The following is a 72,089-nucleotide window of genomic DNA, read 5'->3' on the forward strand; positions in this document are numbered from 1 at the left end:
GGGGGGGACCTGGCCTGGCAGATCGGGCTGGACTGTTCCCATTGGGCACAGGGTCAAGACTGATTTGCATATGGCTGGGTCCAAACTGGAATGGCATGGTGAGCAAAAAAACAATGGAATTAGGCCCAGATCTCTGTACTGGGGTGAATGTATGACATTGTTCTGCCTTCTGTCCATCAATAGTTCTTTTTGCATTTGTCACCCCGAGTGGGACGGGTATGCTCAGACGTGAGTCCCGTGCTCTCCATGCCACTGGAATCAAGCTACCCTGGCTGAAGAAGGGTGAAACCCCGAAACCGGTCCTAGGATGCTTGTTTCCAGTCCGGGGGGGACCTGGCCTGGCAGATCGGGCTGGACTGTTCCCATTGGACACCGGGTCGAGACTGATTTGCATATGGCTGGGTCCAAACTGGAATGGTATGGTGAGCAAAAAAACGATGGAATTAGGCCCAGATCTCTGTACTGGGGTGAATGTATGACATTGTTCTGCATTCTGTCCATCAATAGTTCTTTTTGCATTTGTCACCCCGAGTGGGACGGGTATGCTCAGACGTCAGTCCCATGCTCTCCATGCCACTGGAATCAAGCCACATTGGCCGAAGAGGGGTGAAACCCCGAAACCGGACCTAGGTTGCTTGTTTCCAGTCCAGGCAGGACCTTACCTGGCAGTTCAGGCTGGACTGTTCCCATTGGGCACAGGGTCAAGACTGATTTGCATATGGCTGGGTCCAAACTGGAATGGCATGGTGAGCAAAAATACGATGGAATTAGGCCCAGATCTCTGTACTGGGGTGAATGTATGACATTGTTCTGCATTCTGTCCATCAATAGTTCTTTTTGCATTTGTCACCCCGAGTGGGACGGGTATGCTCAGACGGGAGTCCCAAGCTCTGCATGCCACTGGAATCAAGCTACCCTGGCTGAAGAGGGGTGAAACCCCGAAACCGGTCCTAGGATGCTTGTTTCCAGTCCAGGGAGGACCTGGCCTGGCAGTTCGGGCTGGACTGTTCCCATTGGGCACAGGGTCAAGACTGATTTGCATATGGCTCTGTCCAAACTGGAATGGCATGGTGAGCAAAAAAACGATGGAATTAGGCCCAGATCTATGTACTGGGGTGAATGAATGACATTGTTCTGCATTCTGTCCATCAATAGTTCTTTTTGCGTTTGTCACCCTGAGTGGAACGGGTATGCTCAGGCGTGAGTCTCGTGCTCTCCATGCCACTGGAATCAAGCTACCCTGGCGGAAGAGGGGTGAAACCCCAAAACCGGTCCTAGGATGCGTGTTTCCAGTCCAGGGAGGACCTGGCCTGGCAGTTTGGGCTGGACTGTTCCCATTGGGCACAGGGTCAAGACTGATTTGCATATGGCTGGGTCCAAACTGGAATGGCATGGTGAGCAAAAATACGATGGAATTAGGCCCAGATCTCTGTACTGGGGTGAATGTATGACATTGTTCTGCATTCTGTCCATCAATAGTTCCTTTTGCATTTGTCACCCCGAGTGGGACGGGTATGCTCAGACGTGAGTCCCGTGCTCTCCATGCCACTGGAACCAAGCTACCCTGGCTGAAGAAGGGTGAAACCCCGAAACCGGTCCTAGGATGCTTGTTTCAAGTCCGGGGGGAACCTGGCCTGGCAGATCGGGCTAGACTGTTCCCATTGGGCACAGGGTCAAGACTGATTTGCATATGGCTGGGTCCAAACTGGAATGGCATAGTGAGCAAAAAAACGATGGAATTAGGCCCAGATCTCTGTACTGGGGTGAATGTATGACATTGTTCTGCATTCTGTCCATCAATAGTTCTTTTTGCATTTGTCACCCCGAGTGGGACGGGTATGCTCAGACGTGAGTCCCGTGCTCTCCATGCCACTGGAATCAAGCTACCCTGGCTGAAGAAGGGTGAAACCCCGAAACCGGTCCTAGGATGCTTGTTTCCAGTCCAGGGAGGACCTGGCCTGGCAGTTCGGGCTGGACTGTTCCCATTGGGCACAGGGTCAAGACTGATTTGCATATGGCTGGATCCAAACTGGAGTGGCATGGCGAGCAAAAATACGATGGAATTAGGCCCAGATCTCTGTACTGGGGTGAATGTATGACATTGTTCTGCATTCTGTCCATCAATAGTTCTTTTTGCATTTGTCACCCTGAGTGGGACGGGTATGCTGAGACGTGAGTCCCGTGCTCTCCATGCCACTGGAATCAAGCTACCCTGGCTGAAGAGGAGTGAAACCCCGAAACTGGTTCTAGGATGCTTTTTTCCAGTCCACGGAGGACCTGGCCTGGCAGTTCGGGCTGGACTGTTCCTATTGAGCACAGGGTCAAGACTGATTTTCATATGGCTGGGTCCAAACTGGACTGGCATGGTGAGCAAAAAAACGATGGATTTAGGCCCAGAGCTCTGTACTGTGGTGAATGTATGACATTGTTCTGCATTCTGTCCATCAATAGTTCTTTTTGCATTTGTCACCCCGAGTGGGTCGGGTATGCTCAGACGTGAGTCCCGTGCTCTCCATGCCACTGGAATCAAGCTACCCTGGCTGAAGAGGGGTGAAACCCCGAAACCGGTCCTAGGATGCTTATTTCCAGTCCAGGGAGGACCTGGCCTGGCAGTTCGGGCTGGACTGTTCCCATCGGGCACAGGGTCAAGACTGATTTGCATATGGCTGGGTCCAAACTGGAATGGCATGGTGAGCAAAAAAACGATGGTATTAGGCCCTGATCTCTGTACTGGGGTGAATGTATGACATTGTTCTGCATTCTGTCCATCAGTAGTTCTTTTTGCATTTGTCCCCCCGAGTGGGACGGGTATGCTCAGACGTGAGTCCCGTGCTCTCCATGCCACTAGAAATAAGCTACCCTGGCTGAAGAGGGGTGAAACCCCGAAACCGGTCCTAGGATGCTTGTTTCCAGTCCAGGGATGACCTGGCCTGGCAGTTCGGGCTGGACTGTTCCCATTGGGCACAGGGTCAAGACTGATTTGCATATGGCTGGGTCCAAACTGGAATGGCATGGTGAGCAAAAAAACGATGGAATTAGGCCCAGATCTCTGTACTGGGGTGAATGTATGACATTGTTCTGCATTCTGTGCATCAATAGTTCTTTTTGCATTTGTCACCCCGAGTGGGATGGGTATGCTCAGACGTGAGTCCCGTGCTCTCCATGCCACTGGAATCCAGCTACCCTGGCTGAAGAGGGGTGAAACCCCGAAACCGGTCCTAGGATGCTTGTTTCCAGTCCAGGGAGGACCTGGCCTGGCAGTTCGGGCTGGACTGTTCCCATTGGGCAAAGGGTCAAGACTGATTTGCATATAGCTGGGTCCATACTGGAATGGCATAGTTAGAAACAAAACAATGGAATTAGGCCCAGATCTCTGTACTGGGGTGAATGTATGACATTGTTCTGCATTCTGTCCAACAATAGTTCTTTTTGCATTTGTCACCCCGAGTGGAACGGGTATGCTCAGACGTGAGTCCCGTGCTCTCTATGCCACTGGAATCAAGCTACCCTGGCTGAAGAGGGGTGAAAACCCGAAACCGGTCCTAGGATGATTGTTTCCAGTCCAGGGAGGACCTGGCCTGGCAGTTTAAACTGGACTGTTCCCATTGGGCACAGGGTCAAGACTGATTTGCATTTGGCTGTGTACAAACTGGAATGGCATAGTGAGCAAAAAAACGGATGGAATTAGGCCCAGATCTCTGTACTGGGGTGAATGTACGACATTGTTCTGCATTATGACCATCAATAGTTCCTTTTGCATTCGTCACCCCGAGTGGGATGGGTATGCTCAGACGTGAGTCCCATGCTCTCCATGCCACTGGAATCAAGCTAACCAGGCTGAAGAGGGGTGAAACCCCGAAACTGGTCCTAGGATGCTTGTTTCCAGTCCAGGGAGGACCTGGCCTGGCAGTTTGGGCTGGACTGTTCCCATTGGGCACAGGGTCAAGACTGATTTGCATTTGGCTGTGTACAAACTGGAATGGCATAGTGAGCAAAAAAACAATGGAATTAGGCCCAGATCTCTGTACTGGGGTGAATCTATGAAATTGTTCTGCATTCTGTCCATCAATAGTTCTTTTTGCATTTGTCACCCCGAGTGGGACGGGTATGCTCAGACGGGAGTCCCATGCTCTCCATGCCACTGGAATCAAGCTACCCTGGCTGAAGAGGGGTGAAACCCCGAAACCCGTCCTAGGATGCTTGTTTCCAGTCCAGGGAGGACCTGGCCTGGCAATTCGGGCTGGACTGTTCCCATTGGGCACAGGGTCAAGATTGATTTGCATATGGCTGGGTCCAAACTGGAATGGCATGGTGAGCAAAAAAAAGATGGAATTAGGCCCAGAGCTCTGTACTGGGGTGAATGTATGACATTGTTCTGCATTCTGTCCATCAGTAGTTTTTTTTGCATTTGTCACCCCGAGTGGGACGGGTATGCTCAGACGTGAGTCCCGTGCTCTCCATGCCACTGGAATCAAGCTACCCTGGCTGAAGAGGGGTGAAACCCCGAAGCCGGTCCTAAGATGCTTGTTTCCAGTCCAGGGAGTACCTGGCCTGGCAGTTTGGGTTGGACTGTTCCCATCGGGCACAGGGTCAAGACTGATTTGCATATGGCTGGGCCCAAACTGGAATGGCATGGTGAGCAAAAAAACGATGGTATTAGGCCCTGATCTCTGTACTGGGGTGAATGTATGACATTGTTCTGCATTCTGTCCATCAATAGTTCTTTTTGCATTTGTCACCCCGAGTGGGACGGGTATGCTCAGACGTGAGTCCCGTGCTCTCCATGCCACTGGAATCAAGCTACCCTGGCTAAAGAGGGGTGAAACCCCGAAACCGGTCCTAGGATGCTTGTTTCCAGTCCAGGGATGACCTGGCCTGGCAGTTCGGGCAGGACTGTTCCCATTGGGCACAGGGTCAAGACTGATTTGCATATGGCTGGGTCCAAACTGGAATGGCATGGTGAGCAAAAAAACGATGGCATTAGGCCCAGATCTCTGTACTGGGGTGAATGTATGACATTGTTCTGCATTCTGTCCATCAATAGTTCTTTTTGCATTTGTCACCCAGAGTGGAAAGGGTATGCTCAGACGTGAGTCCCGTGCTCTCTATGCCACTGGAATCAAGCTACCCTGGCTGAAGAGGGGTGAAACCCCGAAACCGGTCCTAGGATGCTTGTTTCCAGTCCGGAGGGGACCTGGCCTGGCAGATCGGGCTGGACTGTTCCCATTGGGCACAGGGTCAAGACTGATTTGCATATGGCTGGGTCCAAACTGGAATGGCCTGGTGAGCAAAAAAACAATGGAATTAGGCCCAGATCTCTGTACTGGGGTGAATGTATGACATTGTTCTGCATTCTGTCCATCAATAGTTCTTTTTGCATTTGTCACCCCGAGTGGGACGGGTATGCTCAGACGTGAGTCCCGTGCTCTCCATGCCACTGGAATCAAGCTACCCTGGCTGAAGAGGGGTGAAACCCCGAAACTGGTTCTAGGATGCTTTTTTCCAGTCCACGGAGGACCTGGCCTGGCAGTTCGGGCTGGACTGTTCCCATTGGGCACAGGGTCAAGACTGATTTTCATATGGCTCTGTCCAAACTGGAATGGCATGGTGAGCAAAAAAACGATGGAATTAGGCTCAGATCTATGTACTGGGGTGAATAAATGACATTGTTCTGCATTCTGTCCATCAATAGTTCTTTTTGCATTTGTCACCCAGAGTGGAACGGGTATGCTCAGGCGTGAGTCTCGTGCTCCCCATGCCACTGGAATCAAGCTACCCTGGCGGAAGAGGGGTGAAACCCCAAAACTGGTCCTAGGATGCTTGTTTCCAGTCCAGGGAGGACCTGGCCTGGCAGTTTGGGCTGGACTGTTCCCATTGGGCACAGGGTCAAGAGTGATTTGCATATGGCTGGGTCCAAACTGGAATGGCATGGTGAGCAAAAATACGATGGAATTAGGCCCAGATCTCTGTACTGGGGTGAATGTATGACATTGTTCTGCATTCTGTCCATCAATAGTTCTTTTTGCATTTGTCATCCCGAGTGGGACGGGTATGCTCAGACGTGAGTCCCGTGCTCTCCATGCCACTGGAATCAAGCTACCCTCGCTGAAGAGGGGTGAAACCCCGAAACCGGTCCTAGGATGCTTGTTTCCAGTCCAGGGAGGACCTGGCCTGGCAGTTTGGGTTGGACTGTTCCCATTGGGCACAGGTTCAAGACTGATTTGCATATGGCTTGGTCCAAACTGGAATGGCATGGTGAGCAAAAAAACAATGGAATTAGGCCCAGATCTCTGTACTGGGGTGAATGTATGACATTGTTCTAAATTCTGTCCATCAATAGTTCCTTTTGCATTTGTCACCCCGAGTGGGACGGGTATGCTCAGACGTGAGTCCCGTGCTCTCCATGCCACTGGAACCAAGCTACCCTGGCTGAAGAAGGGTGAAGCCCCGAAACCGGTCCTAGGATGCTTGTTTCAAGTCCGGGGGGGACCTGGCCTGGCAGATCGGGCTGGACTGTTCCCATTGGGCACAGGGTCAAGACTGATTTGCATATGGCTGGGTCCAAACTGGAATGGCATGGTGAGCAAAAAAACGATGGAATTAGGCACAGATCTCTGTACTGGGGTGAATGTATGACATTGTTCTGCATTCTGTCCATCAATAGTTCTTTTTGCATTTGTCACCCCGAGTGGGACGGGTATGCTCAGACGTGAGTCCCGTGCTCTCCATGCCACTGGAATCAAGCTACCCTGGCTGAAGAGGGGTGAAACCCCGAAACTGGTCCTAGGATGCTTGTTTCCAGTCCAGGGAGGACCTGGCCTGGCAGTTCGGGCTGGACTGTTCCCATTGGGCACAGGGTCAAGACTGATTTGCATTTGGCTGTGTACAAACTGGAATGGCATAATGAGCAAAAAAAGGATGGAATTAGGCCCAGATCTGTGTACTGGGGTGAATGTATGACATTGTTCTGCATTATGTCCATCAATAGTTCTTTTTGCATTTGTCACCCCGAGTGGGACGGGTATGCTCAAACTTGAGTCCCGTGCTCTCCATGCCACTGCAATCAAGCTACCCTGGCTGAAGAGGGCTGAAACCCCGAAACCGGTCCTAGGATGCTTGTTTCCAGTCCAGGGAGGACCTGGCCTGGCAGTTCGGGCTGGACTGTTCCTATTGGGCACAGGGTCAAGACTGATTTGCATTTGGCTGTGTACAAACTGGAATGGCATAGTGAGCAAAAAAAGGATGGAATTAGGCCCATATCTCTGTACTGGGGTCAATGTATGACATTGTTCTGCATTCTGTCCATCAATAGTTCCTTTTGCATTTGTAACCCCGAGTGGGACGGGTATGCTCAGACGCGAGTCCCATGCTCTCCATGCCACTGGAATCAAGCTACCCTGGCTGAAGAGGGGTGAAACACCAAAACCGGTCCTAGGATGCTTGTTTCCAGTCCGGGGGGGACCTGGCCTGGCAGATCGGGCTGGACTGTTCCCATTGGGCACAGGGTCAAGACTGATTTGCATATGGCTGGGTCCAAACTGGAATGGCATGGTGAGCAAAAAAACAATGGAATTAGGCCCAGATCTCTGTACTGGGGTGAATGTATGACATTGTTCTGCATTCTGTCCATCAATAGTTCTTTTTGCATTTGTCACCCCGAGTGGGACGGGTATGCTCAGACGTGAGTCCCGTGCTCTCCATGCCACTGGAATCAAGCTACCCTGGCTGAAGAAGGGTGAAACCCCGAAACCGGTCCTAGGATGCTTGTTTCCAGTCCGGGGGGGACCTGGCCTGGCAGATCGGGCTGGACTGTTCCCATTGGACACCGGGTCAAGACTGATTTGCATATGGCTGGGTCCAAACTGGAATTGCATGGTGAGCAATAAAATGATGGAATTAGGCCCAGATCTCTGTACTGGGGTGAATGTATGACATTGTTCTGCATTCTGTCCCATCAATAGTTCTTTTTGCATTTGTCACCCAGAGTGGGACGGGTATGCTCAGACGGGAGTCCCATGCTCTGCATGCCACTGGAATCAAGCTACCCTGGCTGAAGAGGGGTGAAACCCCGAAACCGGTCCTAGGATGCTTGTTTCCAGTCCAGGGAGGACCTGGCCTGGCAGTTCGGGCTGGACTGTTACCATTGGGCACAGGGTCAAGACTGATTTGCATATGGCTCTGTACAAACTGGAATGGCATGGTGAGCAAAAAAAACGATGGAATTAGGCTCAGATCTATGTACTGGGTGAATAAATGACATTGTTCTGCATTCTCTCCATCAATAGTTCTTTTTGCATTTGTCACCCAGCGTGGAACGGGTATGCTCAGGCGTGAGTCTCGTGCTCCCCATGCCACTGGAATCAAGCTACCCTGGCGGAAGAGGGGTGAAACCCCAAAACCGGTCCTAGGATGCTTGTTTCCAGTCCAGGGAGGACCTGGCCTGGCAGTTTGGGCTGGACTGTTCCCATTGGGCACAGGGTCAAGACTGATTTGCATATGGCTGGGTCCAAACTGGAATGGCATGGTGAGCAAAAATACGATGGAATTAGGCCCAGATCTCTGTACTGGGGTGAATGTATGACATTGTTCTGCATTCTGTCCATCAATAGTTCTTTTTGCATTTGTCATCCCGAGTGGGACGGGTATGCTCAGACGTGAGTCCCGTGCTCTCCATACCACTGGAATCAAGCTACCCTGGCTGAAGAGGGGTGAAACTCCGAAACCGGTCCTAGGATGCTTGTTTCCAGTCCAGGGAGGACCTGGCCTGGCAGTTTGGGTTGGACTGTTCCCATTGGGCACAGGGTCAAGACTGATTTGCATATGGCTTGGTCCAAACTGGAATGGCATGGTGAGCAGAAAAACGATGGAATTAGGCCCAGATCTCTGTACTGGGGTGAATGTATGACATTGTTCTGCATTCTCAATCAATCAAATCAAATGATCTTTATTCGGATATGTTAGAAACATCCATAAAAGTACATAAAAGTTATTCCATATATTCTCATACAAAGTGCAAAGTCAAAGTATAGATGTGCAAGCGATACTTCTAAGACTAACAGGCCAGGTCCAGTTTGTTCACATCAGAAGCTCAATAAATGCATCTTTAAAATCCATAAAAAGATCATCCCAATGAATAATTTAAAAAGTTAAAATATATGTTCAACACGTGTTGTCGTACGCCTAAAGTGCAGAAATGCAACATACAATAATATACAAGCCGTTATACAGAAATCTAAAATAATAGACATAATTCGAATCGTGTTCATTGAGGCACGGGAGCGGACAGCAGTTCGAAGAAAATGACTGACTCTATAAATTACATCCTCATTGCTTAGTGTCCGCAAGGTTCTAAAGGCCTCTTTGAAATCTGTCAGGGCATTGGCTTTAAAATAAGGGATGAGAAAATATTTAGTATATTTTTTGTAAAAGCCACAAAACAGTGTAAAGTGCATCAAACTTTGCTTGCCACCTTGGTTACATGGACAGGGTAAGTCTTTTAAGTTATGGGAATAACCTAGGGGGAAACAAAGTAAATTTACCACACTCCCATCCCTAAATCTAAACAACAGACTCCTGTCCCATATGCCCAATACCTTACACAAATAACCTTGGGGTTTGATTGATGGCCTAATACAATGTTCTTGTATGTGTAGGTACCCAAGGATGGCTGGCTTTCTAAATTCAATATTTTCTCTATTTATTCGATATAGATCGAATAAGGCCCTTTTCACTATAAGCTTGTGTGATGAATTTATTGTATCAGGTGCTGAGAAAAGATGCCCCATTTCAACGCTTACTAGGCTCGCCTGTACCGCTTTAAGCCAAGGAATGCAATTTACCCGCTCACATTTTAAACAATCTGAAATTATATCGCGGGTCAATGAGGCAGCTTGGTTGCGCCAAATTTTTAACCAGAATAGAGCGGGTCTTGATTTTATAAAATCCTCTATATAGGGGAGGTTCAATTCTCTATGGCATACGTATGATGGAGCCGAGAAGACTCCCCCCAGTACCTTCCTACAGAACTTATTTTCTTCTACCTGAAGATTGGTGCAGCTCGAGTGACCCCACACCTCGGCGCCATACGTTCCTGTAGGGACGCACTGGGTTTTATAGATTTGTAGTAAAGATAAGGTGACCTCAGCGTGCCTTGGTTGGCGTAAAGTAATTAAGGAATTAATAGCTTTACCCAATTTGTTCCTCCCTCTGGCAACATGTGGTTGCCAGGATCCAAAGTCAGAAAACAACAGGCCCAAATAAGGGAAAGTACAAGTGCTGTCTAGAATATTATTCCCTGCCATTATATGTCGGATTTTATGTTTCTTTGGCCCGCAGGACATTATATAAGATTTTTTAAAATTTGTACATAAGTCCAGGTCGGCCATAAAAGAAACAAAGCCTGTAATTAAAGTGCGAAGTGCATTAGGTGTACGGCCTATGAGTACCGCATCGTCGGCATAAAGAAGTACGGGTAAAGGATTGCCATTGACGAGCGGAACATCAGTGGTTAGTTTATCTATTGATGAACTTAATTCATTTATATATAAAATAAAAAGTAGGGGAGCCAGGACGCAACCCTGTCTAACACCCCTACCAATTAAAATCTCGTCCGAAACCTCACCATCGTTATTGATGCGAACACGGGCCTTTAAGTCTCTGTGTAGATAAGCCAGAAATTGGACCAGAGATTCGTCTAAACCATAGCTCAGCAAGGCAGTCCATAGGCGAGATCGGTTGACAAAGTCGAAAGCAGAGCTTAAATCCATAAAACCTAGATAAAGTGGGGATTTTTTGGCTCTGATATGTTTATCTAAAACTAGGTTTAGGTTCAAGCACTGCTCAACCGTCCCTACGTTATTTCTAAAGCCTAGCTGGCAAGGGTGTAAAATTTTGTTTTCCTCGGCCCAGGTGCTGATCTTATTAAAAATGACCCTGCCCAAAATCTTCAATGTATTATCAATCAGTGATATTGGGCGATAACAGCCAGGGTCGAGTCTGTCGCCTTTTTTGAAAATAGGGACGATTGTGCTATTTGACCAGGTCTCAGGCAATGAGGTAATGGACAAGTTATTAAAAACATTGCACAGTAATGGGGACCATAGGTCGGGCTCTGATTTTATTAAATCGATGGATACTCCATCAGGCCCGGGCGCCTTATTTCCTGCGCTCTGAGAAATTGCGTCCTCCACTTCTGTTATTAAAATATGTGGAAGCTTAAAAGGTTGACGATTTTCGGTGGGAGGGGTCGATGACAGATAAATGTTAGTGAAGTGCTTCACCCATACGTCCCCTGTTATACTACAATTTGTGGGGGTAATATTGGAACCAAACGTTTTCAGGTTTTTAACCTCTTTCCAAAACCCAGCAGCATCCCTAGTTGCTGCAGTACGTACGAGTGATTCCCAATGAGTTTTTAGTAGCTCTTCAGATCGTCTTTTTAAAGTACGTTTATAACTGATCCTCAGGGACCTCACCAATATTTGGTTGGGTGGATCGACTTTTAGGGCAGCTCTCAAATCTCTGTTTGCTCCAGAACAGGAGTTATCGAACCATCTAGGGTTAGTATCAAAGTTGATTTTAACTGGCTTAGATATCTCCTTTTTTATGGTCCTACACAGCTCCGTGAATGCTTCAATGATCGCATGATCTGGGCCTTCAAAAGATAAACAAGTAAGAACTAATCTTGGTTCAGATTTGATAACTCGGGCTAACACCCCCTTATTGTCAATCCCCTTCCAGACCACCCTAAGTTTGTCTGTGGATGCAACTAGGTTTTTTGCCCCAATTTCTATCCGGTTCACCCTCTTAAGGGGAAGTTTCAGAATGGATAGAATCGGGTGATGGTCACTATGTACAGACCTAACTACTTTGGCCTCTAATAAAAGGTCCACAAGTGCGGAGGTCACAAATACATAATCGATTGTGGATGCACTCCCATGCCCGACATAAGTGACCGCGGGACATTTATTTTCCATAATGTTGGCTTTTTCCATAACATTAATTAAGTCCCTTGTGGCCAGATGGTTAGATAATTCTTTGCCTCTTTTACAAGGAGGGGTTTGTCGGTGAATGTGTGCATTAAAATCTCCTCCTACACATATCCCGTCAAGTTTCCCAAATTTTTGTCCCTCTAAAATATCGTCGATAAAATTAAACAACCTTATAAAATTCATATTGGGATGTGTTTTAAAATCATTGTTGTAAAAATTTATTAAACATATTCTAATGCTACTGATGTAGAGCAAAGCCTGGAAATTCCTGTCGTGTGTTGCCAATGGTTCAATTTTGATATCTGCGCCTAATTTAACCCATGTGGATAGTCCCCCACTTGGTCTGCCTAACGCAGGAATTAGTGCGGTTTGGTTAAAACAGCGGTATCCATCAAAAAACAAAGGAGTGGTACACCAGGTTTCCTGAAACATCAGGATATCAATTTTAGAGACCCAGTCCGCCCAATCCCCATTTGTTACTTTAGTATTTAAACCTGCTATATTCCAGCTCAGGATTGTCAAGTTATTGGTAGATATTACCGAGGGGGAGACGTGACACCTGTCCGTGGCCGCCTTAGGTGCATTAGCAGTCATTTTAGTTGGATCCAAGGACAGATCCCCTACTGGGTCAAGTATATTAGATTGATTTCTACCCAGTGGGTCAAAGGAAATAGTTGATGGTCAGTCCAGGGTACCCAAGTCAGACAAAGCACTATATCTATTGTGTAAGGGAAGAAGTAATGAAGAAGGGCTAAGTAATCTATGATGCGGTCTATAAAAATAGCCCAGTTGCAGAGAAGTTATGTCGCTCGGAAGGGGAAAGCGCATGTTAGTACTGCCAAGGATATATTTAACTATAGAAGGGTTTCTAAAGTTGATGACAATACAGTCCCCTTCAATATTCTTGGGTGATGGCCCGACCCAACTCACCCGTCTAGTGGTTATAATTTCTCTCATGATGTTGGGGCCTACTCCTTTGTGTTTACATAGCCAGTCTGTGCATTTGTTGTTTAATTGCATCCATGACTCGCTCTGCCCCTCTCTTAGCTGTGGTACGCCTGCCAAAATTATTACATAGGGGCAGGCGTCGGGGGGCAGATGAAGGACAGGCCCAGAATGCGTTGTTGGCCTAATGGTAGGTGTATGGCCCTTATCTAATCCGATGGGAGCAGAAGCCTTCCCCCCAGTGGATAACAGGGTTGGGGCATCGTTTGGCATATTACTAGCCTGACTAATGTGGCGTATTGGTTTTACCTTCCTCCCTGAAGATGACAAAGTGGAAGCATCATTTGTCATATTACTGACCTGACTAGTGTATGGTGTTGATTCTGTAGCTTTGTTAACACCTCTGGGTATGATGATGCTAGGGGTGGTCGTTTTATTGGGAGCATTTTGTTTTTCAATCAGAGTGCCCCTATTTGCAGCTTCTAGATCTTTAATGAAGCGCTCACCCCTTGTTAAGTCAAGGCTAATAGCCCCCTTCCTTTTTGCATCTTCGTTTTTGATCATAGTTTCAATACGATCTAGTCTTTTAAAAACATTATTAAACTGTTTGATCATTTGAGATTCTAGCTGTTTAAAAATGGTGTCCACAATGGTTTCCATAAAATTAGCATTTGGCTTATTGAGTGTGGAACTTTCACTCACTGGATCAGTCTGTGTGCAAATACAATTTATACCGTCTCTGGGGGGGGGTAGTATTCAACAATCCTTCGGCCAAGTGTGCGAGTTCAGTCCTGGCATTACTACCCTCTGTTGTTTTTTGTTTCCCTCTAGTCCACATGCTCTGTGGTGTGGGCTGATCCTTGTTGCTTGTGGTTGGTTTCCTTCTATTAGTTGACTGTTTAATAGGCCCTTTTTTCCTTGTCCCTCCAGTAGGTTTGGTTTTTGAAGGTACCTGGGAAATAGGGACATATTCAGTAACGTCAAGCTGAGAATCAAGGATGATAGTGTCGCCCTCCTCCTCGGGGGTAATAGTAGGTGGATGACACGTGTTGGGCTTGGTAACTAACACAGTTGGAGATAGGGGTAGGGTGTGTTCTGTACTTGAGTCCCCGGGCTCCGGGTGTGTACGTAAAAGGCCCAATGACATCCGTCTCTCAGTGCTAGCGATTTCATTGGCGACCATATTAAAGGCATTATCCAGCATGCTTTCTAACGATGAAGGAATGGTGGGATGTGCCATTATTGATTTGCTGGTTTGATTTACAGGGCACTTCCCACTGATAGGCATTTTTTCGTTTCTCTCACCTGATAATCCCTGTGTAGGCAGCTTAGATGTGTGGCCCGCCCGACCACTGTTGACCTCTGAGGGCCTCAGAGGGCCCGCCCTTTGCCCGGGCTTAGCCCGGCGCCGGCCCGCGCGCGATCCCGCGTCGCGGGGGCTCTCACTGGCTTTATGCGCCTTCAGCGCGCTCTGTTTGCGTGGGCGGGTTCCACCCGCAAAGGTTGCTGGGAGCGGTAGTCTCCCTGCACACAGCGGCCGTGTTGATGGAAGCTACGGCGGCGGCAGGGAGACGCTGTAGTATGCTGGTGTGGGCGACCTCACAGGGAGCAGGTAGGCAGCGTGGCGGGTAACAGCAGGCTAGAACAAAGACCCCCGCTCTGCCGGGGCTCTCACTGGCTTTATGCGCCTTCAGCGCGCTCTGTTTGCGTGGGCGGGTTCCACCCACAAAGGTTGCTGGGAGCGGTAGTCTCCCTGCACACAGCGGCCGTGTTGATGGAAGCTACGGCGGCGGCAGGGAGACGCTGTAGTATGCTGGTGTGGGCGACCTCACAGGGAGCAGGTAGGCAGCGTGGCGGGTAACTGCATTCTGTCCATCAATAGTTCCTTTTGAATTTGTCACCCCGAGTGGGACGGGTATGCTCAGACGTGAGTCCCGTGCTCTCCATGCCACTGGAACCAAGCTACCCTGGCTGAAGAAGGGTGAAACCCCGAAACCGGTCCTAGGATGCTTGTTTCAAGTCCGGGGGCGACCTGGCCTGGCAGATCGGGCTGGACTGTTCCCATTGGGCACAGGGTCAAGACTGATTTGCATATGGCTGGGTCCAAACTGGAATGGCATGGTGAGCAAAAAAACGATGGAATTAGGCCCAGATCTCTGTACTGGGGTGAATGTATGACATTGTTCTGCATTCTGTCCATCAATAGTTATTTTTGCATTTGTCACCCCGAGTGGGACGGATATGCTCAGACGTGAGTCCCGTGCTCTCCATGCCACTGGAATCAAGCTACCCTGGCTGAAGAAGGGTGAAACCCCGAAACCGGTCCTAGGATGCTTGTTTCCAGTCCAGGGAGGACCTGGCCTGGCAGTTCGGGCTGAACTGTTCCCATTGGGCACAGGGTCAAGACTGATTTGCATATGGCTGGATCCAAACTGGAGTGGCATGGCGAGCAAAAAAACAATGGAATTAGGCCCAGATCTCTGTACTGGGGTGAATGTATGACATTGTTCTGCATTCTGTCCATCAATAGTTCTTTTTGCATTTGTCACCCCGTGTGGGACGGGTATGCTCAGACGTCAGTCCCATGCTCTCCATGCCACTGGAATCAAGCCACACTGGCCGAAGAGGGGTGAAACCCCGAAACCGGACCTAGGTTGCTTGTTTCCAGTCCAGGGAGGACCTGACCTGGCAGTTCAGGCTGGACTGTTCCCATTGGGCACAGGGTCAAGACTGATTTGCATATGGCTGGGTCCAAACTGGAATGGCATGGTGAGCAAAAATACGATGGAATTAAGCCCAGATCTCTGTACTGGGGTGAATGTATGACATTGTTCTGCATTCTGTCTATCAATAGTTCTTTTTGCATTTGTCACCCCGAGTGGGACGGGTATGCTCAGACGTGACTCCCGTGCTCTCCATGCCGCTGGAATCAAGCTACCCTGGCTGAAGAGGGATGAAACCCCGAAACCGGTCCTAGGATGCTTGTTTCCAGTCCAGGGAGGACCTGGCCTGGCAGTTCGGGCTGGACTGTTCCCATTGGGCACAGGGTCAAGACTGATTTGCATTTGGCTGTGTACAAGCTGGAATGGCATAGTGAGCAAATAAAGGATGGAATTAGGCCCAGATCTGTGTACTGGGGTGAATGTATGACATTGTTCTGCATTATGTCCATCAATAGTTCTTTTTGCATTTGTCACCCCGAGTGGGACGGGTATGCTCAAAGGTGAGTCCCGTGCTCTCCATGCCATTGCAATCAAGCTACCCTGGCTGAAGAGGGCTGAAACCCCGAAACCGGTCCTAGGATGCTTGTTTCCAGTCCAGGGAGGACCTGGCCTGGCAGTTCGGGCTGGACTGTTCCCATTGGGCACAGGGTCAAGACTGATTTGCATTTGGCTGTGTACAAACTGAAATAGCATAGTGAGCAAAAAAAGGATGGAATTAGGCCCAGATCTCTGTACTGGGGTGAATGTATGACATTGTTCTGCATTCTGTCCATCAATAGTTCCTTTTGCATTTGTAACCCTGAGTGGGACGGGTATGCTCAGACGCGAGTCCCATGCTCTCCATGCCACTGGAATCAAGCTACCCTGGCTGAAGAGGGGTGAAACACCAAAACTGGTCCTAGGATGCTTGTTTCCAGTCCGGGGGGGACCTGGCCTGGCAGATCGGGCTGGACTGTTCCCATTGGGCACAGGGTCAAGACTGATTTGCATATGGCTGGGTCCAAACTGGAATGGCATGGTGAGCAAAAAAACAATGGAATTAGGCCCAGATCTCTGTACTGGGGTGAATGTATGACATTGTTCTGCCTTCTGTCCATCAATAGTTCTTTTTGCATTTGTCACCCCGAGTGGGACGGGTATGCTCAGACGTGAGTCCCGTGCTCTCCATGCCACTGGAATCAAGCTACCCTGGCTGAAGAAGGGTGAAACCCCGAAACCGGTCCTAGGATGCTTGTTTCCAGTCCGGGGGGGACCTGGCCTGGCAGATCGAGCTGGACTGTTCCCATTGGACACCGGGTCGAGACTGATTTGCATATGGCTGGGTCCAAACTGGAATGGCATGGTGAGCAAAAAAACGATGGAATTAGGCCCAGATCTCTGTACTGGGGTGAATGTATGACATTGTTCTGCATTCTGTCCATCAATAGTTCTTTTTGCATTTGTCACCCCGAGTGGGACGGGTATGCTCAGACGTCAGTCCCATGCTCTCCATGCCACTGGAATCAAGCCACATTGGCCGAAGAGGGGTGAAACCCCGAAACCGGACCTAGGTTGCTTGTTTCCAGTCCAGGCAGGACCTTACCTGGCAGTTCAGGCTGGACTGTTCCCATTGGGCACAGGGTCAAGACTGATTTGCATATGGCTGGGTCCAAACTGGAATGGCATGGTGAGCAAAAATACGATGGAATTAGGCCCAGATCTCTGTACTGGGGTGAATGTATGACATTGTTCTGCATTCTGTCCATCAATAGTTCTTTTTGCATTTGTCACCCCGAGTGGGACGGGTATGCTCAGACGGGAGTCCCAAGCTCTGCATGCCACTGGCATCAAGCTACGCTGGCTGAAGAGGGGTGAAACCCCGAAACCGGTCCTAGGATGCTTGTTTCCAGTCCAGGGAGGACCTGGCCTGGCAGTTCGGGCTGGACTGTTCCCATTGGGCACAGGGTCAAGACTGATTTGCATATGGCTCTGTCCAAACTGGAATGGCAAGGTGAGCAAAAAAACGATGGAATTAGGCCCAGATCTATGTACTGGGGTGAATGAATGACATTGTTCTGCATTCTGTCCATCAATAGTTCTTTTTGCGTTTGTCACCCTGAGTGGAACGGGTATGCTCAGGCGTGAGTCTCGTGCTCTCCATGCCACTGGAATAAAGCTGCCCTGGCGGAAGAGGGGTGAAACCCCAAAACCGGTCCTAGGATGCATGTTTCCAGTCCAGGGAGGACCTGGCCTGGCAGTTTGGGCTGGACTGTTCCCATTGGGCACAGGGTCAAGACTGATTTGCATATGGCTGGGTCCAAACTGGAATGGCATGGTGAGCAAAAATACGATGGAATTAGGCCCAGATCTCTGTACTGGGGTGAATGTATGACATTGTTCTGCATTCTGTCCATCAATAGTTCCTTTTGCATTTGTCACCCCGAGTGGGACGGGTATGCTCAGACGTGAGTCCCGTGCTCTCCATGCCACTGGAACCAAGCTACCCTGGCTGAAGAAGGGTGAAACCCCGAAACCGGTCCTAGGATGCTTGTTTCAAGTCCGGGGGGGACCTGGCCTGGCAGATCGGGCTGGACTGTTCCCATTGGGCACAGGGTCAAGACTGATTTGCATATGGCTGTGTACAAACTGGAATGGCATAGTGAGCAAAAAAACGGATGGAATTAGGCCCAGATCTCTGTACTGGGGTGAATGTACGACATTGTTCTGCATTATGACCATCAATAGTTCCTTTTGCATTCGTCACCCCGAGTGGGATGGGTATGCTCAGACGTGAGTCCCATGCTCTCCATGCCACTGGAATCAAGCTAACCAAGCTGAAGAGGGGTGAAACCCCGAAACTGGTCCTAGGATGCTTGTTTCCAGTCCAGGGAGGACCTGGCCTGGCAGTTTGGGCTGGACTGTTCCCATTGGGCACAGGGTGAAGACTGATTTGCATTTGGCTGTTTACAAACTGGAATGGCATAGTGAGCAAAAAAACAATGGAATTAGGCCCAGATCTCTGTACTGGGGTGAATCTATGAAATTGTTCTGCATTCTGTCCATCAATAGTTCTTTTTGCATTTGTCACCCCGAGTGGGACGGGTATGCTCAGACGGGAGTCCCATGCTCTCCATGCCACTGGAATCAAGCTACCCTGGCTGAAGAGGGGTGAAACCCCGAAACCCGTCCTAGGATGATTGTTTCTAGTCCAGGGAGGACCTGGCCTGGCAATTCGGGCTGGACTGTTCCCATTGGGCACAGGGTCAAGATTGATTTGCATATGGCTGGGTCCAAACTGGAATGGCATGGTGAGCAAAAAAAAGATGGAATTAGGCCCAGAGCTCTGTACTGGGGTGAATGTATGACATTGTTCTGCATTCTGTCCATCAGTAGTTTTTTTTGCATTTGTCACCCCGAGTGGGACGGGTATGCTCAGACGTGAGTCCCGTGCTCTCCATGCCACTGGAATCAAGCTACCCTGGCTGAAGAGGGGTGAAACCCCAAAGCCGGTCCTAAGATGCTTGTTTCCAGTCCAGGGAGTACCTGACCTGGCAGTTTGGGTTGGACTGTTCCCATCGGGCACAGGGTCAAGACTGATTTGCAGATGGCTGGGCCCAAACTGGAATGGCATGGTGAGCAAAAAAACGATGGTATTAGGCCCTGATCTCTGTACTGGGGTGAATGTATGACATTGTTCTGCATTCTGTCCATCAATAGTTCTTTTTGCATTTGTCACCCCGAGTGGGACGGGTATGCTCAGACGTGAATCCCGTGCTCTCCATGCCACTGGAATCAAGCTACCCTGGCTAAAGAGGGGTGAAACCCCGAAACCGGTCCTAGGATACTTGTTTCCAGTCCAGGGATGACCTGGCCTGGCAGTTCGGGCTGGACTGTTCCCATTGGGCACAGGGTCAAGACTGATTTGCATATGGCTGGGTCCAAACTGGAATGGCATGGTGAGCAAAAAAACGATGGAATTAGGCCCAGATCTCTGTACTGGGGTGAATGTATGACATTGTTCTGCATTCTGTCCATCAATAGTTCTTTTTGCATTTGTCACCCAGAGTGGAAAGGGTATGCTCAGACGTGAGTCCCGTGCTCTCTATGCCACTGGAATCAAGCTACCCTGGCTGAAGAGGGGTGAAACCCCGAAACCGGTCCTAGGATGCTTGTTTCCAGTCCGGAGGGGACCTGGCCTGGCAGATCGGGCTGGACTGTTCCCATTGGGCACAGGGTCAAGACTGATTTGCATATGGCTGGGTCCAAACTGGAATGGCATGGTGAGCAAAAAAACAATGGAATTAGGCACAGATCTCTGTACTGGGGTGAATGTATGACATTGTTCTGCATTCTGTCCATCAATAGTTCTTTTTGCATTTGTCACCCCGAGTGGGAAGGGTATGCTCAGACGTGAGTCCCGTGCTCTCCATGCCACTGGAATCAAGCTACCCTGGCTGAAGAGGGGTGAAACCCCGAAACTGGTTCTAGGATGCTTTTTTCCAGTCCACGGAGGACCTGGCCTGGCAGTTCGGGCTGGACTGTTCCCATTGGGCACAGGGTCAAGACTGATTTTCATATGGCTCTGTCCAAACTGGAATGGCATGGTGAGCAAAAAAACGATGGAATTAGGCTCAGATCTATGTACTGGGGTGAATAAATGACATTGTTCTGCATTCTGTCCATCAATAGTTCTTTTTGCATTTGTCACCCAGAGTGGAACGGGTATGCTTAGGCGTGAGTCTCGTGCTCCCCATGCCACTGGAATCAAGCTACCCTGGCGGAAGTGGGGTGAAACCCCAAAACTGGTCCTAGGATGCTTGTTTCCAGTCCAGGGAGGACCAGGCCTGGCAGTTTGGGCTGGACTGTTCCCATTGGGCACAGGGTCAAGACTGATTTGCATATGGCTGGGTCCAAACTGGAATGGCGAGCAAAAATACGATGGAATTAGGCCCAGATCTCTGTACTGGGGTGAATGTATGACATTGTTCTGCATTCTGTCCATCAATAGTTCTTTTTGCATTTGTCATCCCGAGTGGGACGGGTATGCTCAGACGTGAGTCCCGTGCTCTCCATGCCACTGGAATCAAGCCACATTGGCCGAAGAGGGCTGAAACCCTGAAACCGGACCTAGGTTGCTTGTTTCCAGTCCAGGGAGGACCTTACCTGGCAGTTCAGGCTGGACTGTTCCCATTGGGCACAGGGTCAAGACTGATTTGCATATGGCTGGGTCCAAACTGGAATGGCATGGTGAGCAAAAAAACGATGGAATTAGGCCCAGATCTCTACTGGGGTGAATGTATGACATTGTTCTGCATTCTGTCCATCAATAGTTCCTTTTGCATTTGTCACCCCGAGTGGGACGGGTATGCTCAGACGTGAGTCCCGTGCTCTCCATGCCACTGGAACCAAGCTACCCTGGCTGAAGAAGGGTGAAACAACGAAACCGGTCCTAGGATGCTTGTTTCAAGTCCGGGGGGGACCTGGCCTGGCAGATCGGGCTGGACTGTTCCCATTGGGCACAGGGTCAAGACTGATTTGCATATGGCTGGGTCCAAACTGGAATGGCATGGTGAGCAAAAAAACGATGGAATTAGGCCCAGATCTCTGTACTGGGGTGAATGTATGACATTGTTCTACATTCTGTCCATCAATAGTTCTTTTTGCATTTGTCACCCCGAGTGGGACGGGTATGCTCAGACGTGAGTCCCGTGCTCTCCATGCCACTGGAATCAAGCTACCCTGGCTGAAGAAGGGTGAAACCCCGAAACCAGTCCTAGGATGCTTGTTTCCAGTCCAGGGAGGACCTGGCCTAGCAGTTCGGGCTGGACTGTTCCCATTGGGCACAGGGTCAAGACTGATTTGCATATGGCTGGGTCCGAACTGGAGTGGCATGGCGAGCAAAAAAACGATGGAATTAGGCCCAGATCTCTGTACTGGGGTGAATGTATGACATTGTTCTGCATTCTGTCCATCAATAGTTCTTTTTGCATTTGTCACCCCGAGTGGGACGGGTATGCTCAGACGTCAGTCCCATGCTCTCCATGCCACTGGAATCAAGCCACATTGGCCGAAGAGGGCTGAAACCCCGAAACCGGACCTAGGTTGCTTGTTTCCAGTCCAGGGAGGACCTTACCTGGCAGTTCAGGCTGGACTGTTCCCATTGGGCACAGGGTCAAGACTGATTTGCATATGGCTGGGTCCAAACTGGAATGGAATGGTGAGCAAAAATACGATGGAATTAGGCCCAGATCTCTGTACTGGGGTGAATGTATGACATTGTTCTGCATTCTGTCCATCAATAGTTCTTTTTGCATTTGTCACCCCGAGTGGGACGGGTATGCTCAGACGTGAGTCCCATGCTCTGCATGCCACTGGAATCAAGCTACCCTGGCTGAAGAGGGGTGAAACCCCGAAACCGGTCCTGGGATGCTTGTTTCCAGTCCAGGGAGGACCTGGCCTGGCAGTTCGGGCTGGACTGTTCCCATTGGGCACAGGGTCAAGACTGATTTGCATATGGCTCTGTCCAAACTGGAATGGCATGGTGAGCAAAAAAACGATGGAATTAGGCCCAGATCTATGTACTGGGGTGAATGAATGACATTGTTCTGCATTCTGTCCATCAATAGTTCTTTTTGCATTTGTCACCCTGAGTGGAACGGGTATGCTCAGGCGTGAGTCTCGTGCTCTCCATGCCACTGGAATCAAGCTACCCTGGCGGAAGAGGGGTGAAACCCCAAAACCGGTCCTAGGATGCTTGTTTCCAGTCCAGGGAGGACCTGGCCTGGCAGTTTGGGCTGGACTGTTCCCATTGGGCACAGGGTCAAGACTGATTTGCATATGGCTGGGTCCAAACTGGAATGGCATGGTGAGCAAAAAAACGATGGAATTAGGCCCAGATCTCTGTACTGGGGTGAATGTATGACATTGTTCTGCATTCTGTCCATCAATAGTTCTTTTTGCATTTGTCACCCCGAGTGGGACGGGTATGCTCAGACGTGAGTCCCGTGCTCTCCATGCCACTGGAATCAAGCTACCCTGGCTGAAGAAGGGTGAAACCCCGAAACCGGTCCTAGGATGCTTGTTTCCAGTCCAGGGAGGACCTGGCCTAGCAGTTCGGGCTGGACTGTTCCCATTGGGCACAGGGTCAAGACTGATTTGCATATGGCTGGGTCCGAACTGGAGTGGCATGGCGAGCAAAAAAACGATGGAATTAGGCCCAGATCTCTGTACTGGGGTGAATGTATGACATTGTTCTGCATTCTGTCCATCAATAGTTCTTTTTGCATTTGTCACCCCGAGTGGGACGGGTATGCTCAGACGTCAGTCCCATGCTCTCCATGCCACTGGAATCAAGCTACCCTGGCTGAAGAAGGGTGAAACCCCAAAACCAGTCCTAGGATGCTTGTTTCCAGTCCAGGGAGGACCTGGCCTAGCAGTTCGGGCTGGACTGTTCCCATTGGGCACAGGGTCAAGACTGATTTGCATATGGCTGGGTCCGAACTGGAGTGGCATGGCGAGCAAAAAAATGATGGAATTAGGCCCAGATCTCTGTACTGGTGTGAATGTATGACATTGTTCTGCATTCTGTCCATCAATAGTTCTTTTTGCATTTGTCACCCCGAGTGGGACGGGTATGCTCAGACGTCAGTCCCATGCTCTCCATGCCACTGGAATCAAGCCACATTGGCCGAAGAGGGCTGAAACCCCGAAACCGGACCTAGGTTGCTTGTTTCCAGTCCAGGGAGGACCTGGCCTGGCAGTTCAGACTGGACTATTCCCATTGGGCACAGGGTCAAGACTGATTTGCATATGGCTTGGTCCAAACTGGAATGGCATGGTGAGCAAAAAAACGATGGAATTAGGCCCAGATCTCTGTACTGGGGTGAATGTATGACATTGTTCTGCATTCTGTCCCATCAATAGTTCTCTTTGCATTTGTCACCCCGAGTGGGACGGGTATGCTCAGACGGGAGTCCCATGCTCTGCATGCAACTGGAATCAAGCTACCCTGGCTGAAGAGGGGTGAAACCCCGAAACCGGTCCTGGGATGCTTGTTTCCAGTCCAGGGAGGACTGGCAGTTCGGGCTGGACTGTTCCCATTGGGCACAGGGTCAAGACTGATTTGCATATGGCTCTGTCCAAACTGGAATGGCATGGTGAGCAAAAAAACGATGGAATTAGGCCCAGATCTATGTACTGGGGTGAATGAATGACATTGTTCTGCATTCTGTCCATCAATAGTTCTTTTTGCATTTGTCACCCTGAGTGGAACGGGTATGCTCAGGCGTGAGTCTCGTGCTCTCCATGCCACTGGAATCAAGCTACCCTGGCTGAAGAAGGGTGAAACCCCGAAACCGGTCCTAGGATGCTTGTTTCCAGTCCAGGGAGGACCTGGCCTAGCAGTTCGGGCTGGACTGTTCCCATTGGGCACAGGGTCAAGACTGATTTGCATATGGCTGGGTCCGAACTGGAGTGGCATGGCGAGCAAAAAAACGATGGAATTAGGCCCAGATCTCTGTACTGGGGTGAATGTATGACATTGTTCTGCATTCTGTCCATCAATAGTTCTTTTTGCATTTGTCACCCCGAGTGGGACGGGTATGCTCAGACGTCAGTCCCATGCTCTCCATGCCACTGGAATCAAGCCACATTGGCCGAAGAGGGCTGAAACCCTGAAACCGGACCTAGGTTGCTTGTTTCCAGTCCAGGGAGGACCTTACCTGGCAGTTCAGGCTGGACTGTTCCCATTGGGCACAGGGTCAAGACTGATTTGCATATGGCTGGGTCCAAACTGGAATGGCATGGTGAGCAAAAATACAATGGAATTAGGCCCAGATCTCTGTACTGGGGTGAATGTATGACATTGTTCTGCATTCTGTCCATCAATAGTTCTTTTTGCATTTGTCACCCCGAGTGGGACGGGTATGCTCAGACGTGAGTCCCGTGCTCTCCATCCCACTGGAATTAAGCTACCCTGGCTGAAGAGGGGTGAAACCCCAAAACCGGTCCTAGGATGCTTGTTTCCAGTCCAGGGAGGACCTGGCCTGGCAGTTCGGGCTGGACTGTTCCCATTGGGCACAGGGTCAAGACTGATTTGCATTTGGCTGTGTACAAACTGGAATGGCATGGTGAGCAAAAAAAGGATGGAATTAGGCCCAGATCTCTGTACTGGGGTGAATGTATGACATTGTTCTGCATTCTGTCCATCAATAGTTCTTTTTGCATTTGTCACCCCGAGTGGGACGGGTATGCTCAGACGTGAGTCCCGTGCTCTCCATGCCACTGGAATCAAGCTACCCTGGCTGAAGAAGGGTGAAACCCCGAAACCGGTCCTAGGATGCTTGTTTCCAGTCCAGGGAGGACCTGGCCTAGCAGTTCGGGCTGGACTGTTCCCATTGGGCACAGGGTCAAGACTGATTTGCATATGGCTGGGTCCGAACTGGAGTGGCATGGCGAGCAAAAAAACGATGGAATTAGGCCCAGATCTCTGTACTGGGGTGAATGTATGACATTGTTCTGCATTCTGTCCATCAATAGTTCTTTTTGCATTTGTCACCCCGAGTGGGACGGGTATGCTCAGACGTCAGTCCCATGCTCTCCATGCCACTGGAATCAAGCTACCCTGGCTGAAGAAGGGTGAAACCCCAAAACCAGTCCTAGGATGCTTGTTTCCAGTCCAGGGAGGACCTGGCCTAGCAGTTCGGGCTGGACTGTTCCCATTGGGCACAGGGTCAAGACTGATTTGCATATGGCTGGGTCCGAACTGGAGTGGCATGGCGAGCAAAAAAATGATGGAATTAGGCCCAGATCTCTGTACTGGTGTGAATGTATGACATTGTTCTGCATTCTGTCCATCAATAGTTCTTTTTGCATTTGTCACCCCGAGTGGGACGGGTATGCTCAGACGTCAGTCCCATGCTCTCCATGCCACTGGAATCAAGCCACATTGGCCGAAGAGGGCTGAAACCCCGAAACCGGACCTAGGTTGCTTGTTTCCAGTCCAGGGAGGACCTGGCCTGGCAGTTCAGACTGGACTATTCCCATTGGGCACAGGGTCAAGACTGATTTGCATATGGCTTGGTCCAAACTGGAATGGCATGGTGAGCAAAAAAACGATGGAATTAGGCCCAGATCTCTGTACTGGGGTGAATGTATGACATTGTTCTGCATTCTGTCCCATCAATAGTTCTCTTTGCATTTGTCACCCCGAGTGGGACGGGTATGCTCAGACGGGAGTCCCATGCTCTGCATGCAACTGGAATCAAGCTACCCTGGCTGAAGAGGGGTGAAACCCCGAAACCGGTCCTGGGATGCTTGTTTCCAGTCCAGGGAGGACTGGCAGTTCGGGCTGGACTGTTCCCATTGGGCACAGGGTCAAGACTGATTTGCATATGGCTCTGTCCAAACTGGAATGGCATGGTGAGCAAAAAAACGATGGAATTAGGCCCAGATCTATGTACTGGGGTGAATGAATGACATTGTTCTGCATTCTGTCCATCAATAGTTCTTTTTGCATTTGTCACCCTGAGTGGAACGGGTATGCTCAGGCGTGAGTCTCGTGCTCTCCATGCCACTGGAATCAAGCTACCCTGGCTGAAGAAGGGTGAAACCCCGAAACCGGTCCTAGGATGCTTGTTTCCAGTCCAGGGAGGACCTGGCCTAGCAGTTCGGGCTGGACTGTTCCCATTGGGCACAGGGTCAAGACTGATTTGCATATGGCTGGGTCCGAACTGGAGTGGCATGGCGAGCAAAAAAACGATGGAATTAGGCCCAGATCTCTGTACTGGGGTGAATGTATGACATTGTTCTGCATTCTGTCCATCAATAGTTCTTTTTGCATTTGTCACCCCGAGTGGGACGGGTATGCTCAGACGTCAGTCCCATGCTCTCCATGCCACTGGAATCAAGCCACATTGGCCGAAGAGGGCTGAAACCCTGAAACCGGACCTAGGTTGCTTGTTTCCAGTCCAGGGAGGACCTTACCTGGCAGTTCAGGCTGGACTGTTCCCATTGGGCACAGGGTCAAGACTGATTTGCATATGGCTGGGTCCAAACTGGAATGGCATGGTGAGCAAAAATACAATGGAATTAGGCCCAGATCTCTGTACTGGGGTGAATGTATGACATTGTTCTGCATTCTGTCCATCAATAGTTCTTTTTGCATTTGTCACCCCGAGTGGGACGGGTATGCTCAGACGTGAGTCCCGTGCTCTCCATCCCACTGGAATTAAGCTACCCTGGCTGAAGAGGGGTGAAACCCCAAAACCGGTCCTAGGATGCTTGTTTCCAGTCCAGGGAGGACCTGGCCTGGCAGTTCGGGCTGGACTGTTCCCATTGGGCACAGGGTCAAGACTGATTTGCATTTGGCTGTGTACAAACTGGAATGGCATGGTGAGCAAAAAAAGGATGGAATTAGGCCCAGATCTCTGTACTGGGGTGAATGTATGACATTGTTCTGCATTCTGTCCATCAATAGTTCTTTTTGCATTTGTCACCCCGAGTGGGACGGGTATGCTCAGACGTGAGTCCCGTGCTCTCCATGCCACTGGAATCAAGCTACCCTGGCTGAAGAAGGGTGAAACCCCGAAACCGGTCCTAGGATGCTTGTTTCCAGTCCGGGGGGGACCTGGCCTGGCAGATCGGGCTGGACTGTTCCCATTGGACACCGGGTCAAGACTGATTTGCATATGGCTGGGTCCAAACTGGAATGGCATGGTGAGCAAAAAAACGATGGAATTAGGCCCAGATCTCTGTACTGGGGTGAATGTATGACATTGTTCTGCATTCTGTCCCATCAATAGTTCTTTTTGCATTTGTCACCCAGAGTGGGACGGGTATGCTCAGACCGGAGTCCCATGCTCTGCATGGCACTGGAATCAAGCTACCCTGGCTGAAGAGGGGTGAAACCCCGAAACCGGTCCTAGGATGCTTGTTTCCAGTCCAGGGAGGACCTGGCCTGGCAGTTCGGGCTGGACTGTTACCATTGGGCACAGGGTCAAGACTGATTTGCATATGGCTCTGTCCAAACTGGAATGGCATGGTGAGCAAAAAAACGATGGAATTAGGCTCAGATCTATGTACTGGGGTGAATAAATGACATTGTTCTGCATTCTCTCCATCAATAGTTCTTTTTGCATTTGTCACCCAGAGTGGAACGGGTATGCTCAGGCGTGAGTCTCGTGCTCCCCATGCCACTGGAATCAAGCTACCCTGGCGGAAGAGGGGTGAAACCCCAAAACCGGTCCTAGGATGCTTGTTTCCAGTCCAGGGAGGACCTGGCCTGGCAGTTTGGGCTGGACTGTTCCCATTGGGCACAGGGTCAAGACTGATTTGCATATGGCTGGGTCCAAACTGGAATGGCATCGTGAGCAAAAATACGATGGAATTAGGCCCAGATCTCTGTACTGGGGTGAATGTATGACATTGTTCTGCATTCTGTCCCATCAATAGTTCTTTTTGCATTTGTCACCCCGAGTGGGACGGGTATGCTCAGACGGGAGTCCCATGCTCTGCATGCCACTGGAATCAAGCTACCCTGGCTGAAGAGGGGTGAAACCCCGAAACCGGTTCTAGGATGCTTGTTTCCAGTCCAGGGAGGACCTGGCCTGGCAGTTCGGGCTGGACTGTTCCCATTGGGCACAGGGTCAAGACTGATTTGCATTTGGCTGTGTACAAACTGGAATGGCATGGTGAGCAAAAAAAGGATGGAATTAGGCCCAGATCTCTGTACTGGGGTCAATGTATGACATTGTTCTGCATTCTGTCCATCAATAGTTCCTTTTGCATTTGTAACCCCGAGTGGGACGGGTATGCTCAGACGCGAGTCCCATGCTCTCCATGCCACTGGAATCAAGCTACCCTGGCTGAAGAGGGGTGAAACACCAAAATCGGTCCTAGGATGCTTTATTCCAGTCCGGGGGGGACCTGGCCTGGCAGATCGGGCTGGACTGTTCCCATTGGACACCGGGTCAAGACTGATTTGCATATGGCTGGGTCCAAACTGGAATGGCATGGTGAGCAAAAAAACGATGGAATTAGGCCCAGATCTCTGTACTGGGGTGAATGTATGACATTGTTCTGCATTCTGTCCCATCAATAGTTCTTTTTGCATTTGTCACCCAGAGTAGGACGGGTATGCTCAGACGGGAGTCCCATGCTCTGCATGCCACTGGAATCAAGCTACCCTGGCTGAAGAGGGGTGAAACCCCGAAACCAGTCCTAGGATGCTTGTTTCCAGTCCAGGGAGGACCTGGCCTGGCAGTTCGGGCTGGACTGTTACCATTGGGCACAGGGTCAAGACTGATTTGCATATGGCTCTGTCCAAACTGGAATGGCATGGTGAGCAGAAAAATGATGGAATTAGGCTCAGATCTATGTACTGGGGTGAATAAATGACATTGTTCTGCATTCTCTCCATCAATAGTTCTTTTTGCATTTGTCACCCAGAGTGGAACGGGTATGCTCAGGTGTGAGTCTCGTGCTCCCCATGCCACTGGAATCAAGCTACCCTGGCGGAAGAGGGGTGAAACCCCAAAACCGGTCCTAGGATGCTTGTTTCCAGTCCAGGGAGGACCTGGCCTGGCAGTTTGGGCTGGACTGTTCCCATTGGGCACAGGGTCAAGACTGATTTGCATATGGCTGGGTCCAAACTGGAATGGCATGGTGAGCAAAAATACGATGGAATTAGGCCCAGATCTCTGTACTGGGGTGAATGTATGACATTGTTCTGCATTCTGTCCATCAATAGTTCTTTTTGCATTTGTCATCCCGAGTGGGACGGGTATGCTCAGACGTGAGTCCCGTGCTCTCCATACCACTGGAATCAAGCTACCCTGGCTGAAGAGGGGTGAAACTCCGAAACCGGTCCTAGGATGCTTGTTTCCAGTCCAGGGAGGACCTGGCCTGGCAGTTTGGGTTGGACTGTTCCCATTGGGCACAGGGTCAAGACTGATTTGCATATGGCTTGGTCCAAACTGGAATGGCATGGTGAGCAAAAAAACGATGGAATTAGGCCCAGAACTCTGTACTGGGGTGAATGTATGACATTGTTCTGCATTCTGTCCATCAATAGTTCCTTTTGCATTTGTCACCCCGAGTGGTACGGGTATGCTCAGACGTGAGTCCTGTGCTCTCCATGCCACTGGAACCAAGCTACCCTGGCTGAAGAAGGGTGAAACCCCGAAACCGGTCCTAGGATGCTTGTTTCAAGTCCGGGGGCGACCTGGCCTGGCAGATCGGGCTGGACTGTTCCCATTGGGCACAGGGTCAAGACTGATTTTCATATGGCTGGGTCCAAACTGGAATGGCATGGTGAGCAAAAAAACGATGGAATTAGGCCCAGATCTCTGTACTGGGGTGAATGTATGACATTGTTCTGCATTCTGTCCATCAATAGTTCTTTTTGCATTTGTCACCCCGAGTGGGACGGGTATGCTCAGACGTGAGTCCCGTGCTCTCCATGCCACTGGAATCAAGCTACCCTGGCTGAAGAAGGGTGAAAGCCCGAAACCGGTCCTAGGATGCTTGTTTCCAGTCCAGGGAGGACCTGGCCTGGCAGTTCGGGCTGAACTGTTCCCATTGGGCACAGGGTCAAGACTGATTTGCATATGGCTGGATCCAAACTGGAGTGGCATGGCGAGCAAAAAAACGATGGAATTAGGCCCAGATCTCTGTACTGGGGTGAATGTATGACATTGTTCTGCATTCTGTCCATCAATAGTTCTTTTTGCATTTGTCACCCCGAGTGGGACGGGTATGCTCAGACGTCAGTCCCATGCTCTCCATGCCACTGGAATCAAGCCACACTGGCCGAAGAGGGGTGAAACCCCGAAACCGGACCTAGGTTGCTTGTTTCCAGTCCAGGGAGGACCTGACCTGGCAGTTCAGGCTGGACTGTTCCCATTGGGCACAGGGTCAAGACTGATTTGCATATGGCTGGGTCCAAACTGGAATGGCATGGTGAGCACAAATACGATGGAATTAAGCCCAGATCTCTGTACTGGGGTGAATGTATGACATTGTTCTGCATTCTGTCTATCAATAGTTCTTTTTGCATTTGTCACCCTGAGTGGGACGGGTATGCTCAGACGTGACTCCCGTGCTCTCCATGCCGCTGGAATCAAGCTACCCTGGCTGAAGAGGGGTGAAACCCCGAAACCGGTCCTAGGATGCTTGTTTCCAGTCCAGGGAGGACCTGGCCTGGCAGTTCGGGCTGGACTGTTCCCATTGGGCACAGGGTCAAGACTGATTTGCATTTGGCTGTGTACAAACTGGAATGGCATAGTGAGCAAATAAAGGATGGAATTAGGCCCAGATCTGTGTACTGGGGTGAATGTATGACATTGTTCTGCATTATGTCCATCAATAGTTCTTTTTGCATTTGTCACCCTGAGTGGGACGGGTATGCTCAAACGTGAGTCCCGTGCTCTCCATGCCATTGCAATCAAGCTACCCTGGCTGAAGAGGGCTGAAACCCCGAAACCGGTCCTAGGATGCTTGTTTCCAGTCCAGGGAGGACCTGGCCTGGCAGTTCGGGCTGGACTGTTCCCATTGGGCACAGGGTCAAGACTGATTTGCATTTGGCTGTGTACAAACTGGAATAGCATAGTGAGCAAAAAAAGGATGGAATTAGGCCCAGATCTCTGTACTGGGGTGAATGTATGACATTGTTCTGCATTCTGTCCATCAATAGTTTCTTTTGCATTTGTAACCCCGAGTGGGACGGGTATGCTCAGACGAGAGTCCCATGCTCTCCATGCCACTGGAATCAAGCTACCCTGGCTGAAGAGGGGTGAAACAGCAAAACCGGTCCTAGGATGCTTGTTTCCAGTCCGGGGGGGACCTGGCCTGGCAGATCAGGCTGGACTGTTCCCATTGGGCACAGGGTCAAGACTGATTTGCATATGGCTGGGTCCAAACTGGAATGGCATGGTGAGCAAAAAAACAATGGAATTAGGCCCAGATCTCTGTACTGGGGTGAATGTATGACATTGTTCTGCCTTCTGTCCATCAATAGTTCTTTTTGCATTTGTCACCCCGAGTGGGACGGGTATTCTCAGACGTGAGTCCCGTGCTCTCCATGCCACTGGAATCAAGCTACCCTGGCTGAAGAAGGGTGAAACCCCGAAACCGGTCCTAGGATGCTTGTTTCCAGTACGGGGGGGACCTGGAATGGCAGATCGGGCTGGACTGTTCCCATTGGACACCGGGTCGAGACTGATTTGCATATGGCTGGGTCCAAACTGGAATGGCATGGTGAGCAAAAAAACGATGGAATTAGGCCCAGATCTCTGTACTGGGGCGAATGTATGACATTGTTCTGCATTCTGTCCATCAATAGTTCTTTTTGCATTTGTCACCCCGAGTGGGACGGGTATGCTCAGACATCAGTCCCATGCTCTCCATGCCACTGGAATCAAGCCACATTGGCCGAAGAGGGGTGAAACCCCGAAACCGGACCTAGGTTGCTTGTTTCCAGTCCAGGCAGGACCTTACCTGGCAGTTCAGGCTGGACTGTTCCCATTGGGCACAGGGTCAAGACTGATTTGCATATGGCTGGGTCCAAACTGGAATGGCATGGTGAGCAAAAATACGATGGAATTAGGCCCAGATCTCTGTACTGGGGTGAATGTATGACATTGTTCTGCATTCTGTCCATCAATAGTTCTTTTTGCATTTGTCACCCCGAGTGGGACGGGTATGCTCAGACGGGAGTCCCAAGCTCTGCATGCCACTGGAATCAAGCTACCCTGGCTGAAGAGGGGTGAAACCCCGAAACCGGTCCTAGGATGCTTGTTTCCAGTCCAGGGAGGACCTGGCCTGGCAGTTCGGGCTGGACTGTTCCCATTGGGCACAGGGTCAAGACTGATTTGCATATGGCTCTGTCCAAACTGGAATGGCATGGTGAGCAAAAAAACAATGGAATTAGGCCCAGATCTATGTACTGGGGTGAATGAATGACATTGTTCTGCATTCTGTCCATCAATAGTTCTTTTTGCGTTTGTCACCCTGAGTGGAACGGGTATGCTCAGGCGTGAGTCTCGTGCTCTCCATGCCACTGGAATCAAGCTACCCTGGCTGAAGAGGGGTGAAACCCCGAAACCCGTCCTAGGATGCTTGTTTCCAGTACGGGGGGGACCTGGCCTGGCAGATCGGGCTGGACTGTTCCCATTGGACACCGGGTCGAGACTGATTTGCATATGGCTGGGTCCAAACTGGAATGGCATGGTGAGCAAAAAAACGATGGAATTAGGCCCAGATCTCTGTACTGGGGTGAATGTATGACATTGTTCTGCATTCTGTCCATCAATAGTTCTTTTTGCATTTGTCACCCCGAGTGGGACGGGTATGCTCAGACGTCAGTCCCATGCTCTCCATGCCACTGGAATCAAGCCACATTGGCCGAAGAGGGGTGAAACCCCGAAACCGGACCTAGGTTGCTTGTTTCCAGTCCAGGCAGGACCTTACCTGGCAGTTCAGGCTGGACTGTTCCCATTGGGCACAGGGTCAAGACTGATTTGCATATGGCTGGGTCCAAACTGGAATGGCATGGTGAGCAAAAATACGATGGAATTAGGCCCAGATCTCTGTACTGGGGTGAATGTATGACATTGTTCTGCATTCTGTCCATCAATAGTTCTTTTTGCATTTGTCACCCCGAGTGGGACGGGTATGCTCAGACGGGAGTCCCAAGCTCTGCATGCCACTGGAATCAAGCTACCCTGGCTGAAGAGGGGTGAAACCCTGAAACCGGTCCTAGGATGCTTGTTTCCAGTCCAGGGAGGACCTGGCCTGGCAGTTCGTGCTGGACTGTTCCCATTGGGCACAGGGTCAAGACTGATTTGCATATGGCTCTGTCCAAACTGGAATGGCATGGTGAGCAAAAAAACAATGGAATTAGGCCCAGATCTATGTACTGGGGTGAATGAATGACATTGTTCTGCATTCTGTCCATCAATAGTTCTTTTTGCGTTTGTCACCCTGAGTGGAACGGGTATGCTCAGGCGTGAGTCTCGTGCTCTCCATGCCACTGGAATCAAGCTACCCTGGCTGAAGAGGGGTGAAACCCCGAAACCCGTCCTAGGATGCTTGTTTCCAGTCCAGGGAGTACCTGGCCTGGCAGTTTGGGTTGGACTGTTCCCATCGGGCACAGCGTCAAGACTGATTTGCATATGGCTGGGCCCAAACTGGAATGGCATGGTGAGCAAAAAAACGATGGTATTAGGCCCTGATCTCTGTACTGGGGTGAATGTATGACATTGTTCTGCATTCTGTCCATCAATAGTTCTTTTTGCATTTGTCACCCCGAGTGGGACGGGTATGCTCAGACGTGAGTCCCGTGCTCTCCATGCCACTGGAATCAAGCTACCCTGGCTAAAGAGGGGTGAAACTCCGAAACCGGTCCTAGGATGCTTGTTTCCAGTCCAGGGATGACCTGGCCTGGCAGTTCGGGCTGGACTGTTCCCATTGGGCACAGGGTCAAGACTGATTTGTATATGGCTGGGTCCAAACTGGAATGGCATGGTGAGCAAAAAAACGATGGAATTAGGCCCAGATCTCTGTACTGGGGTGAATGTATGACATTGTTCTGCATTCTGTCCATCAATAGTTCCTTTTGCATTTGTAACCCCGAGTGGGACGGGTATGCTCAGACGAGAGTCCCATGCTCTCCATGCTACTGGAATCAAGCTACCCTGGCTGAAGAGGGGTGAAACAGCAAAACCGGTCCTTTGATGCTTGTTTCCAGTCCGGGGGGGACCTGGCCTGGCAGATCGGGCTGGACTGTTCCCATTGGACACCGGGTCAAGACTGATTTGCATATGGCTGGGTCCAAACTGGAATGGCATGGTGAGCAAAAAAACGATGGAATTAGGCCCAGATCTCTGTACTGGGGTGAATGTATGACATTGTTCTGCCTTCTGTCCATCAATAGTTCTTTTTGCATTTGTCACCCTGAGTGGAACGGGTATGCTCAGGCGTGAGTCTCGTGCTCTCCATGCCACTGGAATCAAGCCACATTGGCCGAAGAGGGGTGAAACCCCGAAACCGGACCTAGGTTGCTTGTTTCCAGTCCAGGCAGGACCTTACCTGGCAGTTCAGGCTGGACTGTTCCCATTGGGCACAGGGTCAAGACTGATTTGCATATGGCTGGGTCCAAACTGGAATGGCATGGTGAGAAAAAATACGATGGAATTAGGCCCAGATCTCTGTACTGGGGTGAATGTATGACATTGTTCTGCATTCTGTCCATCAATAGTTCTTTTTGCATTTGTCACCCCGAGTGGGACGGGTATGCTCAGACGGGAGTCCCAAGCTCTGCATGCCACTGGAATCAAGCTACCCTGGCTGAAGAGGGGTGAAACCCCGAAACCGGTCCTAGGATGCTTGTTTCCAGTCCAGGGAGGACCTGGCCTGGCAGTTCGTGCTGGACTGTTCCCATTGGGCACAGGGTCAAGACTGATTTGCATATGGCTCTGTCCAAACTGGAATGGCATGGTGAGCAAAAAAACAATGGAATTAGGCCCAGATCTATGTACTGGGGTGAATGAATGACATTGTTCTGCATTCTGTCCATCAATAGTTCTTTTTGCGTTTGTCACCCTGAGTGGAACGGGTATGCTCAGGCGTGAGTCTCGTGCTCTCCATGCCACTGGAATCAAGCTACCCTGGCTGAAGAGGGGTGAAACCCCGAAACCCGTCCTAGGATGCTTGTTTCCAGTCCAGGGAGGACCTGGCCTGGCAATTCGGGCTGGACTGTTCCCATTGGGCACAGGGTCAAGATTGATTTGCATATGGCTGGGTCCAAACTGGAATGGCATGGTGAGCAAAAAAAAGATGGAATTAGGCCCAGAGCTCTGTACTGGGGTGAATGTATGACATTGTTCTGCATTCTGTCCATCAGTAGTTTTTTTTGCATTTGTCACCCCGAGTGGGACGGGTATGCTCAGACGTGAGTCCCGTGCTCTTCATGCCACTGGAATCAAGCTACCCTGGCTGAAGAGGGGTGAAACCCCGAAGCCGGTCCTAAGATGCTTGTTTCCAGTGCAGGGAGTACCTGGACTGGCAGTTTGGGTTGGACTGTTCCCATCGGGCACAGCGTCAAGACTGATTTGCATATGGCTGGGCCCAAACTGGAATGGCATGGTGAGCAAAAAAACGATGGTATTAGGCCCTGATCTCTGTACTGGGGTGAATGTATGACATTGTTCTGCATTCTGTCCATCAATAGTTCTTTTTGCATTTGTCACCCCGAGTGGGACGGGTATGCTCAGACGTGAGTCCCGTGCTCTCCATGCCACTGGAATCAAGCTACCCTGGCTAAAGAGGGGTGAAACCCCGAAACCGGTCCTAGGATGCTTGTTTCCAGTCCAGGGATGACCTGGCCTGGCAGTTCGGGCTGGACTGTTCCCATTGGGCACAGGGTCAAGACTGATTTGCATATGGCTGGGTCCAAACTGGAATGGCATGGTGAGCAAAAAAACGATGGAATTAGGCCCAGATCTCTGTACTGGGGTGAATGTATGACATTGTTCTGCATTCTGTCCATCAATAGTTCTTTTTGCATTTGTCACCCAGAGCGGAAAGGGTATGCTCAGACGTGAGTCCCGTGCTCTCTATGCCACTGGAATCAAGCTACCCTGGCTGAAGAGGGGTGAAACCCCGAAACCGGTCCTAGGATGCTTGTTTCCAGTCCGGAGGGGACCTGGCCTGGCAGATCGGGCTGGACTGTTCCCATTGGGCACAGGGTCAAGACTGATTTGCATATGGCTGGGTCCAAACTGGAATGGCATGGTGAGCAAAAAAACAATGGAATTAGGCCCAGATCTCTGTACTGGGGTGAATGTATGACATTGTTCTGCATTCTGTCCATCAATAGTTCTTTTTGCATTTGTCACCCCGAGTGGGACGGGTATGCTCAGACGTGAGTCCCATGCTCTCCATGCCACTGGAATCAAGCTACCCTGGCTGAAGAGGGGTGAAACCCCGAAACTGGTTCTAGGATGCTTTTTTCCAGTCCACGGAGGACCTGGCCTGGCAGTTCGGGCTGGACTGTTCCCATTGGGCACAGGGTCAAGACTGATTTTCATATGGCTCTGTCCAAACTGGAATGGCATGGTGAGCAAAAAAACGATGGAATTAGGCTCAGATCTATGTACTGGGGTGAATAAATGACATTGTTCTGCATTCTGTCCATCAATAGTTCTTTTTGCATTTGTCACCCAGAGTGGAACGGGTATGCTCAGGCGTGAGTCTCGTGCTCCCCATGCCACTGGAATCAAGCTACCCTGGCGGAAGAGGGGTGAAACCCCAAAACTGGTCCTAGGATGCTTGTTTCCAGTCCAGGGAGGACCTGGCCTGGCAGTTTGGGCTGGACTGTTCCCATTGGGCACAGGGTCAAGACTGATTTGCATATGGCTGGGTCCAAACTGGAATGGCATGGTGAGCAAAAATACGATGGAATTACGCCCAGATCTCTGTACTGGGGTGAATGTATGACATTGTTCTGCATTCTGTCCATCAATAGTTCTTTTTGCATTTGTCATCCCGAGTGGGACGGGTATGCTCAGACGTGAGTCCCGTGCTCTCCATGCCACTGGAATCAAGCTACCCTCGCTGAAGAGGGGTGAAACCCCGAAACCGGTCCTAGGATGCTTGTTTCCAGTCCAGGGAGGACTTGGCCTGGCAGTTTGGGTTGGACTGTTCCCATTGGGCACAGGTTCAAGACTGATTTGCATATGGCTTGGTCCAAACTGGAATGGCATGGTGAGCAAAAAAACGATGGAATTAGGCCCAGATCTCTGTACTGGGGTGAATGTATGACATTGTTCTGCATTCTGTCCATCAATAGTTCCTTTTGCATTTGTCACCCCGAGTGGGACGGGTATGCTCAGACGTGAGTCCCGTGCTCTCCATGCCACTGGAACCAAGCTACCCTGGCTGAAGAAGGGTGAAACCCCGAAACCGGTCCTAGGATGCTTGTTTCAAGTCCGGGGGGGACCTGGCCTGGCAGATCGGGCTGGACTGTTCCCATTGGGCACAGGGTCAAGACTGATTTGCATATGGCTGGGTCCAAACTGGAATGGCATGGTGAGCAAAAAAACGATGAAATTAGGCCCAGATCTCTGTACTGGGGTGAATGTATGACATTGTTCTGCATTCTGTCCATCAATAGTTCTTTTTGCATTTGTCACCCCGAGTGGGACGGGTATGCTCAGACGTGAGTCCCGTGCTCTCCATGCCACTGGAATCAAGCTACCCTGGCTGAAGAAGGGTGAAACCCCGAAACCGGTCCTAGGATGCTTGTTTCCAGTCCAGGGAGGACCTGGCCTAGCAGTTCGGGCTGGACTGTTCCCATTGGGCACAGGGTCAAGACTGATTTGCATATGGCTGGGTCCGAACTGGAGTGGCATGGCGAGCAAAAAAATGATGGAATTAGGCCCAGATCTCTGTACTGGGGTGAATGTATGACATTGTTCTGCATTCTGTCCATCAATAGTTCTTTTTGCATTTGTCACCCCGAGTGGGACGGGTATGCTCAGACGTCAGTCCCATGCTCTCCATGCCACTGGAATCAAGCCACATTGGCCGAAGAGGGCTGAAACCCCGAAACCGGACCTAGGTTGCTTGTTTCCAGTCCAGGGAGGACCTTACCTGGCAGTTCAGGCTGGACTGTTCCCATTGGGCACAGGGTCAAGACTGATTTGCATATGGCTGGGTCCAAACTGGAATGGCATGGTGAGCAAAAATACGATGGAATTAGGCCCAGATCTCTGTACTGGGGTGAATGTATGACATTGTTCTGCATTCTGTCCATCAATAGTTCTTTTTGCATTTGTCACCCCGAGTGGGACGGGTATGCTCAGACGTGAGTCCCGTGCTCTCCATCCCACTGGAATTAAGCTACCCTGGCTGAAGAGGGGTGAAACCCCGAAACCGGTCCTAGGATGCTTGTTTCCAGTCCAGGGAGGACCTGGCCTGGCAGTTCGGGCTGGACTGTTCCCATTGGGCACAGGGTCAAGACTGATTTGCATATGGCTTGGTCCAAACTGGAATGGCATGGTGAGCAAAAAAACGATGGAATTAGGCCCAGATCTCTGTGCTGGGGTGAATGTATGACATTGTTCTGCATTCTGTCCATCAATAGTTCTTTTTGCATTTGTCACCCCGAGTGGGACGGGTATGCTCAGACGGGAGTCCCAAGCTCTGCATGCCACTGGAATCAAGCTACCCTGGCTGAAGAGGGGTGAATCCCCGAAACCGGTCCTAGGATGCTTGTTTCCAGTCCAGGGAGGACCTGGCCTGGCAGTTCGGGCTGGACTGTTCCCATTGGGCACAGGGTCAAGACTGATTTGCATATGGCTCTGTCCAAACTGGAATGGCATGGTGAGCAAAAAAACGATGGAATTAGGCCCAGATCTATGTACTGGGGTGAATGAATGACATTGTTCTGCATTCTGTCCATCAATAGTTCTTTTTGCGTTTGTCACCCTGAGTGGAACGGGTATGCTCAGGCGTGAGTCTCGTGCTCTCCATGCCACTGGAATCAAGCTACCCTGGCTGAAGAGGGGTGAAACCCCGAAACCCGTCCTAGGATGCTTGTTTCCAGTCCAGGGATGACCTGGCCTGGCAGTTCGGGCTGGACTGTTCCCATTGGGCACAGGGTCAAGACTGATTTGCATATGGCTGGGTCCAAACTGGAATGGCATGGTGAGCAAAAAAACGATGGAATTAGGCCCAGATCTCTGTACTGGGGTGAATGTATGACATTGTTCTGCATTCTGTCCATCAATAGTTCTTTTTGCATTTGTCACCCAGAGCGGAAAGGGTATGCTCAGACGTGAGTCCCGTGCTCTCTATGCCACTGGAATCAAGCTACCCTGGCTGAAGAGGGGTGAAACCCTGAAACCGGTCCTAGGATGCTTGTTTCCAGTCCGGGGGGGACCTGGCCTGGCAGATCGGGCTGGACTGTTCCCATTGGACACCGGGTCAAGACTGATTTGCATATGGCTGGGTCCAAACTGGAATGGCATGGTGAGCAAAAAAACGATGGAATTAGGCCCAGATCTCTGTACTGGGGTGAATGTATGACATTGTTCTGCATTCTGTCCCATCAATAGTTCTTTTTGCATTTGTCACCCAGAGTGGGACGGGTATGCTCAGACGGGAGTCCCATGCTCTGCATGCCACTGGAATCAAGCTACCCTGGCTGAAGAGGGGTGAAACCCCGAAACCGGTCCTAGGATGCTTGTTTCCAGTCCAGGGAGGACCTGGCCTGGCAGTTCGGGCTGGACTGTTACCATTGGGCACAGGGTCAAGACTGATTTGCATATGGCTGGGTCCAAACTGGAATGGCATGGTGAGCAAAAATACGATGGAATTAGGCCCAGATCTCTGTACTGGGGTGAATGTATGACATTGTTCTGCATTCTGTCCATCAATAGTTCTTTTTGCATTTGTCACCCCGAGTGGGACGGGTATGCTCAGACGTGAGTCCCGTGCTCTCCATGCCACTGGAATCAAGCTACCCTGGCTGAAAATGGTGAAACCCCGAAACTGGTCCTAGGATGCTTGTTTCCAGTCCAGGGAGGACCTGGCCTAGCAGTTCGGGCTGGACTGTTCCCATTGGGCACAGGGTCAAGACTGATTTGCATATGGCTGGGTCCGAACTGGAGTGGCATGGCGAGCAAAAAAACGATGGAATTAGGCCCAGATCTCTGTACTGGGGTGAATGTATGACATTGTTCTGCATTCTGTCCATCAATAGTTCTTTTTGCATTTGTCACCCCGAGTGGGACGGGTATGCTCAGACGTCAGTCCCATGCTCTCCATGCCACTGGAATCAAGCCACATTGGCCGAAGAGGGCTGAAACCCCGAAACCGGACCTAGGTTGCTTGTTTCCAGTCCAGGGAGGACCTTACCTGGCAGTTCAGGCTGGACTGTTCCCATTGGGCACAGGGTCAAGACTGATTTGCATATGGCTGGGTCCAAACTGGAATGGCATGGTGAGCAAAAATACGATGGAATTAGGCCCAGATCTCTGTACTGGGGTGAATGTATGACATTGTTCTGCATTCTGTCCATCAATAGTTCTTTTTGCATTTGTCACCCCGAGTGGGACGGGTATGCTCAGACGTGAGTCCCGTGCTCTCCATCCCACTGGAATTAAGCTACCCTGGCTGAAGAGGGGTGAAACCCCGAAACCGGTCCTAGGATGCTTGTTTCCAGTCCAGGGAGGACCTGGCCTGGCAGTTCGGGCTGGACTGTTCCCATTGGGCACAGGGTCAAGACTGATTTGCATATGGCTTGGTCCAAACTGGAATGGCATGGTGAGCAAAAAAACGATGGAATTAGGCCCAGATCTCTGTGCTGGGGTGAATGTATGACATTGTTCTGCATTCTGTCCATCAATAGTTCTTTTTGCATTTGTCACCCCGAGTGGGACGGGTATGCTCAGACGGGAGTCCCAAGCTCTGCATGCCACTGGAATCAAGCTACCCTGGCTGAAGAGGGGTGAATCCCCGAAACCGGTCCTAGGATGCTTGTTTCCAGTCCAGGGAGGACCTGGCCTGGCAGTTCGGGCTGGACTGTTCCCATTGGGCACAGGGTCAAGACTGATTTGCATATGGCTCTGTCCAAACTGGAATGGCATGGTGAGCAAAAAAACGATGGAATTAGGCCCAGATCTATGTACTGGGGTGAATGAATGACATTGTTCTGCATTCTGTCCATCAATAGTTCTTTTTGCGTTTGTCACCCTGAGTGGAACGGGTATGCTCAGGCGTGAGTCTCGTGCTCTCCATGCCACTGGAATCAAGCTACCCTGGCTGAAGAGGGGTGAAACCCCGAAACCCGTCCTAGGATGCTTGTTTCCAGTCCAGGGATGACCTGGCCTGGCAGTTCGGGCTGGACTGTTCCCATTGGGCACAGGGTCAAGACTGATTTGCATATGGCTGGGTCCAAACTGGAATGGCATGGTGAGCAAAAAAACGATGGAATTAGGCCCAGATCTCTGTACTGGGGTGAATGTATGACATTGTTCTGCATTCTGTCCATCAATAGTTCTTTTTGCATTTGTCACCCAGAGTGGAAAGGGTATGCTCAGACGTGAGTCCCGTGCTCTCTATGCCACTGGAATCAAGCTACCCTGGCTGAAGAAGGGTGAAACCCCGAAACCGGTCCTAGGATGCTTGTTTCCAGTCCGGGGGGGACCTGGCCTGGCAGATCGGGCTGGACTGTTCCCATTGGACACCGGGTCAAGACTGATTTGCATATGGCTGGGTCCAAACTGGAATGGCATGGTGAGCAAAAAAACGATGGAATTAGGCCCAGATCTCTGTACTGGGGTGAATGTATGACATTGTTCTGCATTCTGTCCCATCAATAGTTCTTTTTGCATTTGTCACCCAGAGTGGGACGGGTATGCTCAGACGGGAGTCCCATGCTCTGCATGCCACTGGAATCAAGCTACCCTGGCTGAAGAGGGGTGAAACCCCGAAACCGGTCCTAGGATGCTTGTTTCCAGTCCAGGGAGGACCTGGCCTGGCAGTTCGGGCTGGACTGTTACCATTGGGCACAGGGTCAAGACTGATTTGCATATGGCTCTGTCCAAACTGGAATGGCATGGTGAGCAAAAAAATGATGGAATTAGGCTCAGATCTATGTACTGGGGTGAATAAATGACATTGTTCTGCATTCTCTCCATCAATAGTTCTTTTTGCATTTGTCACCCAGAGTGGAACGGGTATGCTCAAGCGTGAGTCTCGTGCTCCCCATGCCACTGGAATCAAGCTACCCTGGCGGAAGAGGGGTGAAACCCCAAAACCGGTCCTAGGATGCTTGTTTCCAGTCCAGGGAGGACCTGGCCTGGCAGTTTGGGCTGGACTGTTCCCATTGGGCACAGGGTCAAGACTGATTTGCATATGGCTGGGTCCAAACTGGAATGGCATGGTGAGCAAAAATACGATGGAATTAGGCCCAGATCTCTGTACTGGGGTGAATGTATGACATTGTTCTGCATTCTGTCCATCAATAGTTCTTTTTGCATTTGTCATCCCGAGTGGGACGGGTATGCTCAGACGTGAGTCCCGTGCTCTCCATACCACTGGAATCAAGCTACCCTGGCTGAAGAGGGGTGAAACTCCGAAACCGGTCCTAGGATGCTTGTTTCCAGTCCAGGGAGGACCTGGCCTGGCAGTTTGGGTTGGACTGTTCCCATTGGGCACAGGGTCAAGACTGATTTGCATATGGCTTGGTCCAAACTGGAATGGCATGGTGAGCAAAAAAACGATGGAATTAGGCCCAGATCTCTGTACTGGGGTGAATGTATGACATTGTTCTGCATTCTGTCCATCAATAGTTCCTTTTGCATTTGTCACCCCGAGTGGTACGGGTATGCTCAGACGTGAGTCCTGTGCTCTCCATGCCACTGGAACCAAGCTACCCTGGCTGAAGAAGGGTGAAACCCCGAAACCGGTCCTAGGATGCTTGTTTCAAGTCCGGGGGGGACCTGGCCTGGCAGATCGGGCTGGACTGTTCCCATTGGGCACAGGGTCAAGACTGATTTGCATATGGCTGGGTCCAAACTGGAATGGCATGGTGAGCAAAAAAACGATGGAATTAGGCCCAGATCTCTGTACTGGGGTGAATGTATGACATTGTTCTGCATTCTGTCCATCAATAGTTCTTTTTGCATTTGTCACCCCGAGTGGGACGGGTATGCTCAGACGTGAGTCCCGTGCTCTCCATGCCACTGGAATCAAGCTACCCTGGCTGAAGAAGGGTGAAACCCCAAAACCGGTCCTAGGATGCTTGTTTCCAGTCCAGGGAGGACCTGGCCTGGCAGTTCGGGCTGAACTGTTCCCATTGGGCACAGGGTCAAGACTGATTTGCATATGGCTGGATCCAAACTGGAGTGGCATGGCGAGCAAAAAAACGATGGAATTAGGCCCAGATCTCTGTACTGGGGTGAATGTATGACATTGTTCTGCATTCTGTCCATCAATAGTTCTTTTTGCATTTGTCACCCCGAGTGGGACGGGTATGCTCAGACGTCAGTCCCATGCTCTCCATGCCACTGGAATCAAGCCACACTGGCCGAAGAGGGGTGAAACCCCGAAACCGGACCTAGGTTGCTTGTTTCCAGTCCAGGGAGGACCTGACCTGGCAGTTCAGGCTGGACTGTTCCCATTGGGCACAGGGTCAAGACTGATTTGCATATGGCTGGGTCCAAACTGGAATGGCATGGTGAGCAAAAATACGATGGAATTAAGCCCAGATCTCTGTACTGGGGTGAATGTATGACATTGTTCTGCATTCTGTCTATCAATAGTTCTTTTTGCATTTGTCACCCCGAGTGGGACGGGTATGCTCAGACGTGACTCCCGTGCTCTCCATGCCGCTGGAATCAAGCTACCCTGGCTGAAGAGGGGTGAAACCCCGAAACCGGTCCTAGGATGCTTGTTTCCAGTCGAGGGAGGACCTGGCCTGGCAGTTCGGGCTGGACTGTTCCCATTGGGCACAGGGTCAAGACTGATTTGCATTTGGCTGTGTACAAACTGGAATGGCATAGTGAGCAAATAAAGGATGGAATTAGTCCCAGATCTGTGTACTGGGGTGAATGTATGACATTGTTCTGCATTATGTCCATCAATAGTTCTTTTTGCATTTGTCACCCCGAGTGGGACGGGTATGCTCAAACGTGAGTCCCGTGCTCTCCATGCCATTGCAATCAAGCTACCCTGGCTGAAGAGGGCTGAAACCCCGAAACCGGTCCTAGGATGCTTGTTTCCAGTCCAGGGAGGACCTGGCCTGGCAGTTCGGGCTGGACTGTTCCCATTGGGCACAGGGTCAAGACTGATTTGCATTTGGCTGTGTACAAACTGGAATAGCATAGTGAGCAAAAAAAGGATGGAATTAGGCCCAGATCTCTGTACTGGGGTGAATGTATGACATTGTTCTGCATTCTGTCCATCAATAGTTCCTTTTGCATTTGTAACCCCGAGTGGGACGGGTATGCTCAGGCGAGAGTCCCATGCTCTCCATGCCACTGGAATCAAGCTACCCTGGCTGAAGAGGGGTGAAACAGCAAAACCGGTCCTAGGATGCTTGTTTCCAGTCCGGGGGGGACCTGGCCTGGCAGATCGGGCTGGACTGTTCCCATTGGGCACAGGGTCAAGACTGATTTGCATATGGCTGGGTCCAAACTGGAATGGCATGGTGAGCAAAAAAACAATGGAATTAGGCCCAGATCTCTGTACTGGGGTGAATGTATGACATTGTTCTGCCTTCTGTCCATCAATAGTTCTTTTTGCATTTGTCACCCCGAGTGGGACGGGTATGCTCAGACGTCAGTCCCATGCTCTCCATGCCACTGGAATCAAGCCACACTGGCCGAAGAGGGGTGAAACCCCGAAACCGGACCTAGGTTGCTTGTTTCCTGTCCAGGGAGGACCTGACCTGGCAGTTCAGGCTGGACTGTTCCCATTGGGCACAGGGTCAAGACTGATTTGCATATGGCTGGGTCCAAACTGGAATGGCATGGTGAGCAAAAATACGATGGAATTAAGCCCAGATCTCTGTACTGGGGTGAATGTATGACATTGTTCTGCATTCTGTCTATCAATAGTTCTTTTTGCATTTGTCACCCCGAGTGGGACGGGTATGCTCAGACGTGACTCCCGTGCTCTCCATGCCGCTGGAATCAAGCTACCCTGGCTGAAGAGGGGTGAAACCCCGAAACCGGTCCTAGGATGCTTGTTTCCAGTCGAGGGAGGACCTGGCCTGGCAGTTCGGGCTGGACTGTTCCCATTGGGCACAGGGTCAAGACTGATTTGCATTTGGCTGTGTACAAACTGGAATGGCATAGTGAGCAAATAAAGGATGGAATTAGTCCCAGATCTGTGTACTGGGGTGAATGTATGACATTGTTCTGCATTATGTCCATCAATAGTTCTTTTTGCATTTGTCACCCCGAGTGGGACGGGTATGCTCAAACGTGAGTCCCGTGCTCTCCATGCCATTGCAATCAAGCTACCCTGGCTGAAGAGGGCTGAAACCCCGAAACCGGTCCTAGGATGCTTGTTTCCAGTCCAGGGAGGACCTGGCCTGGCAGTTCGGGCTGGACTGTTCCCATTGGGCACAGGGTCAAGACTGATTTGCATTTGGCTGTGTACAAACTGGAATAGCATAGTGAGCAAAAAAAGGATGGAATTAGGCCCAGATCTCTGTACTGGGGTGAATGTATGACATTGTTCTGCATTCTGTCCATCAATAGTTCCTTTTGCATTTGTAACCCCGAGTGGGACGGGTATGCTCAGGCGAGAGTCCCATGCTCTCCATGCCACTGGAATCAAGCTACCCTGGCTGAAGAGGGGTGAAACAGCAAAACCGGTCCTAGGATGCTTGTTTCCAGTCCGGGGGGGACCTGGCCTGGCAGATCGGGCTGGACTGTTCCCATTGGGCACAGGGTCAAGACTGATTTGCATATGGCTGGGTCCAAACTGGAATGGCATGGTGAGCAAAAAAACAATGGAATTAGGCCCAGATCTTTGTACTGGGGTGAATGTATGACATTTTTTCTGCCTTCTGTCCATCAATAGTTCTTTTTGCATTTGTCACCCCGAGTGGGACGGGTATGCTCAGACGTGAGTCCCGTGCTCTCCATGCCACTGGAATCAAGCTACCCTGGCTGAAGAAGGGTGAAACCCCGAAACCGGTCCTAGGATGCTTGTTTCCAGTCCGGGGGGGACCTGGCCTGGCAGATCGGGCTGGACTGTTCCCATTGGACACCGGGTCGAGACTGATTTGCATATGGCTGGGTCCAAACTGGAATGGCATGGTGAGCAAAAAAACGATGGAATTAGGCCCAGATCTCTGTACTGGGGTGAATGTATGACATTGTTCTGCATTCTATCCATCAATAGTTCTTTTTGCATTTGTCACCCCGAGTGGGACGGGTATGCTCAGACGTCAGTCCCATGCTCTCCATGCCACTGGAATCAAGCCACATTGGCCGAAGAGGGGTGAAACCCCGAAACCGGACCTAGGTTGCTTGTTTCCAGTCCAGGCAGGACCTTACCTGGCAGTTCAGGCTGGACTGTTCCCATTGGGCACAGGGTCAAGACTGATTTGCATATGGCTGGGTCCAAACTGGAATGGCATGGTGAGCAAAAATACGATGGAATTAGGCCCAGATCTCTGTATTGGGGTGAATTTATGACATTGTTCTGCATTCTGTCCATCAATAGTTCTTTTTGCATTTGTCACCCCGAGTGGGACGGGTATGCTCAGACGGGAGTCCCAAGCTCTGCATGCCACTGCAATCAAGCTACCCTGGCTGAAGAGGGGTGAAACCCCGAAACCGGTCCTAGGATGCTTGTTTCCAGTCCAGGGAGGACCTGGCCTGGCAGTTCGGGCTGGACTGTTCCCATTGGGCACAGGGTCAAGACTGATTTGCATATGGCTCTGTCCAAACTGGAATGGCATGGTGAGCAAAAAAACGGTTGGAATTAGGCCCAGATCTATGTACTGGGGTGAATGAATGACATTGTTCTGCATTCTGTCCATCAATAGTTCTTTTTGCGTTTGTCACCCTGAGTGGAACGGGTATGCTCAGGCGTGAGTCTCGTGCTCTCCATGCCACTGGAATCAAGCTACCCTGGCTGAAGAGGGGTGAAACCCCGAAACCCGTCCTAGGATGCTTGTTTCCAGTCCAGGGAGGACCTGGCCTGGCAATTCGGGCTGGACTGTTCCCATTGGGCACAGGGTCAAGATTGATTTGCATATGGCTGGGTCCAAACTGGAATGGCATGGTGAGCAAAAAAAAGATGGAATTAGGCCCAGAGCTATGTACTGGGGTGAATGTATGACATTGTTCTGCATTCTGTCCATCAGTAGTTTTTTTTGCATTTGTCACCCCGAGTGGGACGGGTATGCTCAGACGTGAGTCCCGTGCTCTCCATGCCACTGGAATCAAGCTACCCTGGCTGAAGAGGGGTGAAACCCCGAAGCCGGTCCTAAGATGCTTGTTTCCAGTCCAGGGAGTACCTGGCCTGGCAGTTTGGGTTGGACTGTTCCCATCGGGCACAGCGTCAAGACTGATTTGCATATGGCTGGGCCCAAACTGGAATGGCATGGTGAGCAAAAAAACGATGGTATTAGGCCCTGATCTCTGTACTGGGGTGAATGTATGACATTGTTCTGCATTCTGTCCATCAATAGTTCTTTTTGCATTTGTCACCCCGAGTGGGACGGGTATGCTCAGACGTGAGTCCCATGCTCTCCATGCCACTGGAATCAAGCTACCCTGGCTAAAGAGGGGTGAAACCCCGAAACCGGTCCTAGGATGCTTGTTTCCAGTCCAGGGATGACCTGGCCTGGCAGTTCGGGCTGGACTGTTCCCATTGGGCACAGGGTCAAGACTGATTTGCATATGGCTGGGTCCAAACTGGAATGGCATGGTGAGCAAAAAAACGATGGAATTAGGCCCAGATCTCTGTACTGGGGTGAATGTATGACATTGTTCTGCATTCTGTCCATCAATAGTTCTTTTTGCATTTGTCACCCAGAGCGGAAAGGGTATGCTCAGACGTAAGTCCCGTGCTCTCTATGCCACTGGAATCAAGCTACCCTGGCTGAAGAGGGGTGAAACCCCGAAACCGGTCCTAGGATGCTTGTTTCCAGTCCGGAGGGGACCTGGCCTGGCAGATCGGGCTGGACTGTTCCCATTGGGCACAGGGTCAAGACTGATTTGCATATGGCTGGGTCCAAACTGGAATGGCATGGTGAGCAAAAAAACAATGGATTTAGGCCCAGATCTCTGTACTGGGGTGAATGTATGACATTGTTCTGCATTCTGTCCATCAATAGTTCTTTTTGCATTTGTCACCCCGAGTGGGACGGGTATGCTCAGACGTGAGTCCCATGCTCTCCATGCCACTGGAATCAAGCTACCCTGGCTGAAGAGGGGTGAAACCCCGAAACTGGTTCTAGGATGCTTTTTTCCAGTCCACGGAGGACCTGGCCTGGCAGTTCGGGCTGGACTGTTCCCATTGGGCACAGGGTCAAGACTGATTTTCATATGGCTCTGTCCAAACTGGAATGGCATGGTGAGCAAAAAAACGATGGAATTAGTCTCAGATCTATGTACTGGGGTGAATAAATGACATTGTTCTGCATTCTGTCCATCAATAGTTCTTTTTGCATTTGTCACCCAGAGTGGAACGGGTATGCTCAGGCGTGAGTCTCGTGCTCCCCATGCCACTGGAATCAAGCTACCCTGGCGGAAGAGGGGTGAAACCCCAAAACTGGTCCTAGGATGCTTGTTTCCAGTCCAGGGAGGACCTGGCCTGGCAGTTTGGGCTGGACTGTTCCCATTGGGCACAGGGTCAAGACTGATTTGCATATGGCTGGGTCCAAACTGGAATGGCATGGTGAGCAAAAATACGATGGAATTACGCCCAGATCTCTGTACTGGGGTGAATGTATGACATTGTTCTGCATTCTGTCCATCAATAGTTCTTTTTGCATTTGTCATCCCGAGTGGGACGGGTATGCTCAGACGTGAGTCCCGTGCTCTCCATGCCACTGGAATCAAGCTACCCTCGCTGAAGAGGTGTGAAACCCCGAAACCGGTCCTAGGATGCTTGTTTCCAGTCCAGGGAGGACTTGGCCTGGCAGTTTGGGTTGGACTGTTCCCATTGGGCACAGGTTCAAGACTGATTTGCATATGGCTTGGTCCAAACTGGAATGGCATGGTGAGCAAAAAAACGATGGAATTAGGCCCAGATCTCTGTACTGGGGTGAATGTATGACATTGTTCTGCATTCTGTCCATCAATAGTTCCTTTTGCATTTGTCACCCCGAGTGGGACGGGTATGCTCAGACGTGAGTCCCGTGCTCTCCATGCCACTGGAACCAAGCTACCCTGGCTGAAGAAGGGTGAAACCCCGAAACCGGTCCTAGGATGCTTGTTTCAAGTCCGGGGGGGACCTGGCCTGGCAGATCGGGCTGGACTGTTCCCATTGGGCACAGGGTCAAGACTGATTTGCATATGGCTGGGTCCAAACTGGAATGGCATGGTGAGCAAAAAAACGATGGAATTAGGCCCAGATCGCTGTACTGGGGTGAATGTATGACATTGTTCTGCATTCTGTCCATCAATAGTTCTTTTTGCATTTGTCACCCCGAGTGGGACGGGTATGCTCAGACGTGAGTCCCGTGCTCTCCATGCCACTGGAATCAAGCTACCCTGGCTGAAGAAGGGTGAAACCCCGAAACCGGTCCTAGGATGCTTGTTTCCAGTCCAGGGAGGACCTGGCCTAGCAGTTCGGGCTGGACTGTTCCCATTGGGCACAGGGTCAAGACTGATTTGCATATGGCTGGGTCCGAACTGGAGTGGCATGGCGAGCAAAAAAACGATGGAATTAGGCCCAGATCTCTGTACTGGGGTGAATGTATGACATTGTTCTGCATTCTGTCCATCAATAGTTCTTTTTGCATTTGTCACCCCGAGTGGGACGGGTATGCTCAGACGTCAGTCCCATGCTCTCCATGCCACTGGAATCAAGCCACATTGGCCGAAGAGGGCTGAAACCCCGAAACCGGACCTAGGTTGCTTGTTTCCAGTCCAGGGAGGACCTTACCTGGCAGTTCAGGCTGGACTGTTCCCATTGGGCACAGGGTCAAGACTGATTTGCATATGGCTGGGTCCAAACTGGAATGGCATGGTGAGCAAAAATACGATGGAATTAGGCCCAGATCTCTGTACTGGGGTGAATGTATGACATTGTTCTGCATTCTGTCCATCAATAGTTCTTTTTGCATTTGTCACCCCGAGTGGGACGGGTATGCTCAGACGTGAGTCCCGTGCTCTCCATCCCACTGGAATTAAGCTACCCTGGCTGAAGAGGGGTGAAACCCCGAAACCGGTCCTAGGATGCTTGTTTCCAGTCCAGGGAGGACCTGGCCTGGCAGTTCGGGCTGGACTGTTCCCATTGGGCACAGGGTCAAGACTGATTTGCATATGGCTTGGTCCAAACTGGAATGGCATGGTGAGCAAAAAAACGATGGAATTAGGCCCAGATCTCTGTGCTGGGGTGAATGTATGACATTGTTCTGCATTCTGTCCATCAATAGTTCTTTTTGCATTTGTCACCCCGAGTGGGACGGGTATGCTCAGACGGGAGTCCCAAGCTCTGCATGCCACTGGAATCAAGCTACCCTGGCTGAAGAGGGGTGAATCCCCGAAACCGGTCCTAGGATGCTTGTTTCCAGTCCAGGGAGGACCTGGCCTGGCAGTTCGGGCTGGACTGTTCCCATTGGGCACAGGGTCAAGACTGATTTGCATATGGCTCTGTCCAAACTGGAATGGCATGGTGAGCAAAAAAACGATGGAATTAGGCCCAGATCTATGTACTGGGGTGAATGAATGACATTGTTCTGCATTCTGTCCATCAATAGTTCTTTTTGCGTTTGTCACCCTGAGTGGAACGGGTATGCTCAGGCGTGAGTCTCGTGCTCTCCATGCCACTGGAATCAAGCTACCCTGGCTGAAGAGGGGTGAAACCCCGAAACCCGTCCTAGGATGCTTGTTTCCAGTCCAGGGATGACCTGGCCTGGCAGTTCGGGCTGGACTGTTCCCATTGGGCACAGGGTCAAGACTGATTTGCATATGGCTGGGTCCAAACTGGAATGGCATGGTGAGCAAAAAAACGATGGAATTAGGCCCAGATCTCTGTACTGGGGTGAATGTATGACATTGTTCTGCATTCTGTCCATCAATAGTTCTTTTTGCATTTGTCACCCAGAGTGGAAAGGGTATGCTCAGACGTGAGTCCCGTGCTCTCTATGCCACTGGAATCAAGCTACCCTGGCTGAAGAAGGGTGAAACCCCGAAACCGGTCCTAGGATGCTTGTTTCCAGTCCGGGGGGGACCTGGCCTGGCAGATCGGGCTGGACTGTTCCCATTGGACACCGGGTCAAGACTGATTTGCATATGGCTGGGTCCAAACTGGAATGGCATGGTGAGCAAAAAAACGATGGAATTAGGCCCAGATCTCTGTACTGGGGTGAATGTATGACATTGTTCTGCATTCTGTCCCATCAATAGTTCTTTTTGCATTTGTCACCCAGAGTGGGACGGGTATGCTCAGACGGGAGTCCCATGCTCTGCATGCCACTGGAATCAAGCTACCCTGGCTGAAGAGGGGTGAAACCCCGAAACCGGTCCTAGGATGCTTGTTTCCAGTCCAGGGAGGACCTGGCCTGGCAGTTCGGGCTGGACTGTTACCATTGGGCACAGGGTCAAGACTGATTTGCATATGGCTCTGTCCAAACTGGAATGGCATGGTGAGCAAAAAAATGATGGAATTAGGCTCAGATCTATGTACTGGGGTGAATAAATGACATTGTTCTGCATTCTCTCCATCAATAGTTCTTTTTGCATTTGTCACCCAGAGTGGAACGGGTATGCTCAGGCGTGAGTCTCGTGCTCCCCATGCCACTGGAATCAAGCTACCCTGGCGGAAGAGGGGTGAAACCCCAAAACCGGTCCTAGGATGCTTGTTTCCAGTCCAGGGAGGACCTGGCCTGGCAGTTTGGGCTGGACTGTTCCCATTGGGCACAGGGTCAAGACTGATTTGCATATGGCTGGGTCCAAACTGGAATGGCATGGTGAGCAAAAATACGATGGAATTAGGCCCAGATCTCTGTACTGGGGTGAATGTATGACATTGTTCTGCATTCTGTCCATCAATAGTTCTTTTTGCATTTGTCATCCCGAGTGGGACGGGTATGCTCAGACGTGAGTCCCGTGCTCTCCATACCACTGGAATCAAGCTACCCTGGCTGAAGAGGGGTGAAACTCCGAAACCGGTCCTAGGATGCTTGTTTCCAGTCCAGGGAGGACCTGGCCTGGCAGTTTGGGTTGGACTGTTCCCATTGGGCACAGGGTCAAGACTGATTTGCATATGGCTTGGTCCAAACTGGAATGGCATGGTGAGCAAAAAAACTATGGAATTAGGCCCAGATCTCTGTACTGGGGTGAATGTATGACATTGTTCTGCATTCTGTCCATCAATAGTTCTTTTTGCATTTGTCACCCCGAGTGGGACGGGTATGCTCAGACGTGAGTCCCGTGCTCTCCATGCCACTGGAATCAAGCTACCCTGGCTGAAGAAGGGTGAAACCCCGAAACCGGTCCTAGGATGCTTGTTTCCAGTCCGGGGGGGACCTGGCCTGGCAGATCGGGCTGGACTGTTCCCATTGGGCACAGGGTCAAGACTGATTTGCATTTGGCTGTGTACAAACTGGAATAGCATAGTGAGCAAAAAAAGGATGGAATTAGGCCCAGATCTCTGTACTGGGGTGAATGTATGACATTGTTCTGCATTCTGTCCATCAATAGTTCCTTTTGCATTTGTAACCCCGAGTGGGACGGGTATGCTCAGGCGAGAGTCCCATGCTCTCCATGCCACTGGAATCAAGCTACCCTGGCTGAAGAGGGGTGAAACAGCAAAACCGGTCCTAGGATGCTTGTTTCCAGTCCGGGGGGGACCTGGCCTGGCAGATCGGGCTGGACTGTTCCCATTGGGCACAGGGTCAAGACTGATTTGCATATGGCTTGGTCCAAACTGGAATGGCATGGTGAGCAAAAAAACGATGGAATTAGGCCCAGATCTCTGTACTGGGGTGAATGTATGACATTGTTCTGCATTCTGTCCATCAATAGTTCCTTTTGCATTTGTCACCCCGAGTGGTACGGGTATGCTCAGACGTGAGTCCTGTGCTCTCCATGCCACTGGAACCAAGCTACCCTGGCTGAAGAAGGGTGAAACCCCGAAACCGGTCCTAGGATCCTTGTTTCAAGTCCGGGGGGACCTGGCCTGGAAGATCGGGCTGGACTGTTCCCATTGGGCACAGGGTCAAGACTGATTTGCATATGGCTAGGTCCAAACTGGAATGGCATGGTGAGCAAAAAAACGATGGAATTAGGCCCAGATCTCTGTACTGGGGTGAATGTATGACATTGTTCTGCATTCTGTCCATCAATAGTTCTTTTTGCATTTGTCACCCCGAGTGGGACGGGTATGCTCAGACGTCAGTCCCATGCTCTCCATGCCACTGGAATCAAGCCACACTGGCCGAAGAGGGGTGAAACCCCGAAACCGGACCTAGGTTGCTTGTTTCCAGTCCAGGGAGGACCTGACCTGGCAGTTCAGGCTGGACTGTTCCCATTGGGCACAGGGTCAAGACTGATTTGCATATGGCTGGGTCCAAACTGGAATGGCATGGTGAGCAAAAATACGATGGAATTAGGCCCAGATCTCTGTACTGGGGTGAATGTATGACATTGTTCTGCATTCTGTCCATCAATAGTTCTTTTTGCATTTGTCACCCCGAGTGGGACGGGTATGCTCAGACGTCAGTCCCATGCTCTCCATGCCACTGGAATCAAGCCACACTGGCCGAAGAGGGGTGAAACCCCGAAACCGGACCTAGGTTGCTTGTTTCCAGTCCAGGGAGGACCTGACCTGGCAGTTCAGGCTGGACTGTTCCCATTGGGCACAGGGTCAAGACTGATTTGCATATGGCTGGGTCCAAACTGGAATGGCATGGTGAGCAAAAATACGATGGAATTAAGCCCAGATCTCTGTACTGGGGTGAATGTATGACATTGTTCTGCATTCTGTCTATCAATAGTTCTTTTTGCATTTGTCACCCCGAGTGGGACGGGTATGCTCAGACGTGACTCCCGTGCTCTCCATGCCGCTGGAATCAAGCTACCCTGGCTGAAGAGGGGTGAAACCCCGAAACCGGTCCTAGGATGCTTGTTTCCAGTCGAGGGAGGACCTGGCCTGGCAGTTCGGGCTGGACTGTTCCCATTGGGCACAGGGTCAAGACTGATTTGCATTTGGCTGTGTACAAACTGGAATGGCATAGTGAGCAAATAAAGGATGGAATTAGTCCCAGATCTGTGTACTGGGGTGAATGTATGACATTGTTCTGCATTATGTCCATCAATAGTTCTTTTTGCATTTGTCACCCCGAGTGGGACGGGTATGCTCAAACGTGAGTCCCGTGCTCTCCATGCCATTGCAATCAAGCTACCCTGGCTGAAGAGGGCTGAAACCCCGAAACCGGTCCTAGGATGCTTGTTTCCAGTCCAGGGAGGGCCTGGCCTGGCAGTTCGGGCTGGACTGTTCCCATTGGGCACAGGGTCAAGACTGATTTGCATTTGGCTGTGTACAAACTGGAATAGCATAGTGAGCAAAAAAAGGATGGAATTAGGCCCAGATCTCTGTACTGGGGTGAATGTATGACATTGTTCTGCATTCTGTCCATCAATAGTTCCTTTTGCATTTGTAACCCCGAGTGGGACGGGTATGCTCAGGCGAGAGTCCCATGCTCTCCATGCCACTGGAATCAAGCTACCCTGGCTGAAGAGGGGTGAAACAGCAAAACCGGTCCTAGGATGCTTGTTTCCAGTCCGGGGGGGACCTGGCCTGGCAGATCGGGCTGGACTGTTCCCATTGGGCACAGGGTCAAGACTGATCTGCATATGGCTGGGTCCAAACTGGAATGGCATGGTGAGCAAAAAAACAATGGAATTAGGCCCAGATCTCTGTACTGGGGTGAATGTATGACATTGTTCTGCCTTCTGTCCATCAATAGTTCTTTTTGCATTTGTCACCCCGAGTGGGACGGGTATGCTCAGACGTGAGTCCCGTGCTCTCCATGCCACTGGAATCAAGCTACCCTGGCTGAAGAAGGGTGAAACCCCAAAACCGGTCCTAGGATGCTTGTTTCCAGTCCGGGGGGGACCTGGCCTGGCAGATCGGGCTGGACTATTCCCATTGGACACCGGGTCGAGACTGATTTGCATATGGCTGGGTCCAAACTGGAATGGCATGGTGAGCAAAAAAACGATGGAATTAGGCCCAGATCTCTGTACTGGGGTGAATGTATGACATTGTTCTGCATTCTATCCATCAATAGTTCTTTTTGCATTTGTCACCCCGAGTGGGACGGGTATGCTCAGACGTCAGTCCCATGCTCTCCATGCCACTGGAATCAAGCCACATTGGCCGAAGAGGGGTGAAACCCCGAAACCGGACCTAGGTTGCTTGTTTCCAGTCCAGGCAGGACCTTACCTGGCAGTTCAGGCTGGACTGTTCCCATTGGGCACAGGCTCACGACTGATTTGCATATGGCTGGGTCCAAACTGGAATGGCATGGTGAGCAAAAATACGATGGATTTAGGCCCAGATCTCTGTATTGGGGTGAATTTATGACATTGTTCTGCATTCTGTCCATCAATAGTTCTTTTTGCATTTGTCACCCCGAGTGGGACGGGTATGCTCAGACGGGAGTCCCAAGCTCTGCATGCCACTGCAATCAAGCTACCCTGGCTGAAGAGGGGTGAAACCCCGAAACCGGTCCTAGGATGCTTGTTTCCAGTCCAGGGAGGACCTGGCCTGGCAGTTCGGGCTGGACTGTTCCCATTGGGCACAGGGTCAAGACTGATTTGCATATGGCTCTGTCCAAACTGGAATGGCATGGTGAGCAAAAAAACGATGGAATTAGGCCCAGATCTATGTACTGGGGTGAATGAATGACATTGTTCTGCATTCTGTCCATCAATAGTTCTTTTTGCGTTTGTCACCCTGAGTGGAACGGGTATGCTCAGGCGTGAGTCTCGTGCTCTCCATGCCACTGGAATCAAGCTACCCTGGCTGAAGAGGGGTGAAACCCCGAAACCCGTCCTAGGATGCTTGTTTCCAGTCCAGGGAGGACCTGGCCTGGCAATTCGGGCTGGACTGTTCCCATTGGGCACAGGGTCAAGATTGATTTGCATATGGCTGGGTCCAAACTGGAATGGCATGGTGAGCAAAAAAAAGATGGAATTAGGCCCAGAGCTCTGTACTGGGGTGAATGTATGACATTGTTCTGCATTCTGTCCATCAGTAGTTTTTTTTGCATTTGTCACCCCGAGTGGGACGGGTATGCTCACACGTGAGTCCCGTGCTCTCCATGCCACTGGAATCAAGCTACCCTGGCTGAAGAGGGGTGAAACCCCGAAGCCGGTCCTAAGATGCTTGTTTCCAGTCCAGGGAGTACCTGGCCTGGCAGTTTGGGTTGGACTGTTCCCATCGGGCACAGCGTCAAGACTGATTTGCATATGGCTGGGCCCAAACTGGAATGGCATGGTGAGCAAAAAAACGATGGTATTAGGCCCTGATCTCTGTACTCGGGTGAATGTATGACATTGTTCTGCATTCTGTCCATCAATAGTTCTTTTTGCATTTGTCACCCCGAGTGGGACGGGTATGCTCAGACGTGAGTCCCGTGCTCTCCATGCCACTGGAATCAAGCTACCCTGGCTAAAGAGGGGTGAAACCCCGAAACTGGTCCTAGGATGCTTGTTTCCAGTCCGGAGGGGACCTGGCCTGGCAGATCGGGCTGGACTGTTCCCATTGGGCACAGGGTCAAGACTGATTTGCATATGGCTGGGTCCAAACTGGAATGGCATGGTGAGCAAAAAAACAATGGAATTAGGCCCAGATCTCTGTACTGGGGTGAATGTATGACATTGTTCTGCATTCTGTCCATCAATAGTTCTTTTTGCATTTGTCACCCCGAGTGGGACGGGTATGCTCAGACGTGAGTCCCATGCTCTCCATGCCACTGGAATCAAGCTACCCTGGCTGAAGAGGGGTGAAACCCCGAAACTGGTTCTAGGATGCTTTTTTCCAGTCCACGGAGGACCTGGCCTGGCAGTTCGGGCTGGACTGTTCCCATTGGGCACAGGGTCAAGACTGATTTTCATATGGCTCTGTCCAAACTGGAATGGCATGGTGAGCAAAAAAACGATGGAATTAGGCTCAGATCTATGTACTGGGGTGAATAAATGACATTGTTCTGCATTCTGTCCATCAATAGTTCTTTTTGCATTTGTCACCCAGAGTGGAACGGGTATGCTCAGGCGTGAGTCCCGTGCTCTCCATGCCACTGGAATCAAGCTACCCTCGCTGAAGAGGGGTGAAACCCCGAAACCGGTCCTAGGATGCTTGTTTCCAGTCCAGGGAGGACTTGGCCTGGCAGTTTGGGTTGGACTGTTCCCATTGGGCACAGGTTCAAGACTGATTTGCATATGGCTTGGTCCAAACTGGAATGGCATGGTGAGCAAAAAAACGATGGAATTAGGCCCAGATCTCTGTACTGGGGTGAATGTATGACATTGTTCTGCATTCTGTCCATCAATAGTTCCTTTTGCATTTGTCATCCCGAGTGGGACGGGTATGCTCAGACGTGAGTCCCGTGCTCTCCATGCCACTGGAACCAAGCTACCCTGGCTGAAGAAGGGTGAAACCCCGAAACCGGTCCTAGGATGCTTGTTTCAAGTCCGGGGGGGACCTGGCCTGGCAGATCGGGCTGGACTGTTCCCATTGGGCACAGGGTCAAGACTGATTTGCATATGGCTGGGTCCAAACTGGAATGGCATGGTGAGCAAAATAACGATGGAATTAGGCCCAGATCTCTGTACTGGGGTGAATGTATGACATTGTTCTGCATTCTGTCCATCAATAGTTCTTTTTGCATTTGTCACCCCGAGTGGGACGGGTATGCTCAGACGTGAGTCCCGTGCTCTCCATGCCACTGGAATCAAGCTACCCTGGCTGAAGAAGGGTGAAACCCCGAAACCGGTCCTAGGATGCTTGTTTCCAGTCCAGGGAGGACCTGGCCTAGCAGTTCGGGCTGGACTGTTCCCATTGGGCACAGGGTCAAGACTGATTTGCATATGGCTGGGTCCGAACTGGAGTGGCATGGCGAGCAAAAAAACGATGGAATTAGGCCCAGATCTCTGTACTGGGGTGAATGTATGACATTGTTCTGCATTCTGTCCATCAATAGTTCTTTTTGCATTTGTCACCCCGAGTGAGACGGGTATGCTCAGACGTCAGTCCCATGCTCTCCATGCCACTGGAATCAAGCCACATTGGCCGAAGAGGGCTGAAACCCCGAAACCGGTCCTAGGTTGCTTGTTTCCAGTCCAGGGAGGACCTTACCTGGCAGTTCAGGCTGGACTGTTCCCATTGGGCACAGGGTCAAGACTGATTTGCATATGGCTGGGTCCAAACTGGAATGGCATGGTGAGCAAAAATACGATGGAATTAGGCCCACATCTCTGTACTGGGGTGAATGTATGACATTGTTCTGCATTCTGTCCATCAATAGTTCTTTTTGCATTTGTCACCCCGAGTGGGACGGGTATGCTCAGACGTGAGTCCCGTGCTCTCCATGCCACTGGAATCAAGCTACCCTGGCTGAAGAAGGGTGAAACCCCGAAACCGGTCCTAGGATGCTTGTTTCCAGTCCGGGGGGGACCTGGCCTGGCAGATCGGGCTGGACTGTTCCCATTGGACACCGGGTCAAGACTGATTTGCATATGGCTGGGTCCGAACTGGAGTGGCATGGCGAGCAAAAAAACGATGGAATTAGGCCCAGATCTCTGTACTGGGGTGAATGTATGACATTGTTCTGCATTCTGTCCATCAATAGTTCTTTTTGCATTTGTCACCCCGAGTGGGACGGGTATGCTCAGACGTGAGTCCCGTGCTCTCCATCCCACTGGAATTAAGCTACCCTGGCTGAAGAGGGGTGAAACCCCAAAACCGGTCCTAGGATGCTTGTTTCCAGTCCAGGGAGGACCTGGCCTGGCAGTTCGGGCTGGACTGTTCCCATTGGGCACAGGGTCAAGACTGATTTGCATTTGGCTGTGTACAAACTGGAATGGCATGGTGAGCAAAAAAAGGATGGAATTAGGCCCAGATCTCTGTACTGGGGTGAATGTATGACATTGTTCTGCATTCTGTCCATCAATAGTTCTTTTTGCATTTGTCACCCCGAGTGGGACGGGTATGCTCAGACGTGAGTCCCGTGCTCTCCATGCCACTGGAATCAAGCTACCCTGGCTGAAGAAGGGTGAAACCCCGAAACCGGTCCTAGGATGCTTGTTTCCAGTCCGGGGGGGACCTGGCCTGGCAGATCGGGCTGGACTGTTCCCATTGGACACCGGGTCAAGACTGATTTGCATATGGCTGGGTCCAAACTGGAATGGCATGGTGAGCAAAAAAACGATGGAATTAGGCCCAGATCTCTGTACTGGGGTGAATGTATGACATTGTTCTGCATTCTGTCCCATCAATAGTTCTTTTTGCATTTGTCACCCAGAGTGGGACGGGTATGCTCAGACCGGAGTCCCATGCTCTGCATGGCACTGGAATCAAGCTACCCTGGCTGAAGAGGGGTGAAACCCCGAAACCGGTCCTAGGATGCTTGTTTCCAGTCCAGGGAGGACCTGGCCTGGCAGTTCGGGCTGGACTGTTACCATTGGGCACAGGGTCAAGACTGATTTGCATATGGCTCTGTCCAAACTGGAATGGCATGGTGAGCAAAAAAACGATGGAATTAGGCTCAGATCTATGTACTGGGGTGAATAAATGACATTGTTCTGCATTCTCTCCATCAATAGTTCTTTTTGCATTTGTCACCCAGAGTGGAACGGGTATGCTCAGGCGTGAGTCTCGTGCTCCCCATGCCACTGGAATCAAGCTACCCTGGCGGAAGAGGGGTGAAACCCCAAAACCGGTCCTAGGATGCTTGTTTCCAGTCCAGGGAGGACCTGGCCTGGCAGTTTGGGCTGGACTGTTCCCATTGGGCACAGGGTCAAGACTGATTTGCATATGGCTGGGTCCAAACTGGAATGGCATCGTGAGCAAAAATACGATGGAATTAGGCCCAGATCTCTGTACTGGGGTGAATGTATGACATTGTTCTGCATTCTGTCCCATCAATAGTTCTTTTTGCATTTGTCACCCCGAGTGGGACGGGTATGCTCAGACGGGAGTCCCATGCTCTGCATGCCACTGGAATCAAGCTACCCTGGCTGAAGAGGGGTGAAACCCCGAAACCGGTTCTAGGATGCTTGTTTCCAGTCCAGGGAGGACCTGGCCTGGCAGTTCGGGCTGGACTGTTCCCATTGGGCACAGGGTCAAGACTGATTTGCATTTGGCTGTGTACAAACTGGAATGGCATGGTGAGCAAAAAAAGGATGGAATTAGGCCCAGATCTCTGTACTGGGGTCAATGTATGACATTGTTCTGCATTCTGTCCATCAATAGTTCCTTTTGCATTTGTAACCCCGAGTGGGACGGGTATGCTCAGACGCGAGTCCCATGCTCTCCATGCCACTGGAATCAAGCTACCCTGGCTGAAGAGGGGTGAAACACCAAAATCGGTCCTAGGATGCTTTATTCCAGTCCGGGGGGGACCTGGCCTGGCAGATCGGGCTGGACTGTTCCCATTGGGCACAGGGTCAAGACTGATTTGCATATGGCTGGGTCCAAACTCGAATGGCATGGTGAGCAAAAAAACAATGGAATTAGGCCCAGATCTCTGTACTGGGGTAAATGTATGACATTGTTCTGCATTCTGTCCATCAATAGTTCTTTTTGCATTTGTCACCCCGAGTGGGACGGGTATGCTCAGACGTGAGTCCCGTGCTCTCCATGCCACTGGAATCAAGCTACCCTGGCTGAAGAAGGGTGAAACCCCGAAACCGGTCCTAGGATGCTTGTTTCCAGTCCGGGGGGGACCTGGCCTGGCAGATCGGGCTGGACTGTTCCCATTGGACACCGGGTCAAGACTGATTTGCATATGGCTGGGTCCAAACTGGAATGGCATGGTGAGCAAAAAAACGATGGAATTAGGCCCAGATCTCTGTACTGGGGTGAATGTATGACATTGTTCTGCATTCTGTCCCATCAATAGTTCTTTTTGCATTTGTCACCCAGAGTAGGACGGGTATGCTCAGACGGGAGTCCCATGCTCTGCATGCCACTGGAATCAAGCTACCCTGGCTGAAGAGGGGTGAAACCCCGAAACCAGTCCTAGGATGCTTGTTTCCAGTCCAGGGAGGACCTGGCCTGGCAGTTCGGGCTGGACTGTTACCATTGGGCACAGGGTCAAGACTGATTTGCATATGGCTCTGTGCAAACTGGAATGGCATGGTGAGCAGAAAAATGATGGAATTAGGCTCAGATCTATGTACTGGGGTGAATAAATGACATTGTTCTGCATTCTCTCCATCAATAGTTCTTTTTGCATTTGTCACCCAGAGTGGAACGGGTATGCTCAGGTGTGAGTCTCGTGCTCCCCATGCCACTGGAATCAAGCTACCCTGGCGGAAGAGGGGTGAAACCCCAAAACCGGTCCTAGGATGCTTGTTTCCAGTCCAGGGAGGACCTGGCCTGGCAGTTTGGGCTGGACTGTTCCCATTGGGCACAGGGTCAAGACTGATTTGCATATGGCTGGGTCCAAACTGGAATGGCATGGTGAGCAAAAATACGATGGAATTAGGCCCAGATCTCTGTACTGGGGTGAATGTATGACATTGTTCTGCATTCTGTCCATCAATAGTTCTTTTTGCATTTGTCATCCCGAGTGGGACGGGTATGCTCAGACGTGAGTCCCGTGCTCTCCATACCACTGGAATCAAGCTACCCTGGCTGAAGAGGGGTGAAACTCCGAAACCGGTCCTAGGATGCTTGTTTCCAGTCCAGGGAGGACCTGGCCTGGCAGTTTGGGTTGGACTGTTCCCATTGGGCACAGGGTCAAGACTGATTTGCATATGGCTTGGTCCAAACTGGAATGGCATGGTGAGCAAAAAAACGATGGAATTAGGCCCAGAACTCTGTACTGGGGTGAATGTATGACATTGTTCTGCATTCTGTCCATCAATAGTTCCTTTTGCATTTGTCACCCCGAGTGGTACGGGTATGCTCAGACGTGAGTCCTGTGCTCTCCATGCCACTGGAACCAAGCTACCCTGGCTGAAGAAGGGTGAAACCCCGAAACCGGTCCTAGGATGCTTGTTTCAAGTCCGGGGGCGACCTGGCCTGGCAGATCGGGCTGGACTGTTCCCATTGGGCACAGGGTCAAGACTGATTTTCATATGGCTGGGTCCAAACTGGAATGGCATGGTGAGCAAAAAAACGATGGAATTAGGCCCAGATCTCTGTACTGGGGTGAATGTATGACATTGTTCTGCATTCTGTCCATCAATAGTTCTTTTTGCATTTGTCACCCCGAGTGGGACGGGTATGCTCAGACGTGAGTCCCGTGCTCTCCATGCCACTGGAATCAAGCTACCCTGGCTGAAGAAGGGTGAAAGCCCGAAACCGGTCCTAGGATGCTTGTTTCCAGTCCAGGGAGGACCTGGCCTGGCAGTTCGGGCTGAACTGTTCCCATTGGGCACAGGGTCAAGACTGATTTGCATATGGCTGGATCCAAACTGGAGTGGCATGGCGAGCAAAAAAACGATGGAATTAGGCCCAGATCTCTGTACTGGGGTGAATGTATGACATTGTTCTGCATTCTGTCCATCAATAGTTCTTTTTGCATTTGTCACCCCGAGTGGGACGGGTATGCTCAGACGTCAGTCCCATGCTCTCCATGCCACTGGAATCAAGCCACACTGGCCGAAGAGGGGTGAAACCCCGAAACCGGACCTAGGTTGCTTGTTTCCAGTCCAGGGAGGACCTGACCTGGCAGTTCAGGCTGGACTGTTCCCATTGGGCACAGGGTCAAGACTGATTTGCATATGGCTGGGTCCAAACTGGAATGGCATGGTGAGCACAAATACGATGGAATTAAGCCCAGATCTCTGTACTGGGGTGAATGTATGACATTGTTCTGCATTCTGTCTATCAATAGTTCTTTTTGCATTTGTCACCCTGAGTGGGACGGGTATGCTCAGACGTGACTCCCGTGCTCTCCATGCCGCTGGAATCAAGCTACCCTGGCTGAAGAGGGGTGAAACCCCGAAACCGGTCCTAGGATGCTTGTTTCCAGTCCAGGGAGGACCTGGCCTGGCAGTTCGGGCTGGACTGTTCCCATTGGGCACAGGGTCAAGACTGATTTGCATTTGGCTGTGTACAAACTGGAATGGCATAGTGAGCAAATAAAGGATGGAATTAGGCCCAGATCTGTGTACTGGGGTGAATGTATGACATTGTTCTGCATTATGTCCATCAATAGTTCTTTTTGCATTTGTCACCCTGAGTGGGACGGGTATGCTCAAACGTGAGTCCCGTGCTCTCCATGCCATTGCAATCAAGCTACCCTGGCTGAAGAGGGCTGAAACCCCGAAACCGGTCCTAGGATGCTTGTTTCCAGTCCAGGGAGGACCTGGCCTGGCAGTTCGGGCTGGACTGTTCCCATTGGGCACAGGGTCAAGACTGATTTGCATTTGGCTGTGTACAAACTGGAATAGCATAGTGAGCAAAAAAAGGATGGAATTAGGCCCAGATCTCTGTACTGGGGTGAATGTATGACATTGTTCTGCATTCTGTCCATCAATAGTTTCTTTTGCATTTGTAACCCCGAGTGGGACGGGTATGCTCAGACGAGAGTCCCATGCTCTCCATGCCACTGGAATCAAGCTACCCTGGCTGAAGAGGGGTGAAACAGCAAAACCGGTCCTAGGATGCTTGTTTCCAGTCCGGGGGGGACCTGGCCTGGCAGATCGGGCTGGACTGTTCCCATTGGGCACAGGGTCAAGACTGATTTGCATATGGCTGGGTCCAAACTGGAATGGCATGGTGAGCAAAAAAACAATGGAATTAGGCCCAGATCTCTGTACTGGGGTGAATGTATGACATTGTTCTGCCTTCTGTCCATCAATAGTTCTTTTTGCATTTGTCACCCCGAGTGGGACGGGTATTCTCAGACGTGAGTCCCGTGCTCTCCATGCCACTGGAATCAAGCTACCCTGGCTGAAGAAGGGTGAAACCCCGAAACCGGTCCTAGGATGCTTGTTTCCAGTACGGGGGGGACCTGGAATGGCAGATCGGGCTGGACTGTTCCCATTGGACACCGGGTCGAGACTGATTTGCATATGGCTGGGTCCAAACTGGAATGGCATGGTGAGCAAAAAAACGATGGAATTAGGCCCAGATCTCTGTACTGGGGCGAATGTATGACATTGTTCTGCATTCTGTCCATCAATAGTTCTTTTTGCATTTGTCACCCCGAGTGGGACGGGTATGCTCAGACATCAGTCCCATGCTCTCCATGCCACTGGAATCAAGCCACATTGGCCGAAGAGGGGTGAAACCCCGAAACCGGACCTAGGTTGCTTGTTTCCAGTCCAGGCAGGACCTTACCTGGCAGTTCAGGCTGGACTGTTCCCATTGGGCACAGGGTCAAGACTGATTTGCATATGGCTGGGTCCAAACTGGAATGGCATGGTGAGCAAAAATACGATGGAATTAGGCCCAGATCTCTGTACTGGGGTGAATGTATGACATTGTTCTGCATTCTGTCCATCAATAGTTCTTTTTGCATTTGTCACCCCGAGTGGGACGGGTATGCTCAGACGGGAGTCCCAAGCTCTGCATGCCACTGGAATCAAGCTACCCTGGCTGAAGAGGGGTGAAACCCCGAAACCGGTCCTAGGATGCTTGTTTCCAGTCCAGGGAGGACCTGGCCTGGCAGTTCGGGCTGGACTGTTCCCATTGGGCACAGGGTCAAGACTGATTTGCATATGGCTCTGTCCAAACTGGAATGGCATGGTGAGCAAAAAAACAATGGAATTAGGCCCAGATCTATGTACTGGGGTGAATGAATGACATTGTTCTGCATTCTGTCCATCAATAGTTCTTTTTGCGTTTGTCACCCTGAGTGGAACGGGTATGCTCAGGCGTGAGTCTCGTGCTCTCCATGCCACTGGAATCAAGCTACCCTGGCTGAAGAGGGGTGAAACCCCGAAACCCGTCCTAGGATGCTTGTTTCCAGTACGGGGGGGACCTGGCCTGGCAGATCGGGCTGGACTGTTCCCATTGGACACCGGGTCGAGACTGATTTGCATATGGCTGGGTCCAAACTGGAATGGCATGGTGAGCAAAAAAACGATGGAATTAGGCCCAGATCTCTGTACTGGGGTGAATGTATGACATTGTTCTGCATTCTGTCCATCAATAGTTCTTTTTGCATTTGTCACCCCGAGTGGGACGGGTATGCTCAGACGTCAGTCCCATGCTCTCCATGCCACTGGAATCAAGCCACATTGGCCGAAGAGGGGTGAAACCCCGAAACCGGACCTAGGTTGCTTGTTTCCAGTCCAGGCAGGACCTTACCTGGCAGTTCAGGCTGGACTGTTCCCATTGGGCACAGGGTCAAGACTGATTTGCATATGGCTGGGTCCAAACTGGAATGGCATGGTGAGCAAAAATACGATGGAATTAGGCCCAGATCTCTGTACTGGGGTGAATGTATGACATTGTTCTGCATTCTGTCCATCAATAGTTCTTTTTGCATTTGTCACCCCGAGTGGGACGGGTATGCTCAGACGGGAGTCCCAAGCTCTGCATGCCACTGGAATCAAGCTACCCTGGCTGAAGAGGGGTGAAACCCTGAAACCGGTCCTAGGATGCTTGTTTCCAGTCCAGGGAGGACCTGGCCTGGCAGTTCGTGCTGGACTGTTCCCATTGGGCACAGGGTCAAGACTGATTTGCATATGGCTCTGTCCAAACTGGAATGGCATGGTGAGCAAAAAAACAATGGAATTAGGCCCAGATCTATGTACTGGGGTGAATGAATGACATTGTTCTGCATTCTGTCCATCAATAGTTCTTTTTGCGTTTGTCACCCTGAGTGGAACGGGTATGCTCAGGCGTGAGTCTCGTGCTCTCCATGCCACTGGAATCAAGCTACCCTGGCTGAAGAGGGGTGAAACCCCGAAACCCGTCCTAGGATGCTTGTTTCCAGTCCAGGGAGTACCTGGCCTGGCAGTTTGGGTTGGACTGTTCCCATCGGGCACAGCGTCAAGACTGATTTGCATATGGCTGGGCCCAAACTGGAATGGCATGGTGAGCAAAAAAACGATGGTATTAGGCCCTGATCTCTGTACTGGGGTGAATGTATGACATTGTTCTGCATTCTGTCCATCAATAGTTCTTTTTGCATTTGTCACCCCGAGTGGGACGGGTATGCTCAGACGTGAGTCCCGTGCTCTCCATGCCACTGGAATCAAGCTACCCTGGCTAAAGAGGGGTGAAACTCCGAAACCGGTCCTAGGATGCTTGTTTCCAGTCCAGGGATGACCTGGCCTGGCAGTTCGGGCTGGACTGTTCCCATTGGGCACAGGGTCAAGACTGATTTGTATATGGCTGGGTCCAAACTGGAATGGCATGGTGAGCAAAAAAACGATGGAATTAGGCCCAGATCTCTGTACTGGGGTGAATGTATGACATTGTTCTGCATTCTGTCCATCAATAGTTCCTTTTGCATTTGTAACCCCGAGTGGGACGGGTATGCTCAGACGAGAGTCCCATGCTCTCCATGCTACTGGAATCAAGCTACCCTGGCTGAAGAGGGGTGAAACAGCAAAACCGGTCCTAGGATGCTTGTTTCCAGTCCGGGGGGGACCTGGCCTGGCAGATCGGGCTGGACTGTTCCCATTGGACACCGGGTCAAGACTGATTTGCATATGGCTGGGTCCAAACTGGAATGGCATGGTGAGCAAAAAAACGATGGAATTAGGCCCAGATCTCTGTACTGGGGTGAATGTATGACATTGTTCTGCCTTCTGTCCATCAATAGTTCTTTTTGCATTTGTCACCCTGAGTGGAACGGGTATGCTCAGGCGTGAGTCTCGTGCTCTCCATGCCACTGGAATCAAGCCACATTGGCCGAAGAGGGGTGAAACCCCGAAACCGGACCTAGGTTGCTTGTTTCCAGTCCAGGCAGGACCTTACCTGGCAGTTCAGGCTGGACTGTTCCCATTGGGCACAGGGTCAAGACTGATTTGCATATGGCTGGGTCCAAACTGGAATGGCATGGTGAGAAAAAATACGATGGAATTAGGCCCAGATCTCTGTACTGGGGTGAATGTATGACATTGTTCTGCATTCTGTCCATCAATAGTTCTTTTTGCATTTGTCACCCCGAGTGGGACGGGTATGCTCAGACGGGAGTCCCAAGCTCTGCATGCCACTGGAATCAAGCTACCCTGGCTGAAGAGGGGTGAAACCCCGAAACCGGTCCTAGGATGCTTGTTTCCAGTCCAGGGAGGACCTGGCCTGGCAGTTCGTGCTGGACTGTTCCCATTGGGCACAGGGTCAAGACTGATTTGCATATGGCTCTGTCCAAACTGGAATGGCATGGTGAGCAAAAAAACAATGGAATTAGGCCCAGATCTATGTACTGGGGTGAATGAATGACATTGTTCTGCATTCTGTCCATCAATAGTTCTTTTTGCGTTTGTCACCCTGAGTGGAACGGGTATGCTCAGGCGTGAGTCTCGTGCTCTCCATGCCACTGGAATCAAGCTACCCTGGCTGAAGAGGGGTGAAACCCCGAAACCCGTCCTAGGATGCTTGTTTCCAGTCCAGGGAGGACCTGGCCTGGCAATTCGGGCTGGACTGTTCCCATTGGGCACAGGGTCAAGATTGATTTGCATATGGCTGGGTCCAAACTGGAATGGCATGGTGAGCAAAAAAAAGATGGAATTAGGCCCAGAGCTCTGTACTGGGGTGAATGTATGACATTGTTCTGCATTCTGTCCATCAGTAGTTTTTTTTGCATTTGTCACCCCGAGTGGGACGGGTATGCTCAGACGTGAGTCCCGTGCTCTTCATGCCACTGGAATCAAGCTACCCTGGCTGAAGAGGGGTGAAACCCCGAAGCCGGTCCTAAGATGCTTGTTTCCAGTGCAGGGAGTACCTGGACTGGCAGTTTGGGTTGGACTGTTCCCATCGGGCACAGCGTCAAGACTGATTTGCATATGGCTGGGCCCAAACTGGAATGGCATGGTGAGCAAAAAAACGATGGTATTAGGCCCTGATCTCTGTACTGGGGTGAATGTATGACATTGTTCTGCATTCTGTCCATCAATAGTTCTTTTTGCATTTGTCACCCCGAGTGGGACGGGTATGCTCAGACGTGAGTCCCGTGCTCTCCATGCCACTGGAATCAAGCTACCCTGGCTAAAGAGGGGTGAAACCCCGAAACCGGTCCTAGGATGCTTGTTTCCAGTCCAGGGATGACCTGGCCTGGCAGTTCGGGCTGGACTGTTCCCATTGGGCACAGGGTCAAGACTGATTTGCATATGGCTGGGTCCAAACTGGAATGGCATGGTGAGCAAAAAAACGATGGAATTAGGCCCAGATCTCTGTACTGGGGTGAATGTATGACATTGTTCTGCATTCTGTCCATCAATAGTTCTTTTTGCATTTGTCACCCAGAGCGGAAAGGGTATGCTCAGACGTGAGTCCCGTGCTCTCTATGCCACTGGAATCAAGCTACCCTGGCTGAAGAGGGGTGAAACCCCGAAACCGGTCCTAGGATGCTTGTTTCCAGTCCGGAGGGGACCTGGCCTGGCAGATCGGGCTGGACTGTTCCCATTGGGCACAGGGTCAAGACTGATTTGCATATGGCTGGGTCCAAACTGGAATGGCATGGTGAGCAAAAAAACAATGGAATTAGGCCCAGATCTCTGTACTGGGGTGAATGTATGACATTGTTCTGCATTCTGTCCATCAATAGTTCTTTTTGCATTTGTCACCCCGAGTGGGACGGGTATGCTCAGACGTGAGTCCCATGCTCTCCATGCCACTGGAATCAAGCTACCCTGGCTGAAGAGGGGTGAAACCCCGAAACTGGTTCTAGGATGCTTTTTTCCAGTCCACGGAGGACCTGGCCTGGCAGTTCGGGCTGGACTGTTCCCATTGGGCACAGGGTCAAGACTGATTTTCATATGGCTCTGTCCAAACTGGAATGGCATGGTGAGCAAAAAAACGATGGAATTAGGCTCAGATCTATGTACTGGGGTGAATAAATGACATTGTTCTGCATTCTGTCCATCAATAGTTCTTTTTGCATTTGTCACCCAGAGTGGAACGGGTATGCTCAGGCGTGAGTCTCGTGCTCCCCATGCCACTGGAATCAAGCTACCCTGGCGGAAGAGGGGTGAAACCCCAAAACTGGTCCTAGGATGCTTGTTTCCAGTCCAGGGAGGACCTGGCCTGGCAGTTTGGGCTGGACTGTTCCCATTGGGCACAGGGTCAAGACTGATTTGCATATGGCTGGGTCCAAACTGGAATGGCATGGTGAGCAAAAATACGATGGAATTACGCCCAGATCTCTGTACTGGGGTGAATGTATGACATTGTTCTGCATTCTGTCCATCAATAGTTCTTTTTGCATTTGTCATCCCGAGTGGGACGGGTATGCTCAGACGTGAGTCCCGTGCTCTCCATGCCACTGGAATCAAGCTACCCTCGCTGAAGAGGGGTGAAACCCCGAAACCGGTCCTAGGATGCTTGTTTCCAGTCCAGGGAGGACTTGGCCTGGCAGTTTGGGTTGGACTGTTCCCATTGGGCACAGGTTCAAGACTGATTTGCATATGGCTTGGTCCAAACTGGAATGGCATGGTGAGCAAAAAAACGATGGAATTAGGCCCAGATCTCTGTACTGGGGTGAATGTATGACATTGTTCTGCATTCTGTCCATCAATAGTTCCTTTTGCATTTGTCACCCCGAGTGGGACGGGTATGCTCAGACGTGAGTCCCGTGCTCTCCATGCCACTGGAACCAAGCTACCCTGGCTGAAGAAGGGTGAAACCCCGAAACCGGTCCTAGGATGCTTGTTTCAAGTCCGGGGGGGACCTGGCCTGGCAGATCGGGCTGGACTGTTCCCATTGGGCACAGGGTCAAGACTGATTTGCATATGGCTGGGTCCAAACTGGAATGGCATGGTGAGCAAAAAAACGATGAAATTAGGCCCAGATCTCTGTACTGGGGTGAATGTATGACATTGTTCTGCATTCTGTCCATCAATAGTTCTTTTTGCATTTGTCACCCCGAGTGGGACGGGTATGCTCAGACGTGAGTCCCGAGCTCTCCATGCCACTGGAATCAAGCTACCCTGGCTGAAGAAGGGTGAAACCCCGAAACCGGTCCTAGGATGCTTGTTTCCAGTCCAGGGAGGACCTGGCCTAGCAGTTCGGGCTGGACTGTTCCCATTGGGCACAGGGTCAAGACTGATTTGCATATGGCTGGGTCCGAACTGGAGTGGCATGGCGAGCAAAAAAATGATGGAATTAGGCCCAGATCTCTGTACTGGGGTGAATGTATGACATTGTTCTGCATTCTGTCCATCAATAGTTCTTTTTGCATTTGTCACCCCGAGTGGGACGGGTATGCTCAGACGTCAGTCCCATGCTCTCCATGCCACTGGAATCAAGCCACATTGGCCGAAGAGGGCTGAAACCCCGAAACCGGACCTAGGTTGCTTGTTTCCAGTCCAGGGAGGACCTTACCTGGCAGTTCAGGCTGGACTGTTCCCATTGGGCACAGGGTCAAGACTGATTTGCATATGGCTGGGTCCAAACTGGAATGGCATGGTGAGCAAAAATACGATGGAATTAGGCCCAGATCTCTGTACTGGGGTGAATGTATGACATTGTTCTGCATTCTGTCCATCAATAGTTCTTTTTGCATTTGTCACCCCGAGTGGGACGGGTATGCTCAGACGTGAGTCCCGTGCTCTCCATCCCACTGGAATTAAGCTACCCTGGCTGAAGAGGGGTGAAACCCCGAAACCGGTCCTAGGATGCTTGTTTCCAGTCCAGGGAGGACCTGGCCTGGCAGTTCGGGCTGGACTGTTCCCATTGGGCACAGGGTCAAGACTGATTTGCATATGGCTTGGTCCAAACTGGAATGGCATGGTGAGCAAAAAAACGATGGAATTAGGCCCAGATCTCTGTGCTGGGGTGAATGTATGACATTGTTCTGCATTCTGTCCATCAATAGTTCTTTTTGCATTTGTCACCCCGAGTGGGACGGGTATGCTCAGACGGGAGTCCCAAGCTCTGCATGCCACTGGAATCAAGCTACCCTGGCTGAAGAGGGGTGAATCCCCGAAACCGGTCCTAGGATGCTTGTTTCCAGTCCAGGGAGGACCTGGCCTGGCAGTTCGGGCTGGACTGTTCCCATTGGGCACAGGGTCAAGACTGATTTGCATATGGCTCTGTCCAAACTGGAATGGCATGGTGAGCAAAAAAACGATGGAATTAGGCCCAGATCTATGTACTGGGGTGAATGAATGACATTGTTCTGCATTCTGTCCATCAATAGTTCTTTTTGCGTTTGTCACCCTGAGTGGAACGGGTATGCTCAGGCGTGAGTCTCGTGCTCTCCATGCCACTGGAATCAAGCTACCCTGGCTGAAGAGGGGTGAAACCCCGAAACCCGTCCTAGGATGCTTGTTTCCAGTCCAGGGATGACCTGGCCTGGCAGTTCGGGCTGGACTGTTCCCATTGGGCACAGGGTCAAGACTGATTTGCATATGGCTGGGTCCAAACTGGAATGGCATGGTGAGCAAAAAAACGA

This window comes from Triturus cristatus, chromosome 1_1, assembly GCF_964204655.1.
Source record: "Triturus cristatus chromosome 1_1, aTriCri1.1, whole genome shotgun sequence".
In the NCBI taxonomy this organism is placed as follows: Eukaryota; Metazoa; Chordata; class Amphibia; order Caudata; family Salamandridae; genus Triturus; species Triturus cristatus.